Genomic DNA, 72,089 nt, shown 5'->3' on the forward strand with positions numbered 1-72,089 from the left:
ATATATTAAAAAAAAAAAAGAGGAAAACCAATACATATGACAATGGGACAAAGGTCTGTAGGGACTGAAAATTTACTGCTGTGACACTTAGGTGCAAAGCTTTATATTAGTTGAGGGTAGACCATAATTAGTTACGGTAGGTGCTATAAATTTTAAAAGTAAAATGATAAGTCAACGCTAGATAATCAGATGGAATAAAAGCCATCCAGTGTCAGGGAAAGGAGAAGAAGAAAGATGCAATAGACAGAACAAGGGGAGACAGACACGAGACAGCAGCTTTAATTCCACAGGGTCAATAACTGCATCAAACACAAACAGTTAAACAGAGCAATGGAATGACAGAAGTTATTGGGCAGCCCGGAAAAGTAAGATCCAACCTGACAATCTGGTTAAAAATCCATTTAAAACACAAACAATACAGGGCATTAAAGTTAAAACAAGTAAAATAAATGCGCTACTCAAATGCCGAGGAAAAGCCCATGCCCCAGATATATTTATGGGAAAGTAGGTTTTATAGTAAGGACGACTAGCAGAGTTTAAGGTGATGTAACATGAGTCAGGTGACACATAACTATGACACTAGTGTTCACGACGCTGAGGCAGGAGGAACGTGGACTTTAGACCGGCCTAGGCTATATAGCAAAATCTTGACTCATGGGGGAGGTGACGTAGCAACCCCAAAGATATGTATACTTAGTAATAACCCTTCAAAACACAAGAAGCAAAAACTAACAAAGTTGAAAAGAGAGAGATAATTGCAATCAGAGATCTCAACACTCCTATCTCAGCATTAACTCGGTCTGACTGATAAATACAGGGCGAAATCAAGGAGGAGACATAATGAGATGACCCATCTACCAACCTAACCTGTCTGGGTGGTCTCCACAGGTTGTTCCGTCTAGAATAGCATACTGCATGTTCACATCAGGAACACTTAGAACGCAGGCATGCAATCTGGGGATACGGTGTTAAGTATTTTAAGAACTAGTCAGTGTAACTCTGCATATAAACAGACTAAAGAAGAAAAATCCATTCATGATAAAACAAACAAACAACCCAGAGTAAATAAAATGGCCAGCAAACTAGGATTCCCCATCCATGTTGGAAATGCCTGCAGACAGCAGGATGCTTAGCTGTGGGGAGCTAAGATTCCCCATGACACAGAACAGGGTGGGAGGGAGCCTTCCAACTAGTTAAATCCGAATAGCTGTGGAAGTCCTAGACAGTGAGTGATAAGACAAGAAAAGAAAAAAGTTACATGTAGTTTTGAGAGTCTCTTCTTGTAACATCATACCAATCCATCCAGAAATCCCCCACTTGATCGATTTTCAGTGCTGACAGAATTATTAATGGAGGTAGTCAACTTTGGATTGAGGAGCAGTCCAGCCAAGCAGCTACATTTCTGTGCAAAAGCTCCCAACACTTACCACTGACACTCAATAAAGGCTATTTCAATTAAAGTGCCATTTACAGTAGCCCCTCAGAGCACTGAATACACATGAAAAGTTTTTTTTTTTTTTTAACGTACCAGACCTGTATTGTCTTAAAGGTAAAATATTGATGGGAAAAAAATCCGATTTAAGTAGATAGAGGTCCACTGACTGTGCGCTTCCCTGGGAGGAAGATGCCAGAGCTCCTCCGACCTGGGAACAAATCATTTCCCTGTAACTTTCTCCTGTAGAAATCATGAAGACGGTTCTGCAACCAGCATGGAAGTTTGCCTAGGGAAATAACCAACAAGAGACAGACACACGGAAGCCCCACATTCAACAGGCCTTTAGCTCAGGAATGAGGGTATCTGTGCTACGGAAAGACTTGCTGACCAGTTGGACAGGGTAGAGTCCCAGAGAAAGCAACACACCCACCAGCTTTCTTTAGGGCTTCCTCCAGGACAGAGGGAAGGACAGACAATATACTGAGTGGGGTGGGGGTGGGGTCACTTAAACATAAATGGAGGAGAAGACGGCGTTGACACAGATTCCTATAAAACACTCAGGAGAAAATCACATGTCCGTGATTCTGACTCAAGCAATGAGTTCTTGGGTACAAACCAAAAAGATTATCTAACTGATAAACTAGACTATCGAAAACTAAAACCAAAAACTAAGGTTTTTCGGTTTCGGTTTTTACAAGAAAATGATGAGAAAAATAAAATAAAAAATAAAGGCGACAGGAAACAACAACAACAAAAAGAGAGAGAATGAGAAAAAAAAAAAAAACAGACCTGGGGGAAACGTCTGTAATTCACATATCTGGGAAAGGGTTTGTGTAGATGGAAATCTCACAGTTCAGTAGTAAGTAAAAACCAGACCGCTCTATAATATATGGGCAGACAGTCTTAACAGATGTGTTATCAAAGAAGCCATGTAGAATGTAAGTACGCACACAAAAAGGTTTGGCATTGCTGTTGGTATACAATTAAAATACCACTACAGTGAAAGACAGCTAGCTACTCATGAAAATAGCAACCAGAAAGGAAGCTGCAGCCACCTCAGGTAAACACGGGGCGACGGAACAACCATAGGCTGCCAGTGGGAACGAATTATAGTCGTTTTGGAAAACAGTCCCACACTTACTCTACACAGTTAAGCATGCGCCGATACCGTCCAATTCGGTTACAGTTATTTACCGAAATGATAACTTCCAATCGCACAAAGAAATCTGAATTTGAATGTTCACTCCAGCTCTATTCATAATCACCCCAAACTGGAAACAATCCGAACGTCCCTCTGCTGGTTAGTGGGTGAAGTATACCTGCATGCTTCTTAGCGATGAGAGAGGATCACGTTACTAATGCAGTCATGAATCACGCTAAGTGAACGAAGCCTGACTCAGGAAGCCATCGCATACTGTACGGTTCTATTTATGTGCCATTCTGGAAAGAAGTGGTAACCGTAGGGATAGAAAATAGATCAGTGCTGCCTGGAGCTGCGACTGGGGGGGTCAGGATTGATTATAAAGGGGCATGAGGGAACTACTGGGGTCTGTAGAGATGTTTTCTATCTTGATTGTAATGCTACTTACATGAAAGTGTGCGTTCATAAGGAGTGAAAGAATGGGGTATAAAAAAGGCGGGTTTCAGCAAAATACATAATATCTCAAAGAAACAGGAGTGTGTGTGTGTGGGGGGGGGGCTAAAGTGTTGCATTTAACAAGGGAGTCTTCCAGCAGCTCCTCAAGGGATCTGATGACCACAGTTTATGAAGTGGGTTATGCTGTTTGCTAGGTGAGAAAATGTTTGAGGTTCAAAGAGTTCAGTGTCAGCCGGTGCCTGTGATGGTGGGCTTTTCAGGGTGTGGAGAAGTCTCTGTTGCCTGCTCCCTGTTGACTTCGGACCACCCTGCCGTGGGAGCTGAATAACCTGCAGGTCCCAGCAGTTTGCCTAGTGAAAAGTTTTCCAGGGAAGCATTTACCAGATGCCTCCCAATCTCAGGGTGATTCTGCACTCAGCACCTAGGAGTCCTTGAGATACTGTCCTTGAGGTAAACCCTCTACTTTAGTGAGTCCTTGCCCTGCCTCTGCCCCTCCGGGCGTTTTTTTTTTTTTTTTTTTTTTTTTTTTGGGAGGCTGTTAAACCTGCTTTGCAGCCTGTGTTTTCAGGGACTCAGGCCAGGAGCTGAGACTCCTGTTGTTCGCGGTCACTTCATCCTCTCCGCCCACCAGCGAGCCTGGCAGGAAGGCCATCCAGAGCAGCGGGTCAACAGACGTAGGCTGCTTGCAGAGCTGAGGCGCAGCGGGGAGGATTAAGCTGTGAAAGGCCTCACTCTCTGCCCAGACCTTGAATCTCCCAGTTCCTGTGGTTTAAGCATAGCCTGAGTGTGCTTGTGGGGATCCCTCTCCCCTTACTCACAGAGGCTTGAACTCGGGCACTGAGTCCACCGAAGTGCCAGGTAGCCAGTGAGGGATCAAAGGACAACCTTTCATTTGAAGGCCAGTACTCACAGGAATTGCTTGTCTGCCTGGCTGAGGTTCTGGGAAGGTATCAACCAGGAGAGAAAGAAAGGGGTGGAGAAGCCGCAGATTGAAAGAAGGGCGAGTTGCTCTGAACAGATCTGAGCTTCAGTGCCTTGCTTGTAAGCTCTCCTTTTGAGGAGCCCTCCAGTCCTGGCATGGCTAAAATTATTTTGACCCTTTATAGGTCACACTTTAAGAAGTCAGCCTGGTCACTTAGATTGGGGCGAGGGGATATGGAAGGTTCAAGAGACGCGCCCTCTGGGGAATAAGGTGTGCTTTTAACCTCACGCTACTCCCCGGTTTCTGCACGGTCAGACGATCCAAGCAAAGACTTCCCGAGCTCTCCACCAAAGAAACCTGTTGGCAAGGCCAAGACCACCTGGCCCAGAGCCAGGCTGGAGAGCAGAGCGGCTGCCTTGGAGAGACACGACAGCGTTTGTGCAGGCTCTGGTACCTGGAGCAAAAATATGCCGAGCAGCAAATTACGGCTTTCAGATGTCACCGCCGCCATCTGACACGGCATTTCAGCGGTTCACGTCTTCATTACCGGGCTGTAGCCTCCCGTTCAGGCTGTTCCTGCGTGGGAGACAGATTTATGCTGCGTGGGTTACTGTATACCGAAGCAACAGTGCTCGCCAGGGTTGTCAGGCTATCGGCCAACTCCCTGTGGTGAAGTCTGAGCCTCCGGGTTGTTTTGTGGGTGGGTCCGGGTCCCTTAATGCACCCTTCCTCCACCCTCCATATTATAACCGTTAAGGGAACCGGGCCTCCTGCATTTAGGATGGGGCTCTGTGTTTTTCTCATCTCCCTCTGCTTCCGTAAGGCCTCCCCCCCACCCCATCTGCTAGATCCTTCCTCTGCTCCACCTCACTCCTCTTTGAGGTGGTAACTAGACCAACACAGCCAGCAATCACAGCAATACCCTTGTGGCCCCCTTTTCAGTTTCTCAGCCTCGCTCAGACTAATGGAACAGAAAAAACATGTGCTTGCATCTAATGCCAGTAATCATATCCTGAGTGACCACAAAGAGGGGGGGGGAGGGAAAGGGAGAGGGAGAGGGAGAGAGGGAGAGGGAGAGGGAGAGGGGAGGGGGAGGGGGAGAGAGGGAGATATTAAGCAGAGGTACCTGCAGTCCCGGGGGATACAGTTACAGGAAGAAAGCCTTGTTTCCGGCAGCTGCTTTGCCTACCTTACATCTGCCTCCACCTTCCCCAGCTTTCCTAAGCCCCTTGAATATTTTCCATACGATTAATTAAAATCTCTCCAGCAATGGTCCAAGTTGATCAAGGAGTAGGCTTTTATCTTGACCCTGGTCCTTGCTCCTGGTGTGAAGAAAACACATTTTTCATAGCTTCTGAGTATATGCTTTGAACTGGTGTTTTCCCAGCACTAGTAGTGGAATTCGTGAGCCAGCATACAGTGGGCGTGGCAAACCGGGGAAAGGGAACCTGGTTAGGAGAACCCAGGAAGACTTCCGGGTAGAAGTGGCATTTTGAGATGAGCCTTGAAGAAAAGGCAGGATGCTGATGGATGGAAATAAGAGAAACTCCTTGTTTGGCAAGTGCCTACGGATAGGAAGATATGACTACTGGGAGAGGAGAGGGAATTTAAATGACACTGAGGAACAGCTCCATAAAGACAAAGTAAAGGAGAATCTTGGATTACGAAGAGTTTAAGTTCCGTGCTCAGCAGCAGGAAATGTATCAGCGGTGGGAGTCATTGGAGATTTTAGAGCAAGGGAGTGATAAATAAGTGTCTCCTAAGCAAACTTTGAGAGTACCCTCAAGAGACTATAGAATATAGAATGTAGGGGTGCTGCGCGCACCCTGGTGGGGGGTAGATGGCATGGCAACAGTCTGCAAGATCTATGGGACAATGAGAAATCTGAGAGTGGAACATGGAGGGGAACAGAGAGGGAGCGGCTCACTTGGAGGGCTGCAACACTCGAAGGGGACACCTGAGTCAAGATGTCCCGGGGAGCTAAGGTAGGGGCTGACAGTGATGGAGAGGTGGCTGTGAGGACCCTCTTCCTGGAAGGCCCCAGAAATGAGAGGACAGGGTGACAGCAATGGGGGGCAGGGGGCGAGAGCAGATTCCTCAGAGAGAGAGGGGGATACCTGAAAAAGAGAGAAACCACAACTGAGAGCTTCCTGCCAGGAAGCTGAGGGAGGATAGATTCCTGTCACGTGCTGAGGTGGCTGAGGAGGCCCCTGGGCTCTTTCCAGAGGCTCCCTCAGGACAGAGGTGGGTGGAACCAGAAGCCTGCACAAAGAAGAGTGGGCGGTGGGGAGGAAGAGTAGGCAGGCATGTTTCCTGAGAGCTTAAAAAAAACAAAAAACAAAAAAAAAAAAACCGGGGCGGAGGCTCCTCCTTTGAGGAAGGCTTAAGGGTCTTTGCTATGGCATCCTGGAGCTGTGGCTATGGAGGCTGCAAGGGGCCAAGGGTCAGGCGGGTGCTCGCTGTCAGTGTTCACCTGTTTTCTGTGGCAGCCAGAAATGCCAGCAACTCCTCAGAGCAGCAGGTGAGGAGCTGGCTGCATTTGTATAACGACACGCTTGTTAATGTCACAAACTTGACTTCTCTTTCTCTAAGGCCCACAAGCGGGTTGCGGTGTTTTGTGGATTGCCCTGCACCTTATTTTAGGGACTTAGGGTGACTGTTGAAGGAAGCATGAGTTCTCTACAACCTTGATAGGAGGAGCTTGAAGGATATACCAGCACCTCTTTTCTGTTCCTCTGAATTAAAAAGAGCCTGTCTTTTTGAAGGCAGACTCGGGCTCATTGATCTCTCCTCAGGAGAGGCGGCCAAAGAGAAACAAATCCCATAAGCACCATGACAGTGTTCAGGAAAGCAGCTGGTTATTCTGGTTTAGGAAGGCAGAGCACCTCCATGGTGACTGCCTCCCGGTGGGAAGTATGGTCCTTGGCTGCTCCTGGATCCCAAGGAAATCCCTCCACTCCCACTGTATGAACTTCCCACAGGCGACCCTCCTGAGCCACCACCCCAGGCCTCTCTGTCAGTCACCTTTGACAGCTGGGCCTCCAGGGTGTTGGCTACTTTTGCCAGTGTGTGCCTTAAAACCATGTGCTGGCTGTGAGCAGGCCTGGCAGAAGCGTGAATGTCCAGAGGTCGTTGAGGGGTATAGATGTTCCCCGATGTCAGATCCTGTTACCGAGCCTCCATCAGTATCTGGAAAAGGGGCTGCTCCCAGTAGTGCAGTGTCTAGCTGCTCACTGGCAGTGTTTGTTTCCAGCACCCAGTCCTTTGGTGATTCTGGAGGAATTCCTGGTCTGTGTAGTTTTAAAGTTCTCAATGTTCCTTCCCCCTATGGAAGTGAAAGCTGATTGGGGAAGCAGGGTGTGGACCCACAGTGACTCAGCCTCAGTTCATCCCCTGGGACACTGAATATTGCAGGAGAGGCAGAAGGCATAGTGTATAAATTATTAACAGCTATTGAAAGCTTCCAGGAGAGCATTGAGTGTCCAGCATAGGGATATCTCAGTATCATTTCTTCCCATGGTGTGACGAGGGTTTGGGGTCAGCTCAGTGGCCTACCTTGTTTTCAGAACCCCAGGCTGGTTCTCCAGCCTCTCTGCCTGCCTCTCTCGCCAGGCCCTCATGAGTGAATTTACCTTTTACTTAAGTCAAACTGCACCCTGGAGCTTGGACCCTTGTAAATATAGAGCGACTAAATGATAGGACCTGAGGAATGGGCTCAACTGGACCCAGGAGACAAACAGGGTGCACTCCTCACTCAGAGCATCTGTCTTGTGATGGGGGGAGGCGGAGAGTAAAGATGTCAGTGCATAAATATCCTCTCTCTCTCTCTCTCTCTCTCTCTCTCTCTCTCTCTCACACACACACACACACACACACACACACACACACACACACACACACACACACACCAGAAGGTAGCAAAGGATAACAAGAGAGCTAATAGAACTACAGGGTCAAAGACCTCATTTCATTCAGATGTGGTCAGCCAGGAAGATCACCCTGAGAAGGCAGCAGTGGGGAGAGACTGGACTGATGAAGCAGCTCAGAGAAGTCTTCCAGCCCAATGGAACCCCAAGTTGAAAGATCCAGGGGCACAATAAAAGTAAAGCTCTCTCTCCTTGTCCTCTAGTTTCCAGGACTCTGCCCCAGCTTTGATTCCCGCGTGCCTGCACCATGGGTGTGAGGACACTTTGGATCACAAACGTGTGTCAATGAAAAGATACAGAGACGGGCAGCTGGCACCAGGCCCGTCATTTGCAATTGGAAGCAGAGTGGGAACAAGGTCGTAGGGAGTGGGGTTAGGACCGGGGCCCTAGAGGACAGAGTAGGTCACCCTAGCCATCTCTTGACACCCAATATGAGCTGCAAGCATATGCCAGGAGGATTAGGTTATTCAGAGTCAGTAGGAGCCTTAGCACCAGGAGCAGAGAGAGAGAGAGAGAGAGAGAGAGAGAGAAAGAGAGAGAGAGAGAGAGAGAGAGAGAGAGAGAGAGAGAGCTGGAAGTCAGCTGTCACTAATGTGACTGTTCTTCTCAATCAATAATCAATTGGAAATCTATATCCTATGCCCTCTTGGACTTTGCCTATCATTTCCTTGTATTGGATTGACTAGGCAGATATTCATGTTACATTTCTGCCCAGAAATCAACGCAGGCCAGCCACCATTCACCATTTGGTTCTGGTTTTGCTTATTTGAACTTCTGGCTATTTTCCTTGGCCAATGAGGGAGAAGGTGGTCTCTGGCATTTGTTTATTTCCTGCACTGACTCCCAGTTCCTGGTCATTGGAGCTAGGGATAGGGACTCCGGTTGGAAGGAAACTCCACGGGCCCTGGTTCTAGCCCCCCCCCTCCTACCTCTTCATTGCTATCCTCTTTTTCTTGTCTTCTTCCTTCCTTTCCTCCTCTTCCTCTCACATCGGTACCCCAACTTTTCCATTCTTCCCTGTCCTGCCATGCACCTCACTTGATTGGTGGGAACCATCTCCCAAGGAAATGGCCCACAGAGGAGCCTTGGTTGACTGATCCATGCTGCTTACCTCACACATGGCCTTAGGTAACGAAGGTGAAAACAAACTCCCCACCCTCGAGGCCTTGACCTCACTGGCCTTCGTCAGATGACCCTCGAGTAAACTGACTCTGAAACTCCTCTCTAGACAACAGATCAGTTCTCACAGCTCGGGAGGTGTGACTCCCACACCCGATGTCTTGGGCGATCTCCTCCGTGCCGGTGGCCATGTTTCCTCTTTGGAATAACTTGCACAGCCTTCCCAGGTTGGCTTTCCCACAGTCATCATTTGCAAGCATTTAAGTTGGTACAATATAACTTTAGAGCACTGTTTGGGGCTATGGCTAAAAAACTTAAAATGTAGATTCCCTTGACCCGATAATGCCAACTCTGGGAAATCTTTTTAGAAAATAATTAGAGACACAGCCAAAAGTGTTTGTATAAGAATATTTACCCCAATGCTTGTTATAACGGTAAGAAAATAAAGAAACCATCCATAGGCACTTGGTTAAATAATTTATGGCAACACTAGGCAATCATATCTCTCTGTGTCTGTCTGTCTGTCTGTCTCTGTGTGTGTGTGTGTGTGTGTGTGTGTGTGTTCGTGCTTAAAGCATGCTTGCTATGTGTGGCTCAGCTTTCTGTGACTGTTTAACATAGAATTAAGAAAATCAATCTATAACATTCCTTTGGTTAGTGGTTTCAGAGGTTTTGAGTCATGACTGACTGGCCCTGTTGCTTGGCCTGTGGATGGCACATCACAGCCAGAGCCAGTGATAGAGCAAAACCATTTACCTCTTGCTTAGAATGTGGGAAAACGGGGAGGATGAGGGGGCTAGGATGAGGCACAATCCTCTTCAAGGGTGAGTGAGAATGACTGTGGGGCATGGGCCAGAGAGGCAGGCTGCAACTGTTGCAGTTCCCAAATATTCTTACTCAAATCATCCTGGCAGCCTCACAGAGCTCCTTGCTACCTGACCCAATGTTCTAGGTTCTCAAATGAAAGACACACACACACACACACACACACACACATGCACACTCAACCTTATATTTTAATATGCCTTAAACAGTTCAACGGTTGGGCCACTTTCAAACCTCCACATGGCTCACTCTCACCTGCCCTGGACTCGGACCTGCAGCCCTCTCAGACTGAGTTCCCCAGCACCTACATGATGACTATGTTCTCTGTCAGGCACCACCCAGGCATGGCCTCCTCTCCTTTCCCAGCATGGTGGCTCTCTCTTCTTGCTCCTCCTCAGTCCCTTGCCCAGGAATCCTAAGGTCCCTCCTCTGTCTCCCTGTCCACTGGCAACTTTATTTACTAATCAAAACCAACTGGGAGAAGGGTCCCTCTGTGTCTGACCTGGGGATGTGTGGATGCTCCTTCAATTTTGGGGACCAAATTAACATAAGCAGCATTGGACCAAATCTACAACAGTGATAGTGTAAGGAGTTCTTCTCGGAGATTCCGGTGCTAGCTTGGCTTTTGTCAGTTTGGCACAAGCTGTTGTCATCTAAAAGGAGGGACCCTCAACTGAGATAATGCCTTCCTAAGGTTGGCCTATAGCAAACCCTGGGAGCGCTGTCTTGAAGAGTGATTGGTGTTTGAAGGCCCATCTCACTGTGTGTGTGTGTTGGGGGGGGTACCAGGCCTGGGCAGGTTGCCCTGGATGGTATAAGACAACATTCTGAGGAAGCCATGAGGAGCAAGTTAAGCAGTGCTCCCTCCATGGCTTCTGCTTCCCTCCCTGCCTCCAGGTTCCTGCTCTGATTTCTCCATGTGGTAGACTCCAACGATAAGCTGAAATAACCTCTTTTCTCCCCAAGTTGCTTTTAGTCATGGTGTTTCATCATAGCAACAGAAAACCTAAGCCACCTCCACTCAGGTGAGGACTGAATTAATGGATAAGAATTTAAGAATGGATAAGAATTTCAGGATAAATGAATAAGAAGCAGAGAGGCAGGTATTAGAGAGAGTTTAATGCATATTTAGGTTTGGGGGAGAGGAAGTGCTTAAGGAAAGGTTAGGCCACACCCGTGAGAGGGCTATGCTTGGATGGTTAGCTTTACAATAGCCATTAATGTAGGTTTGGTAGGTTCTGAAATTGTGAGGCAGGCAAGTATAGGAGATGCTTAGGGATGTGGGATTCTATTGGTTTTAGCTCTGCACACTGCTTTTCCCTTCTTGTGATAGTGCACCTGACAGTCTAGTTCCTTTACCTGCACATATTATGCAGATACACCTACTCCCAGCAAGGCACTGAGCAAGTTCAGAAACTCTTTGAACCTTATATGCACTGGGCTACATATACCTCTCTCTGAATAATCCCCTAAGTTCCTCCAACATGATCAAATTAGATGATTTCTATTCAAGAGTATCTATGATGTATCCTAAATGATGAAGAATTAAAGGGCCTATCTGGCCTATTTAAGTGAACTTTGAATTCACGTTTACCTATACCTATGCATGTATACTTGGGCATACATGTAGTTAAAATGAGATACATTATGGGAAGGGACATTCACAGAAAAATGAATATATAAATTAACCTATCAAGCAAAATAGAGGACTCTCTAATCACAGCTCCTCCTGCCTTAGATTCCATAAAAGATCTGGGGTCTTGGGTACCTTTATTCATGCGGCCTGCTGTCACATGAGTCTTGACAGTGTTTCCCCTCTCTGGTTTGTACTTCAAATAAAGTTCTCTTGCTCCTTTTGTAAATCTCTGTAGCTCTTACTTTCAGTTCTCTGGGAAAGAGGCTGAGGGCTTGGAAACACCCAACCCCATACTGACCTCAGACCACCAGTAACAGAGATGGGTTGCTAAGGAAGGTAAATGTGGTCCTAGGCTGGCTCCTGAGTGCACTGGGGTTACAGCTGATAAGGTACCATCTGAGGACAGCTCCAGGAAGAGAAGACGTTTCATTCATTATCAAAAGTCAATAATCTCGCTTGTGAGATTCTTGGGAGATATATGAGGAGGATGGAAGGCCAAACTCAAGGTCGCATATACCAGGGCCTTATGCACAGTTCACTGCTATTTTAACGTTCTTATTTTAAAATATCTCTCTATGCAAGAAATACGGTCTCTATGTCAGCACACTTACAACAGATGCTACTTGTACTGGGATGCTTGATTCTCAGTCTTTGAGTGGATTCCCAGGGTAAGGAGCTCCCTTCCTTTTGCACGTTCCCTTAATCTTCCCTCTTTCTCCCCTGCCTCACACATGTCAATGACTAGACCCTGTTGGACCCCACCTCCAAAGGTTTCTACCACCTCTCAATAGTGCCAAGCTGCGACAAAGCTTTTAATACGTGCGTCCTTGGGATACAGTCCAAATCTCTCTTTTGCCACCTAGATTCATTCTCTACTCTCCAGAACTCAACCCTCTGACCTCCATTTTTTGTTTTTCCTATAGAAGGCCCAGCAAGGAGGCAAAGAAAAAAAAGGAAAAAAAAAAAAAGACAGGCTCTTCACTCCTGACTGCTTTTCCACTTGTGGTCATGATTTCTCCAGGACTCACTGTTGCAGAATATTTGATCATACTGTGAACCTTGAGAGTGTGTTATTTACTGGAAAAACCTGTTTCTAGTTGTAGTGTGACTCAGCCCTAGCATGTGCCTTTAATCCCAGAGCTTTTTGTCTATTGTAAAAAGATTAATAAAATCAACCATAGGTCAAGAGTCAGAGCAAGCAACCAGTTGACAGGGAGTGAACACAGGAATAAAAAAACCATAGAGAGTGAGAGGAAGTCAGGAGAACGGATAGAGAGACACACAGGAAGCAGAAGGGGGGGACATTCAGTTTGAAAGTTTTTTGAGACACTGTGGAGAAGGAGAGCTTGTTCTGTCCTTTGGGATACTGGCTGAGGAGGAAGGTCAGCTGGGTGCTTTCTCTGCCTCTCTGAGCCAGCAGGCTTTCACACCAGCATCTGCTACTGAGTCTTTACTAGTAAAATTGAATGTTTGAGATTTTGTTAAAAACAACACCTTACCTTTCCTCACTTCTGGGCCACCTGGGGCTCTAGTAACTGCTCTTTTCTCCACCCTCAGGTTTAGCAGTGGGAAGCTTCCCAAGGTGTCTAGTTCATGTTCATTTCAGCCACCTTATGTCCTTCAACTGTGCCTCAAGAGGCCAACAGAAAATGTATTTTCTGTTAGGGTTCTACATGATGCGATGAAGGAAAAAAAATATGCTTACAATATAAGGTGAAGTGACAGAATCAGGCTAGAAGCTACAGTCTCAACCTGCACACAAATAAATCTGTTTAGAAAAAGAAAACATTTGTGCACAGAGAGAGGAAAGACTAGAAACATTGGAAGATCTGTCACAGTGTCTGGGTAGCAAGATTAGAGGTGACTTTTCTTGTCTCTATACAACTTTATATGGTACACTTTGCGTATTTGCTTATTTTGAGATGTGATCTTGCTATGTAGACCAGGCTGGCCTAGAATTTGTGAATCTTCTTCTACTTAGATTCCAGCCTATTGTGCACATTCTTAGAAGTGACCAAATATCACCTTTAAACTGGAAAAAAAAACTATATTTGAAAACAAAACTGAAAATGAAATTGGTCTTCTGTAAAGCAATCTTAGCTTTCTGTTAGCAAAAATCATGTCGCTAGGCCTGGAATCAGAAACTTGCTACAAACAGAAAATTTAACATATAACTTATTAAAATTAACATTCAGACTTATTTAATAATTGTGTGTGTGTATGTATGTATGTATGTATGTATGTATGTATGTATGTATGTATATAGGTTCTCACTGTGTAGCTTTGGCTGGCGTGGACCTTGCTATGAGAACCAAGCTAGTCTCAAACTCAAAGAAATCCACCTGCTTCTGTCTTCCAAGTGTGGCACCGAAGGTATATGACACCACACCAGACTTAAAATAGTCTTTCAGTCACAGTTTTCCAATGCCCCTAAATAGAGATACCCTGCCACCTACTCACATAGGATAAATGCAGTATATGTATGGCATGGTTACAAAGCTTTATTCAAAATGTTCCAAAAATTGAACAGAGGTGTTCAAGGTTCAAAGTGCTCTGTTTGTTTGATTTTGCTTGGGCAGATAGAGTTGGAGAAAGGAATCTCCTATCAACAGATCTTTTCTATCGGGTCTGATTTTGTTCAGATTTCTTTTGTGTTTTCTAAATCCTTTATCCCTGTGCTTCTCAACCTGTGGGTCACAACCTGTTTGGGGGTTGTCTTAGTTAGGGTTTTATTGCTGAGAACAGACACCATGACCAATACAAGTTTTATAGAGGACAATATTTAATTGGGGCTGGCTTACAGGTTCAGAGGTTCAGTCCATTATCATCAAGGCAGGAGCATGGTGGCATCCAGGCAGGCCTGGTGCAGGAGGAGCTGAAAGTTCTACATCTTCATCGGAAGGCTCTAGCAGAATACTGACTTCGAGGCAGCTAGAATAAAGGTGTTAAAGCCCACGCCCACAGTGACACACCTACTCCAACAGGGCCACGCCTACTCCAACAGGGCCACGCCCACTCCAACATGGCCACACCCACTCCAACATGGCCACACCTACTCCAACAAGGCCACACCTACTCCAACATGGCCACACCTTCTAATAGTGCCACTCCCTGGGTCAAGCATACACAAACCATCACAGGGGTCGAATGCCTCTTTCTCAGGGGTTGAATATCAGGTATCCCACATATCAGATATTTAAATTACAATTCATAACAGAAGTAAAATTACAGTTATGAAGTAGCAATGAAATAATTTTATGGTTGAGGGTCACCACAACAAGAGACACTGTATTAAAGGGTGGCAGCATTAGGAAGGTTGAGAACCACCGAGTTAGAGGTAATTTGAAGAGCTTACATTTAATAAGAAAGAAAGAAAGAGAGAAAGAGAGAAGGGAAAGGAAGAAAGAAAGAGAGAGAGAGGGGCTGGAGAGATGGCTCAGTGGTTAAGAGCACCGACTGCTCTTCCAAAGGTCCTGAGTTCAAATCCCAGCAACCACATGGTGGCTTGCAACCATCTGTAATGAGATCTGATGCCCTTTTCTGGTGTGTCTGAAGATAGCTACAATGTATATAATAAATAAAGATGTTTATAAAAAAAGAGAGAGAGAAAGAAAGAGAGAAAGAAAGAAGGAAAAAGAAAATTGATTCCTTAACCATAAGCAGCACTTATTATGCAATGGTTGCTTTGTCAGCTTCAGATCTGGGACTAGCCTTCCAGGCTGCAGGTAGAGCCCTGGCCTGGCAAAGTACCAGACCACTGCTTGAGCTAATAACAAAAATTATAAGGGACCTTGAACCTTTATATGGCCATTACAATGTGCAGGGCTGGTTTCCAAGAACTTTCTACACCCACTTTATCTTCCTCACAAGCACTTGGACTGGGGAGTGTCCTCATTGGTTTTTCATTGCTATGACAACACAGTGACCAAAAACAACTTGGGAGAGGAAAAGGTTTAATTGGCTTACACATCCCAATCGCAGTCACTGAGGGAAGCCAGGCTGGAGCTGAAGCAGGAGCAGAAGCAAGAGCCCTGGAGGGATACTGCTCACTGGCTTGCTCTTGAGGCTTGCCCAGCTTCCTCTCTTATACAACCCAGGACCACCTGGCCAGGGGTGGAAAGGCTCACAGTGGGTTGAGCCTCCCCACATCAATTAGCAATTAGGAAACTGCCTCACTGGCCTGGAGAGAGATGGCTCAGTGGTTAAGAGCGTTTGCTGTAGTTGCAGAGGACCTGAGTTCAGTTTCAAGAGCACCCACATGGAGGCTCACAACTCTCTGAAACACCAGGTTGATGTGACAGGGACCTGAGGGGAGGGGTCTCTGTGACCACCACAGCCAGTGGAGCAATGATCCACAGGAGGCAAGAAGGCAGTTCTGTTCTGCAGGACTAAGTAGCCAGTGTTGGTTCAAGCTTCAAAAATCCGACCACGAGTAGTTTATTTTAGGCACACTTAAGCACAGTATATTTTGGTGAAAACGTCCTGGTGATAATTAACTCAATCTTGTGTTCACAATAAAGCACAGAATAAGCTAAATAAAGAACGGCTGTGACTGCTATGAAACTTTGTGAAGTACCTGTGATACCTTCCATAAAGATGGTGTCTACAGATTGATGAGGAGGAGAAACACAAGCTCGCTGTAAGGGTCCGGGGAGCCACACAGATAGAGCAAAGGCCACCATGCTATTAACCACCCTGGCTCTTAGCCTTCCAAGCAGATAACGGCTTATGCATTCCCTCTTTTGCAGGAACAAAGCAGAGTGTTTAACATTGCTGGTTCCTCTAGTGTACAAGGACCTCCAAGCCTCCTGCAGGGTCCAGTGCCCTCTTCTGGCCTCCACAGGCACTGCATACGCACACGATACATATATACATATACATACATATACATATACATATACATATACATATACATATACATATACATATACATATACATATACATACACATACACATACACATATACATATACATACACAAGCATGACACTCATACAGAAAATGAAAATAACTGTCTTTAAAAGAAAGAAAGCAAAATACCTGTAGCTTAGTTTTTTTTCAAATTCCATTTTTAATAATGGTTCTTAAAAGTTTTAACCTCCCTTCTAGGCCACAACCCGCCAGAGGTATGGGAAAGAAAGATTATTAGGATACAGGGGAAGTCGACCTGTTGAGAAATTGTTCTTTGGAGCAAATCCAGTCTGTGCTGTCAGGAAATCAGCAGCAGAGCTCTGTCCACTCACAAACATTTCATGAAAATACCATCAGTCCAGTAGTGCTGGGATAGCAAACATGAATGTGGCACAAAACTGGCAGAAACAGCTAGGCCTCCACTGAGTCGGCACAAATCAGCAGGAGTGACCAAGACCAGCAGGAACACCAGGAGAAGTTCTCTACCATCAAAGAAGTAAAGATCAGAGAAGTCAAAGACATGAGACCAAGAAGTGCTGCAAAGCTAGCCATTTATACAAGCCGCCTCACTGTTCATGGGGTCTTATTTATATTCCCTTCAAGCACCACGATTCCTCCCACTGATCTTTCCTCACCATGTGAGTCTATTTTAGCAAAATTCCACATGAGTCTGTATCAGCTGACATCACTCTGTCTATCAGCCCGGGTCCTCAGAAGGAGTAGAAGCCACCAGAGCACCACCTGAAGTTCTTTGGTGCGTTTCTCTCTATGTAATCACGATAAAAGGAGCTCAGCAAAGCAATGTAAGGTGAACCAATACATAGGTCCTTTCACGTGCTTACTTTAGTAAAGTATCCTCTCACCTGTGTCTGCTTCAGTGAAACACCATCCAACACATCTAACTTTCCAAAGAACCCATAAGTGTCCACTTCAAATGACCCCCAGACAGGTCATTCCTTCACTGAAGTTCCTTCTTCCAGGTGACTCTAGTTTGTGACAAAAATTAATTGGCACAGGGGTGTGGCTCAGTGGTGAGAGTACTTAGCACACTTGAGGTCCTGGGTTCAATCCCTTATACACACACATTCACACACACTCACACACACACACACACACACACACACACACACACACACACACACACACAGAGCCCAGCCTTGTTAAATCCTCATTTTATGGATAAACTTATGACGCATAAGAGTTAAAGAACTTGTCACAGGCCCCGTGAGTTAGCAGAGTAACATTCTGAATCCTCCAGGTTGACAACGAAACAGGTTCCAAACTCCACAGACCTTTCCGGATCATTCACCAAAGACACTTGGTGGAGTTTTCACGTCTCAATTCTATCCACAGCCTTGCACTGATGCCGGAGTTCACTGGCATTACATTTGTGTTTATTCCCATGATCTCTTGGCATTCCTCTCAGATGGGTAACCGAGACAGGGGCCCAGCGCCTCTGTACCTAAATCTGGCTTTGCTGGCCATCCAAGTGCTCCTGAGCCTGGTGCATCATCGAGGCTGCCTCAGCGATCAGAAACCGGCAGGCTGTGATTCCCTAAGCAATGAATCCCCGTACGTTCTTGTTGTCTGAAAAGGAAATAGTGTCCCATTCACGAGGTATCCGTTGCAATGACCAGTATCCTCCCAGGGAGTTAGAACGTACTCTGCAACCAGACGCATCGGCCGCCCTCAACTCCAGAGGCAAGCGTGGTCTAATTACCTTCATCTGCAAAGAGTCGGGCCTTGGAGCAGCCGGACACAGCAGGACTCTTGAAAAACCGGCTGCAGGTTAAAAAGCAGACCTGCCTTCAATTTATTAAAAGCCTTGGCATTTTTTCCTCCCACTGAGCATTTTAAAATGCAATTAGACAAAGTGGAATAATAATCAGGCTAAGGGACTCTGGAGTTTCCATGTTGGGCAATTCTTGCTCTTGTGTCTTTGCATGTCTGGGTGTTTCCGTTGTGACAGGATGCCCGTAGGACACACCAACAGCCTGTTTCAGTCCATGTCCAAATTCTTGAGGCGCTGTATGCCCTGTAGCCAATCACTGGATTTTCACACTACCCTTTATTGATGCCCAGGGCCCATCATTCTAACATCCTAGGGTACCAGCCAGTTTCAACAAATTCCCCAAGAACAAGCTTGGGCATCTCAACGTTTAAAGAAGTTCCCAAGCAACTGTAAGGCACAGTGGCCTTTTCAAGCCACTACACAACCAGGAAGCAGATCCATAGCTGCATTCTATGACATTGAGCCCTCGGCCCAACACACAAGCTGGAGCACGAAAACACCATGATGTTTCACTGGATGGCTGGGTGCAAGCAAGTTAGTGGCCTGGTGGGATACAAAATGGAAGAATAATCCTCCCCACTCCATAAATGAGAAGTTAGTCCTCCCCACTCCTTAAAGTGACAAGTACAGGAAACAGTGTTCACAAAGTCAGGTTTCTTACCATTTTAATCTTGTTAGTACATGGGAGTTTGGAAGCATACATACTATGTACACCAGGGAAGTTCCCTCATATATCACGATGAGAAATAAAATAACATCTTTATTGGGCTGTCACCACTGGCAGAGCCATGCAGAAAGATTACACGAGCTGATCTAGACAGGGGCAGAGTCTGCTCATGAGGCTGCCATCTATAATTCAATAGCTGACAGTTTGGAATTATACCACCGACTGCCCCGCCCACTTCATGTGCCCACAGGGCGGTGGTCCCGGTGCACAGCTGAACATGCGGCCTTTATTAAAATGGACTGTGTTAATCAGCTTCCCATCACTGTGACAAAATACCTTATGGAGGCAGAAGAAGGAAAGACTTACTCTGCTCACAGTTTCAGCCCACGATTCCTCATCCCTGTGGCTTTCGGACCTGTGGTACAGAAACTGCTCATTCCGGGAAACAAAGGGAAAAGAAAAGGATTGAGATCCCACAATCCCCTTCAAAAGATGTAACTTCCTCATCTCTAGGACCTAACTTCCTACCTCTAGGCACAGCCCCTTCAAGGCTTCCCAGTATTAGCTGCACAGCAAGCCTTCAACACCAGGGACCCTTTGGGGATACACTAAGTCCAAACTGTGCTAATGTGTTTCACTCTCCTGAGATTTATTAGCCAATCAACGAATTCAAACACTTGGGAACCGCACTGGGGCAGCAGTTCCCACTCAACCAGCCTCTGGCCGTCCTGTTTCCTCGCTTACCCAACCTTCCTTCTCCAGGTAACCAGATACAGTCTTGTTCTTTAAAAAGAAACTGACTGGGTTGAAAAGGCTCACAATGAATTTCTGAGCCCAAGCAGGATGTTTCGTGTTGACAGGGGAAGAGCAGGTTTGGACATTGGGCATTGGCCAGATGAAACTTCCACTTACATTCCCTTTCCTGCTGCCCTCCACACACATGCCTCATCGAGGCAGAGCCACCTTCCCTGGCCTTTTTTGCAGCCTGCCCCAGATCAATGGCTCTGTGTTCAACTCATAAAAAATGCAAAGGGAAATCATCACCTAGGCAGCTTGTTTGAGTTGCAAAACCTCCTGGTATTTCCCTGTCCCAACAATCTTCTCCTCTGAAAAACAGCCCATCAATTCACGGTCCCCGGCCTATGCCAAGTCTTGGCCATTTGGGCATGCAAATTAGCCTCCCTAGCTGCACAGATATCGCTGTTCATGAATACTGCAATGCTTCTTCAGCCTCGCACCATCCAGCTTTGCCTCAGCCTGTGCACTTACCTGGAGCTCCAGATTGCTTCAAGTTCTTGGCTCTCAGTGGGCTGACAATTCCAACACACATGGGATAAGTAGAACCACTGGTTTGCTCTTCTGCATTTCCACCTACGAGGCCTGGAGACTAGAGATGCTGTCTATTGAGGTGACCATTCATTTAATCATCAGCTAACGCTCTCTTGTGCCAGGCAGTGTGCAGGGTCCACTGGCATGTTGTCCAGCTGCATGCCCAGGAACAGACAAAAGGCACAGAATATTGGTCAGCCTGTGCAATGTACAAATGCAGTTCTCACTAGGAAGGTCACATATCCAAGAATACACAACCGTGTGAACATTAGAGCTTGAGCATTGTTCACAAGCTATCTCTTCTGATGGTCTTGTAGTCTCCCAGAGCCAGCTTTGCCTGAGATTACAGGAGCCCCTTGGCTTACCCTCTCCCCTGCTCTTCCTGCTCTTCCTCCTCCTCTTCCTCTTCCTCTTCCTCCTCCTCTTCCTCCTCTTCCTCCTGCTCTTCCTCCTCCTCCTCCTCCTCTTCCTCCTCCCCCTCTTACTTTTTCCCCTCCTCCTCTTCCTCCTCCTCTTACTTTTTCCCCTCCTCCTCTTCCTCCTCCTCCTCTTACTTTTTCCCCTCCTCCTCTTCCTCCTCCTCCTCTTACTTTTTCCCCTCCTCTTCTTCTTCCTCCTCCTCTTTCTCCTCTTCCTCCTCCTCCTCTTACTTTCCCCCTCCTCCTCTTCCTCCTCCTCTTACTTTTTCCCCTCCTCTTCCTCCTCTTCCTCTTCTTCCTCTTCCTCTTCCTCCCCTTCCTCCTCCCCTTCCTCCTCCCCTTCCTCCTCCCCTTCCTTCTCCTCTTCCTCCTCCTCTTCCTCCTCTTCCTCCTTCTCCTCTTCCTTTTTCCCCTCCTCCTTTTCCTTCTTCTCCCCCCTCCCCCTCCTCTTCTCATTCCTGCCCCATGCTCACCCTCAGCTATAAAGGTTGGTCTTTGGGCCTCTATGACAAGAGTCACATAAAATAGAACCTTCACTTGCAGATGCTTGCCTTTACAGGGAGGATCCATGACACAAACCGCCTTGCTGTTGATGCACCAACATGCTGAAGGATCACCTTCCTCATAGGAGATGAAGAAGATATGGAGGGTAATTGAAGGGTCCAGGGGAGGGCTAGCCAATGAGACAAAGAGGCATTCTTTGCCATGTTGTGCCAAGACATACACTAAAATCTTATTCATCATATTTATCCGAAACTCAAGTTTACCTGGGCATCTACTATTTCATTTCTTAAACCGGCAACCTGACTGAGGAAGTCTATAATCAATTTAGAAGCACCTTTTCCCACCCCCTGACACTATGAGTAACTCTCACAAGACTGGAGCAGATCATTAGTGTTTAAAAACAAAAGCAAGTAGTCCGTTGAAAGGTAGCATTTAGTTGGTACCTCCCCTTGGCTGGCTAACTGCTATCTTGCAGACTCATGGTCTAGACACTAGGTAAATAGACCACACCTATTTATATTCACCAGGGAGGCTAGGGGCATCTGAGGAACTCCTGCAGCATGAGATTCAGGGTTTGGTCGTGGATGCTGACATTGGGGTTGAGGATGATTTAAGGGCTTAGAGTAATGGAAGATAAACTGTCACTGCCCACCCTGTGTTCTAGACACTGACAGAACACGTTGGCATTCTCTTCCCCCATCCCTATCTCCCCAGGCTGGGAGATTATTTTCTGCTGAGATGAGACCTTTTTCTTGCTTCTTTGGGTAGAATTTTATGTGCAGTCCTTTCCTAGGGCTGCCTTAACAAAGCACTACCTCACGAGAAGTGGCTTAAATAACAAAAAGCTCTTGCCTTCCATTTCTGAGCTTACAGTACAGATAAGGTTGATTCCTTCTAAGGCTGTGAAGGACAGTCTGTTCTAGGTTTCCTCCTAAGCTTCTGAGAGCTCCCTAGTGATTTTTTTAAAGCATTCATTAATGTAGAGGAGAACTACCTCCTCTTTTTATAAAGATATAAGTCATATTCAGTGAGACCCATAACTCCAGGACCTCTTTTTAATTGATTACTTCTGTTAACACTTGGTCTCTAAATAAGGTCACGTTCCATGGCACTTGGGAGTCAGAACTCCGGCTTCTTTTTCCCAGGACACAGTTCAGTCTGCACCTCAGTGCCACACATATTTACACTCACCAGGAAGTTTAGGAAGCATCTAGGAGCTTCTGTAGCATGGGAGTCAGGGTTTGGTTGTGGATGCTGACATTGGGGTGGAGGGTGATTTAAAGGCTTAAAGTAATGGAAGATAAACTGCTTGTCACTGCCCACCCCGTGTTCCAGAAGATTACATTGCCGTGTGAGGCTGCCCCAGCATTGCCCTGCAAACAGCTTTTCCATTATGCTAAGAGCTAGTGGTGATGGGCGCCATTACTATTCAGCCCTTTGGCCTCCACTGGCTCCCATTCCCCCTGCCCTAAGCACTTCCCAGTGACCTTCCAAGAGGTAACATCAGAGTTATTCTCCCCAGGAGACCTCTGCAATTACTTGCCTGTGTCAGGGGAAACCCCATGATGCTTTGCTTGAAGCATGAACAGGAGGAAGGCTCAAAGGAGAAAGATTCTCCACTCTTGGCCTCCACACCCACTTCCAACCTTGTATTAGAATAAGTTGTGTGGAGGGGGAGAGACAAGAGAACTGTCTTTTGCCTTTGTCTGTTCTCCCTCCTCCAGGCAGATGCTGTGAGAACAAGATAAAATTCCTTGTCAGCTGGGGCCCTAAATTCTCATTCATTTATTAGGAAATGATAGTTTTTCTCCAAGAAGCCATCTGTCTTGCTTTTCTGGGCACTGTCCATTAGTAAAGAGACAAAGGGAGGGAAAGATGGGCCTTTTTGGCCATGGATTTTTTTTTTAGTGCCTCTTCAATGTCTTTATCACCAGGGAGATTTTTTTTTTAAGTCTGATTAGGAAATGTGATTTTAAGAACAGTCTGCTCATCTGAGCGGCTTCATGGCTGACTGGTTTGATAAAGCTGGTTGGCACGATGCCCCAAATGGTGGTGCAGCAACTGTGGACGTGGCTCCATGAAGTTGTTGGGGTGACCATAACAAAGCACCTGGACTCAACAACAGAGCTCTGTTTCCTCCTGTTCTGAAGGATGAATAGGTTCAAGGTAAAGATGCTAGCTGTTCCTCCCGAGGCTTCTTCCTTGGCTTATACATGGCCATCTTCTTGCATTTTTTACACACTATTTTCCCTCTCTCTGTGTCAGATTTCAACTTCTTACAAGGGCAGAGCCAGAGGGAGGCCCACCCAATAGGCACATTTGACATTAGTTCTATGAAGATCCTGACTCCATGTGCATTGTGATCTGAGGTCCTGGGGTTGGCAATGAATAAGTGGGGATCAATTCAACCCTGAAGACTGCAAGACTGCTTTAGGGATATCACAGATCCCGGGTTTGACTCTGCCTCTGAGTAGGGGCCTTTGGGACGACTGTGGGTTGGAGATTTGGGTTCCCAGAAACAGAAAATAATCCAGGCTCATCTGAGCATCCATGGAATTGAATAGGGTGATATGGGAAACATGTGGCATGATGAGAGGCCATATGCAGAGCGGGTAGTAACTTTAACACATTTGGCATGAAAGTGGGAGCCCTAGGAACATCTCTGTGGTAGAGAACACTAGCCAGGGTGGCTAAGATGAGAACCTCAGGAGTCCCAGAGGACCCGTGTGCTTATTGTTCATCCCACATATGGTCTAGATCATTCCCTCTGACTCCCTTTCCCTCTGCCATATGTAGTAAGGGAAGTCAGCGACCAGGATTCTTATATTTTCTAGGTCCTCAGAGACACAGAGCTGATTGTTCAATAGAAGATGGGCAGCTATGAAACTAGATATCAAGAGACCCAAACTATGACAAATCATCATCGCATAGTTATCTCCTTACTTGAGAAAGAAGATTCTGAGATGGACCACATCTGAGCTGGACAATATTTGATCCATACTGTCTTGAACTGGGCTGTGTCTGAACCAGACCACCTCTGACACTGCCTTCTCAGGCCTTCTTCCACTCCCTTCTTGAGTTCTTTGCCTCTTCATATCAGATAAGAACAGAGATTTCTGCTCACAGAGTTTTGCTGCTACATTCACTCTCCAAGTCCTCTCTGTGAACATTGGTCTCTGTCTGCCCAGGAAGGTCACTAGTCTTGTGTCACTATAAAAAACCCGAGTGAACAGCTTCCTGGTGTGCTCAGTTTATTAATGTCTTCTTTGTGATTTGTACTGGTTGTAAATATTATACCCGTTATAAATAATGATCTGACCTGCCATTCTTTCTGTGGTCCTTGGTTACCTGGCCTATAAAACCAGAGGGCTGAATGAAATGATTATGAAGGTCCCTGCAGCTTTAATTCTGATGGATTCCATGAAGATTAACCTCCTGTGAGTAGACAGTCTATGGGGCTTGCCAGAGTGAGGTATTCCTAAAAACTTCAGACTGGGAAATATGATTTCCCTTGGAGAGAAAGACTATAAAGCCAGCCAAAGATCAAAGAAGATATATTCAAAGTCTTCTTAAATGGAAAGGATAGATTTCAGACCAGAACTGTCTGGACTTGATAATCCAAACATACCTAGGGTCAGAGTATCCTGTCTGAGAGATGGAGCACCACAGAAGCAAGAAGAGGACACTGAGGACTGTGTCTTGATACGTCCTGGCTGTGACAAGATTGGGATATTAGTGGGTCTGGGGCCCTTTCCCAGCTGTGTCTCTGTTATAGACTGGCAATAGGCTATCATGATTCAATGCCCCATGGCACAGACAAGACTCACTCTATTTAACAGTCAATCCATCTAATGAACGCCAACCCAGGAAGAGGGGCTTCAGCTAGAACTGGAGTGGGAACCCAGGGTAGTCACTGTAGCCAACACTTACCTTCTATTGTCTGAGAAGTGTGAGGTCTCCAGCATGGGTGGAGAGGTCTGTGTAAACCCAATGGGATAGAAGCTATCAGCTTCCAATCAGCCCAGAGAATTTTAATACTTCAGAGTGAAACACTTTTAAGTCATTCAGAGAATTTTAATACTTCAATAATGGAACACGTTTAAGTCATTCGGTCCACCCCCTCTCTGATTCCAGTTCACTCAAACACCCCTGGCTTGAGTGGTGTCTCCCATTTGTGTCATATGTGTCTGTCTGAAGAAAGAATAGCCTGGCTGAGGTCTGGGAGGCAGGGACATCTATGAAGGACACAGAAGCAAAAGGAGGCGACTGGAAGATGTCTCTGTTCCTTAGGGACAATAGAGTGTCTCCTCTCCAGTCTCTTGGGAGAGACTGCTCATAGGGATCGGTGCGAGCTCAGCCCAGTGAGAGAAATGCAATCTGGGCTTGCTGACAAAGTCAAGTGCTTCAGTTAAAAGAAAGAAGCCCTCAACATGCTCACAAAAATACTTCTTGGAAGCAGCCAGCCCATCCTTCGTTCAAACTTAGAATCTGTGGTGCAAGGGAGTCGTCAGTAGTTTTCCACAGGCTTGCTGGCTGAATCTCCACACCATGTGGAATCTCAACCACAGGCAGGACAGCATGATACAGCGATTTCTCTCCTCTCTCTCTCTCTCTCTCTCTCTCTCTCTCTCTCTCTCTCTCTCCTCCCTCTCCCCTTTCCCTCCCTCCCTCCTTTCATCCCTTCCTCCATTTTCCCCTCCCTCCTTTTCTTTTACCCCCTCCCTCCCCACTCTCAATATGCTCAGTCATTTGTCTGTCAGGCAGATCTGCTTGGGTATCTAATAGGATTCTCAATCATATTATGTCCAAAATAGCAGTCTTGGCACTGGTTTTTCCCCAAACCTGCCCTTTTCAATGCTCCCTTCTCTCAAGCCTAACATAAAAATCACTCTTTCCAGGACCCCTCTCCTCCCCTTTCCTCTTGCTTCCACCTGTAGCATCTACTTAAGATATTATCACTTCCAAGCTATCACAAAGAACACTTCCAGGTTCCAGGTCAAAGCAGGTGACAGAGTTGGTTTAGACATATGTACACCACACACACACACACACACACACACACACACACACACACACACGTCTTTAAAGTTTATTCATTCTTTTTTAGTCTTTCCCACTTCCTTCCACAATCACAGTCCTCTTTGGTTCCATATGTGTATCATGAATCTCTCTGGTTTCATACGGAATTTTGGTAGAAACATCCAAACAAGGCTATCTGTGTGCCCCAGATCTCCAGCCCCTTTGCCTGGGAAAACACAGGCAGGTTGGAGCCTGGTATGACCAAGAAAGCCTTATTTTAACCTAGGAGAGAAAGGCAGAATAGAAGAATAGAATGCCAGTAGACTCCAATCGGGTTATGCCTCTGGTCCCAGGAAAGAAGCAATACCTGAAGGCCAGAGGCTCTGGGCTAGCCTGGGCAGGCTTAGACTGGACCTAGTTGCCAGTCCCTGCAGCTTGGCTCTCCGTCTTTCCATAAAGTAGACTGGACAAATGTCACAGCTGGGTCCAGGAAGAGGCTCCGCATGTTTCAGCCCTTTGCTTATCCTCAACCCTGTCCCCAGGCCAACAGGGGAGGCTTAGATGTTTGGTGGGCAGCTCCTTACATCTCCCTAAGGAGTTTGGACTCAGCCTTTGAAGCTGATGCTAACAGTGGACAGGAAGGCAGGGACAGCCATGAAGGGCACAAGCAAAAGGGGTGAGCCAGATGGTGTGCGTACGCATCCCCATGCTGGCACTCCCAGGATGCCTCAGGGGCGGGATGCAGTGAGGATCATCAAGTGCAAACATCAATGGAGAAATAGATATCGCCTCTTCTCATCCATGGCTGCATCGATTTCCTCACACACACTCCTGTGTCCCACAGAATAAACCCAATACCACCACACTCTGTCCTCGTCAGGGAACAAGACAGGCTCCAGGGCTCCATTCCGGGTCCTGGCCTTTACTTAGTGGCTGACTTAGTTACCTTAGCCAAGTCCTCTCCACCTTTTTAAAAATGTTAAGTTGAAAAAATTCCCATGATTTACAATTTCTGTTTGTCAATGCCCATTGCAGTTCAGGCCTGTCCTAGGATCTAAGGAGTAATTTCAGGTAATTAAATAAAATGGGCACAGTTCTTGCAGTGTTATGGGAAGAATTCCCTAACTGAAAATTCAATCAAGCATTCAGAGATATCGGGAGAAAGTCTTTATTTTTCTATTAGCATGCAGAATGACCTCGTCTAATGCTTAAGAGACACTCCCCAAGAAATAGTTCACTACTTATATAGGGTAGGGAATATTGGCACAATCTTGTCTTCCTGACCGTTCTAGAGTGGTCTTTTCATTCCTGTGACCTAATTGAGTTTCTCCGGAACTTAAGAACATTTCACAGAAGGAGACGTTGTGTGTTTTGTGGTAGGAGGACAGTTTTATCTTTAGCAAACAGAACTTAACAGTAGTTCATATATCAGGTCATGTGTCTCCCATTTTATAGCTGAGGCAATGTGAAGGTCCACCTTTAAAACTATGTGACACCCTGTGACTAAGTCATTGCCTCTAGATGTAAACCTACATTCTCTGGGAGACTCTTCCCATAGTGGGTGCTAAGGGGAGGCTGGGAGACCATAAGAGAATGGGTTGGCTTCCTCTGGGTCCTGAGGGATCTCGCTGTATTTCTGATCTCTGTGAGCAACACATCAGCTTGATGTGGGGACTGAGCCCACTGGGCAGTTTTTCTAGCGCTCCAGAAACAGCTTTGGTGTGCCCCTTGGGAGACTCCAGTCCTGGTGAGTATTATCCCCTTAGAGGTCTGAACAGGCTCCATAGCCCTTCCAATGCGCTGCCTCCACTCTCTTAGGGGCAGCCGCCTTCCGGAGCAGAGGTCTTTATGCTGTCTTAGTGGTCTTGTTCTTGATCCCCTTCAACTGTGTCTTTATTCAAAATCCTTTTGGGTAATGTGTGTGCTGTGATCCCTGGCTGCCGCCTGGACCCTACTCGATGGCACCGTGGCTACACAGCTGAGAAAATGGGAGAGCTGGACTCTGACATTGGCCCAGATAGCTCTACAGCCTTAGCTTCATTCACTAATGGCATCTGGTTCTTACAGATTAGTGGGAGCTGGGGCTACCTCCAATCCCCAGGTCCCTCAGGAGGCCTGGTGCCCTGTTTTTCAGGAAAGAGAAGAAAGATGGTGTTTTCAGTGGTACCTTGCCTGCCCATGGCCCTGCCAAGGGGGCCAGTGGTAGACTCCAGTCAGAGCCTATCCAGCAACTAGATCTTTGCATCAGGCAAAGATCTCCTGGTCTCAGATCAAGTAGCTTTGCCCTCTGTGTCCAGGGGATAAACCATAAGCCAAGCATGGTTGTTTCCTTTCCCTCTATGTTAATGATTCCTCACAGACTGTGTTATAGCCAGAAAACTATCAAGTGAATCTATAAGGGCTTCCCATCAGGGAGAAAGAAGTTACTACCTAGCCCTAGCAGCCATCTTGGAACCATGAGATGACAATTCTGAAGATGCAAAAGCCATAGCTCAGGGCAACAAAGTCACACGGAAAGTCAGAATTCTTTGTGGCATTCCACAGGCCTAGTCTTTGCTGTTTGCAACGAAAGTGTTCCCACTGGGTACAAAGCATTGTACCATTCCCTAGGTCACAGAAACACCATGCTTGCTTAGCACCTGTCAACCCTGTGCCTGCTGTTGTTGTAGGCTGTTTCCCAGGAGAGCGGACCTCACCCTGACAGCTGGAGCCTGGGTGCGCTCAGCAGTGGGGCTCCCAGCCCTCTGCAGGCGCACTGTTGTCTGAGGCAGGGCTTCAGCAGCCTCTGGGGTGGGGGGGGTGCATAAACAGGAGGATTTGCGTTTTATAGGATAGTCAATATTTATTCATCCTGACAGAGCAATGCACAGGGAGAGAGATCATAAACTGTCTCTGGTACCGAGGCCTGAGGTCGTAGGGCCTAAGAGGCTTCTCCCTGCTCTGCTTGCAAGGCAATGCTCAACAGAGCTGAGAATGGAGGACCCGAGGAACCAGAGAAGACAGAGTGAAAAACCGACCTAGCACACATAGAAACTCAAGAGTTCTCTGGGCATCTTCCTGACAGTCTTGTCTCAAAGGCAGGGCAAGAAACGCGCCCCTTTGTCTCTTCCCTTAGGCATCTCATGACAGATCCAGTTATAAAGGCGACGGCCGTGGGGGTTTTATCAAGTCTCTCGAGGCGTGTGGGTGCCGGGGATGTGTGTGTATGCAGACAGGTGATGTGTGCTCTTGTCTGACGGGTTCATGCATGCAGGTGACGCATGCAGACCGTAGAAGGCTCGTTTCCTCAGGAGCCTGGCTTCTCCTTCATCCCACGCTGTTCCCTGCTGCGTGTCACCTCCTGCTCTGTGGGTTTTTGCCTCTCCATGTTTGAGCCTCTCATCCGGACTGCTGTGCTCCTTCTCGTCTCTCCAGTTTTCCCCTCTCCCTCTCACTCAGCATCTCAGCCTATTCCGATGACTCTAAGAAAATATTTAAAACAGAGTGGCTGAGATGTATTCTGGATCCTGAGGAGTCATGGATCAAGGTACCACAGAGCCCGTGTTTGGCAAGGGCACTCTTCCTTGCAGAGGGTGCCATCTCACTGTATTTCTTATAGGGGGCCAGGGTAACTGGATCTGTGGGTTCCTCTTTTGAGGGCATCAGTGCCATCCATGAGGGCTCTACTTCAGCATCTTAAGAATTCCCCCAAGGGTCCCATTCCCACTGGGGACTGGCATCCGACGTAGGCAGTAAGTAGAAAGACTCATGCTTCCAGACTGTAGAACTCAGTCCCAATGTTAACAGTCTGCTGTTTCCTTTGGTCAGATCGGACATTTCCTTCTTTTCAAGACTTTCAGAGCTCTGCCAGGACCTTTGGATCAGGCTCTGAACCTGCTGCCTGATACTCAGCGTCCCCACCCCACCCCCGCCATCTCCAACCCGACCTTGATTTCTCCTATGTGCTAACCTAAGCAAATCCATCAAAGCTCGGCTTAAGTGTCTCCTCCCTTTCTTTTAATCTCCATGCTTCTTTATTGCCTTCCTCAATAAGAGAGAGCTTCCCTGCCTTTGGGCCGCTGTAACCATTTATATTCACTGCATGGCAATCATCAGAACTCTCTACTCTGTGTGTATTTTTTTTTTATCCTTTCACTTATATAATAGAACGATGATTCTCAACAAGGGCAGGACGTATTTGGCAGTGTTTGCAGATATTCTTGGATGCCACGACTGTTGTAGGTGGAGGTCAAGGCTGCTGCTCTCAATATCCCACAATGCACAGGATAGCTTCTCAAGGCAAAGAAATAATCAATTCTAAACACCAATGACCCAAGGTCAAGGCACCCTGGATTAGGTCTGAAGCTTCAAGATGTAGAAACCATGTGTCTTCCCGTTCCATATAGTACACAGCTTTGGGATAGCATCTACTTTGAACCTTCTAAATGAATGACTGCACAGTAAACATCAGCAGATCTAGGTTTAAGCCTGTAAATGGAAGCCAACTGACTCAAGCAGTGCCTCGTTGGCTTTGCTACTTCTATTTCCCATTCACCATCACACATGGCGTCTCTGACGGTGGATGGCCCCTGTAACCCTTCATCCTTAGTATTCTCGGAAGCTCTCCTTGACTGTTAGACACCATAAAGTGAAGTCCCAGTTCATAGTGTCAGGGATGCTCAGAAAGCCCTTCCCTAAGCTACACTTTAGTACATTACATCTTTCGTCTTTATAGAGGGTCAACGAAAGTATACTCTCTTGCTGTGTCTCTGACCCATTTGGGGAACTCTAGTTAGCAAATAGTCCACGCGCTCCTAACACTACAAGGTGACCTGACGCCATCCTTCATTTCACAGATGAGATGAATTGTTCGCTGTGTCACTCCTTGCTCTTTAGCCCAGGACCCACAGGATGAATTCCTACCTAGGTTTAGTTCCAAGGAAACATTTTGTCTCTAGAGATGAATATGTATTCTTTATGCTGTCAGAAACCACAAATCTATGCAATCCAATATGTTTCTCTTTTTTCAGTTTAGCTGCCAGGAAAGTTAGAGAGCAAACGAAATGCCCAAGTGTGAGGATCTGCTTCATTCAGGTGTCTGAAGCTATCTGCTTCTTCTGCTTCCGTTAGCCAGAGTGTTGTCCTTAGATGCCTTCTCCTGTACCATGTTTTCTCTTCAAGCTGCCTCAAGCCTTTTAGAAGTAAGTAGGATACAAATCTTAACTAAAAAACAAATACCCCGCCCCCCAATCTTGCTGCTGTTGTTTTTCCCAGGCATCGTCTGCTGTGGGCAGGCAGGACCGAGGCTCTGGGTGGAGGTGACCTGTCCTGGGACTGTGGCTCTGTCATTTGTCATCTGTGTGACCTTGACTCTGTTTCTTAACCTCTCGAAATCTTTATAGCTGTATCACAGGGTCGTTGAAAGGATCAAATGAGAGATGGTGCAGCAGTCGGGACAGGCGCCTTTCGTCAGCTATAAAAGAGATGCTTCCCACCCCAACACCAGCCTTGCCTCTGAAGTCCACAGCTTGATTTTGGTTCTGACCAGTGCCTCCAGCAACCACTTTTGAGTAACAAAAGCAGCATTTTTCCTTTAAGGGGGATTCTTAGAGCTCCTGGTTGCCTGCCCTTCCAGAGGCAACGGAAAGCATCCAAAGCTGTCATTCCCTTTTCCTGTGATTTTAATTGCCTAGGTAAGTTATATAAACAACAGCAAAACATTCCACTTTGTGGGGTAGTACTGCCGGCCTCGGATTGGCTGCTACAATTGCTATTTTCAGAGCTTGGCACAGGGATGGCTTCTGCCACTTTCGTCTATGGTTGGCCTTGAGGTTTTCCATTGTAAATCTAGAGAATACGGGCAAAAAGCCAACTTGCTTTTTCTTTTTGCCCAAGGATGGGATGGATTTAGAAACCAACGAAGGACTTGGAATGTTCTGTATCTTTATCGTGAAATGGTTTGCTTTTATTCAGAAGACTTGAGAGAAAGTGGAAGTAAAAGGCCAGTCTTATTTGCAAAGAATCTCAAGAAATTTTAGAGTAGTTCGAGTCTCTCGTTGTCTTAAATGGAAGACCCAAGGCTCAGGGACATCAGTTAGCACATCTGGTATCCCAGGCTGGCTCCAGGGACATCAGTTAGCACATCTGGTGTCCCAGGCTGGCTCCAGGGACATCAGTTAGCACATCTGGTGTCCCCAGGCTCAGGGACATCAGTTAGCACATCTGGTGTCCCCAGGCTGGCTCCAGTTTTCACTGGGCTGGGCTCTTTCCTGGCTCAACAGGGTGCTAAAAGAAGGACCTCAGACCCAGGGCTAGTGACATTCTTGTGAACGTACATATGTGCCTATGTGTACACGTATGCACATGTTTGTATGTATAGGAGATGTCTTAGGGTTTTACTACTGTGAACAGACACTGTGACCAAGCAACTCTTACAAGGACAACATTTAATGGGGGCTGGCTTACAGGTTTGAGGTTCAGTCCATGAACATCAAGGTGGGAGCATGGCAGCATCCAGACAGGCATGGTGCAGGAGGAGCTGAGTTCTACATCTTCACCCAAAGGAAGCCAGGAACAGACTGAGCATCCTCAGGCAGCTAGGAGGAGGGTCTCCAAGCCCACCCCACAGTGACACACTTCCTCCAACAAGGCCACACCCATTCCAACAAGGCCACACCCATTCCAACAAGGCCACACCCACTCCAACAAGGCCACACCTTCTAATAGTGCCACTCCCTGGGCAGAGCATATACACACCATAGCAAGATCCCTTTCTTGTTTTATTCCATTTGCCAGGTCAGCTGGCTCAGGAACTTCTAGTTTCTCTCGTGCTCACTGCCTACATCCTCACAAGGATGCTGGGCATACAGACACTCCAGCCATGGTGCCCAGAATTTATATAAAATAGAGATTTGAACTCAGGTCCTTGTATTTGTGAAGGAAGCATGTTTTCCTACTGAACTATGTCCCCTACGCCAATGGTGGCATTATTTATAGAAGAGAAGAAGGTTAGGGTTAAAGTTGACAAACATATTAGTGCTATACTGTCCAGTTGGGTCACTACTAGCTACATGAGGGTCTATAAATTGAAAATCCAGTCGATGGAAATACGGTTTTAAAATTCGGCTCACCAGCCACACTGGCCACCTTTCAAAGGCTTGTCACTTGCAGCTAGTGGTGGGTGTGTGGGACGTCGCAGAGGTGGACTGTGTTCTTTACAAAGCCTGTCTTACATTGTTGTTTTAGAGCATTTTTTTCCAACCTGAATGGAGATGGAAGCAAAATAAAGGTGTGACTGCCGGCCAGTCAGTCCTTACAACTCAAGGAAGCACTCTGCTGTGGACTGACATTCGCCTGAGGTTCCAATAGGTGGCCAGCCACAGCCCTGCTGTTCTGGTGTGTGCCCAGTCCTCTCATACAGTTATAGAGAACTGGTTCCCACAGGCATCAGGAGGCCTGGGCAGAATGTGTGTGGACACTGGGGGGTTGGGATTCAGTCACAGGGCGGGGCCTGGCGACCTTAAACTCGTGGAAGAAGCGCCGTTGAAGCAAGTAGCCTTTCCCTTCGCCACAGCAAGAAGTCCAGGGACTACTTCCACACTGGAGGGACAGGGGTCACCAGGCTCCTGAGGGACCAGACTGGCTTTGTACTTGCCTGTGTGAAAACTGACGGAGGAACGGTCACGTAAAACGGCAGGAAGTGCTTCTGCAGTGCTGAAGTTGCCAGCGACTTTCTGCTTGATGTATCTTGGATCACACGAAAACACAAGATATTCTCACGGTTATCTCTCGCAGTCCCTGGACCCAGAGTCTCCTAGCTGACCTTGACTTTTCCTTCATTCTCTGCTTCTCGGGAGGCGCTGGCTCGGGGACAGTTTCTTCACCGGGAGCACCCATGTGGTACCTTTGAAGCTTACAACAATCTTTTTTTCCTGGTCCTAAAATAGTTCCTCTGAGATTCCCCCTGATGCCCCAGGCTGTTATTATCCTAGGTTCCTGGCTCTGTTTCGCCCCCTCCCCTGGTTCAGGGGGGGAGGAAGCCTGGGACACAGTTTATATCTGTCTTTTGTCTCCAACCTCACACTTTTCCTCACATATATTTTTAATAATATCATCACAATCACCAACCACCCACTGAGTTCTTACCGAGCTCCAGAAACTGCAGAGCACTTTACAGGTGTTGCCTAGAACCAACCTACTCCACTCCACAACCGCCACCTTGCCCCAAACTGCTGTCGTCTCACACCTAGACCATCCCAGAAGCTGCCTGACAGGTCTTTCTTCTGCTCCTGTCTCCTTTCTTCTATTTTCCACCGTGCAGCCAGAAAGATTCTATTAAAACGGGAAGTAGGTCATGCTCTTCCCCTGCCTCAGCATCCTCTCTTCTGACTCAGTAAGAAGCCAAGCTTTTACAGAAGTCTTTGATACTCTATGTAATCTGCTCTGCCTGCTGACATCATGGTCACTCCATTTCTTACCAACACTTACCCCCTACATTCTCGAACTACAATTCAGCCGCACTGATGCCAGGCCCTTTGCCTTTGTGCGTGCGTGCGTGTGTGTGTGTGTGTGTGTGTGTGTGTGTGTGTGTGTGTGTGTGTGGTGTATACACATGTGAGTGCACAAGTACTCTACCACATGTGGCTGTGTGGTGGCTAGAGGTAGACATAGGGTGTCTTCTTCTGTCACTCTTAGTTTTCTGACATAGGTCCCTTCCAGAACTTGGAGTTTTCCATTTCAGTTAGGCTTGGCAGCCAGTGAGCCCCAAGACTCACCTGTTCCCACCTCCAGCTCTAGAATTCTAGGCCAGCCACTGTTGCCACACTGGCCTGGTCTTTCCATGGTTAGTGGAGTGAATGCAGGTCGTGATGCTTACACAGCAAGCGCCTTACCCACTGAGCTACTGCTCCCGTTCTCTCTGCCTCTACGCTTGCCTCTGCCTCCTTCAAGTCTGTTTGTGTTAAAAGTCGTTTCTTCAGAGATTTCTTTAGTTGTCTCATTTTAAAATATACCAATGAGCGCACACAGTGTGTCTACAAGAGCACCACACACAGTGTGTCTACAAGAGCACCACACACAGTGTGTCTACATGCTACTTACTTCACTTCTTTATTCATTTTAGATGATTTTTTATGAGTGTTTTTGCCTGCATGTATGTCTGTGCACCACATATGTGCCTAGTGTCCTCGGAGGCCAGAAGAGAATTCAGATCCTCTGGAACTGGAGTTACAGACGGTTGTAATCTGCCATGTCGATGCTGGGACTCCATCTCAGGGCCTCTGCAAGAGCAACAAATGCTCTTAACCCCTGAACCAGCTCTCCAGATCTTATTTATTAATCAACATTCTGCCCTAAATAAAACTTCCGGCTCTCCAAGGACAGGGGCTTTTGTCTGATTTGCTGTAAATTTTGAGCACTGAGCACAATGTCTAGCTCAACCCACATTTTGGGGGGAGCAAGGGACACAAGCTAATAATTCTAACAGATCCTTAGATCATAGGCACTGCCTACTCTATAGGTGGGAAAATGAGGTTTAAGGCTAAGCACCATTGCCTGAGATCACACAGCTGTTCCCTCTGATCACCTGTATGTCACCCAATACATGCTCCCATCCACAGCAGTAGCCATCATTCAACTTAGCATCCTCTGCAGGTCTCCCAAACCCATCATCCGTCACACATCCCGCAGACTACTGCTGTCTTCAGGTGCAAGGCTTCTGAGCATGCCAGCCACCAGCAAAGCACATTCAATCAGTTCCCAAGGTTTCTGGCTACCTCCAGCGTTTCTAGAAGGAACAGTGTGTCTTTCCCACATCGACCATAAAACCTCAGAAAACACAGATTCTCCGAAGCCCGAGAAGCAGCCACTGCAGACTTGTGGAAGGTAGCTGGGCGCTACAATCTGAATCAGAAATGTGTGGGCTCACAGCGCACATCTGGAGGGTGTGGAACCTTTAGGAGGTGGAACCTTCCTTGGGAACAGGCCAATAGAGGCAGGTCTTTGAAGGTCACGTGCACTTCCTGTTTCTGACTCCCAGTTTTCTGGTGTGAACAAGCACGACCTCAAACACATGCAGCTACAGAAACTGCTCTGCTATGCCTTCCCTGCCAGCACGGACTGAAATCCCCGGAACCTGAGAACCAAAATAAAACATTCTTCTTTTAAACGGTTTCTGTCAGGGACTTTGGTCACAGCGTGACAAAAGTAACAGTCCGTGGGCTAAGAAACTGCTCTGCTAAATGAAGTGAGAATGACCAATTGCACCTTTCGATTTGACTTAGAAGAAAGGAGAAGACGCTAACAAAGAAAGACTGGGCTTCTGGTATATGTTCATACATCATGATTAGAACGCAGCTGTGTCCACATGTGTGCAGATATGACACTGACCTTGGGTGTCTTCCTCTGTTGCTCTCCTCCTCCTGTACTGAAGCAGGATGGCTGGTTGAACCCAGAGCTTGCTGATTCAGCTAGTTTAGCCAGCCGGCTTGCTCTGGAGATCCTATCACATCCTCCTGTGTGCTGAGATTACAGGCAGACTGTTGCATCTAGCCAACATTTTAAGTGCATGGTGGAGATTTGAACTCTGCTCCCTGTGCTTGTGAGACAAGCACTTTAACCCTGGAGCCATCTTCCCAGCCACACCATTGCAATCTTTTTTTTTAATATTAAAGTGTTAATGTTTTCAGGATGAGCAATATTCATGCAAACATCAAATGTTTCAACTGATGCTTTGGTATATAGTAATAGATGTCTCCCAACAATAATAAGTTATACTGTGTGTGTCCTACTAGGACTAAATTATTAAATGAATCTACCCATGTTTTAAACATTATTTTGTTTTATTTTTTGAGATTATAATTACATCATTCTTCCCTTTCTTCCCTCCAAACCATCCATACATCCTTCCTTGTTCTTTTAAATTCATTGCTTCTTCTTAAATATATATATATTATATATATATAAATACACACACACACACATACACACACACACACACACACACACACACACACACACACTCCAAAGCAGAAATACAACCTACTCAGTCTGTATAATGTTCCTTGTATGCATACTTTCAGGGCTGAGTATTTGGTCTTGGAAGCCCATTTAGTGCACTCTTCTCTGGAGAAGACGATTTCTCCTGCTCTTGGTGTCCCTTAGCTGCCGGTTGTGGGTAGGGTTGAGACCCTCTAGGCTTTCCCCTGTTTTACATTACCTTTTCAGCCCATGCTTAGGCCCGTGAGATTTTACGGACATACCGGGATAATCTCTAACTACATTCTAAATATGTATTTTATACAGGTGAGTATAGTCTTCATTCCTCATCAAGAAACTTCTCTTTGCGACACACGGGCATCAGTTCAGAGAACTGTAACCAATCCAAATTTGTAGAGCTCAGTCCCAACTGATCCACCCACAGCACAATTCCTGCACCTAAAGTTCAGGGGTCCTTGTGGAAGAGTGGGCGGGAAGACTGTAAAAGCCAGGAAGGCAGGGAGTTTGCTGTGAGACTGTGTCTCCTAGGAGTGCCATGGCAACCGTTTTAAAGTAAACAGAGCAGAAGCACGAAGCATCTTCTCTTGGTTGTGCAGTTGATAGTCAGAAGTTGTCATTTGGCAGAAATGCCTCTCCATACCTTTACACACCAACACGCCATTTCCTCCCCAAGGACACACAGCCGATGTTCGACTGGCTGTCTCTCTGTGTCTGAGGACTCGAGGTTCCCGCCTCTCATACATGCCACTGCCACTATACGGCTGTTTGTGACTGCTCTGTCCCACTCAGTATGGTGTCCTGGGGTGTCAGGCAAGTCATAACATTGGTGCTTCGTTTGACTGTGTTGGAGGTGTGGCAGCAGGGTGCGGGGATGTTTTTAAAGATGTTTATTTTCTCATAATCAGTTTATCTGCATTTATGATATTTCAAGGAACACTTTGTTCACAGCCGCTCTGCTCGGTGAGGCTTGCCACAGAGTGACGCTCTTCTATTTAATTATACCCTTTCCGTTAGGATAAAATCATTTATTAAAACAGTTAATTACCCATAAATGGAGAACAGTATCTAAGGAAGGAGGCAGGTTAGTGAGTGTGGAGGACATGGTTGCCAAGCTGTCTCCAGGAATCCAGGCTCCTCAGGAATGTGTCAGGGGCCACTGAGGAGAGGTGGCGGGAGATTCTGATCTTACCCTGTCCCCTGCCTTTAACCAGGCTAGTTCCAGTTACCATCTGACACTGTGGGTGAGTGCTGTGTGGTATTTTACTCCAATTTAGAAAAGGCTCCACAGGGTTTTACCCATTATTGGAGTGTTTGTCTATTAAATACAGCTTTACGCCTCTCACAGACACAGTGTAGTGCTGTACATTCTGACTCCACCGATCATATGACTTACTCTGGCCAATGAGCTTATTGCTGTGATAAGTTTAATTTGCTAATGTAAGACCCTCCTGCGCACTTTCAACTCTCTCTCTCTTCCTCTCCTCCTCCCTCTCCTTCTCCCCACCCCCACTTTCTTCTATGTAGGATGTGTAGCATGTGTGGTGTATGTGTATGTGCGTTTGTCCAGATGTGTACACAGATGCATGTGTGTTCTAGGATTTATCATCAATGTTTTCCTCTATCACTCTCTGCTTTCTTTTGGTGACTGATTTCTTACTGAGCTTACTGGTTCAATTAGACTGGCCAGCCAATGAGTTCCAGAGATCCAGTTATCTCTCCATAGCATTAGAATTACAGGCATGTGTGTCCAGACCTGACTTTTTATGTGAGGGCTGAGGAATGCAGACTCAAGCCCTCATGCTTGCATAACAAGCCTATTTGACCAATTCAACCATTGGCTCAGAGTCCTCTATTTTCTTATCCTAAGGTGACTGGCAATGTTTCTGTGGTGGTCACTCTATCAACCTGCTTGCCAGGGTGGCAGGATAAAAATGACCCAGCCGAGTGTTCAGAACAGCATGAAGTAGAAAGAATCTACCTTTGTTGTCTGAAGCTACCAAGTTTTAGGGATCATTTGTCACTGAATTCTGGCCCATCCTATCCTGACTGATACACAGAGGTGTCAAGGGTGGACTTGGGAGGTCAGTGAGACCACCAAGTCTTTCAAACCCTTAACTCTGCTGAACCATTGCTTCAATGGGTTCCGCTTTCTGTGGCCCCTGTTGGACTGGGATTTGTGTCTCTCCCCCACCCTTCTATGCTTAGCCTCTCTGGATTTGCCTGGGACCCAGGGACTCTCAATAATGAGCTTCCCCAGCTGGTCTGCTGCTTCAGATTGAACCTGTTCCAGGGAAGAAACCCTGTGATTGTCAGAGGTTTTCTCATTTGAGCTAGCAATGCTCTGCAATCCTTCTTCTTCTACCGAGACTTTCACCTTGACTGCTTACATGAGGAAAACAATTACACTCCTTTCCCTCACCAGCTTCCTGACTGAGCCAGACTGAGAGAAAGAGACAGAGACAGAGGTTGGGAGGGAGAGGAGGAAGAGGAGGGCAAGAGGGGGCAGGAGGCTATGTAACCACGGGCTTCTAAGTGGGTGCTTATCAAAGGGGGCTCCAATGTCTCATGTCATCATCAGTCTTGGGGCAGCCTTGCTAAAGCACCATGCTGGCTATGAACACCATGTGATTCCCAGGCACGCTAAAGTTGACAAGCTGCCATAAACTAGTTTGTAACTTCCCTCTTTGATCATACGGCATCAAAAACACTCTGTATGTACTATTAGGAAATAACATTTATTTCAGTTTTGTCTCAGTATCCAAACTTTGTGTTAAAAGCAAGTCACTTAACATTCAGCCAGCTTCTAAACTCACCTTTTCATAGATGAAGACTGAGTGTATTAGTATTTCAAATAGAAAAAAAGATAACTCAGCTTTGATATACATCCTTTATCTATCATCTATCTATTTATCTGTCTGTCTATCTACCTACCTACCCATCTCTATCTCTTTCTCTATTTATCTATTTTTGAGACAAGGTTCCTGTGTGTAGTCCTGGCTGTCCTGGAACTCACTTTGTAGACCAGGCTGACCTCAAACTCACATCCACTTGATTCTGTCTCCCAAGTGCTTAGATTAAAGGCATGCACCTCTGACAGACCCCTCCTTTACATTCTTTAAAGTGTCTCTTCATTAAAGAGAAAGTAAAAGGAAATGATTGATGGAGATAAATCAGGTGAAGAAGATGAACCAAGTCCCGGGTCCCAGGGTTGCTATAGAAACAAGGCAGTGGCAGTGGACACTGATGACCAATTACATGCCTAACACTTGAGATACGTATCTCAGATATTCCTGACAACTGCACACAGAGGGAGGAGTAGCTGGTAATTTACATAGAGTTGAGCTAGGCTCCTTCAGGTCAAGTGACTTGTTCAAAGCTACTTAGCTGTGCTACATCACAAAGTGACGGAGTTTCAAAGCCCAAATCCTCAAATCAAGCTGTTTTGCCCTTTGGGCAACTATCTGAGACAGGCAAGAAAGCACACTAGAAAAATGGAGGGGAAACTGAGGCAGAGTAGAAGGTATGTTCAAAAGCATGCGTCTCATACATGAAATAGTATTTAATTTACAAGACTGACTATAAATTATAGCATGGGAAATATGAAAAGCTTAAACCACAGACTAGTATTTCCTCTGAAGAGGATTTGCCTGGTTAGTGGGGGGAAAAGCTTCCAATGTGAACTTGATTTCATTCTACCGAAGTAGGCCAGAGGAGCTGGCAGAATCATAGTTGGTCCTTTATTGAACCTCTGTTTGAGGAAATTAAAGTGAGAGAGGACAGCACGACGAAGCCGCGGTGTTTCTGTCACTGGGGTAATATCAAGGCTCTATCACGGCAGGGAGAAGCATTGCTGCTATGTGAGCTGTCGGAAGGCTGGTGGACAGAGAGCATCTGCAGGGAAGCACCTCCTAGTCAGACTCCTACGGGAGTGGGGAAGGAAGAAAGTCTACCAAGGAGGCAGCTGCTGCTCTCACATAATGTCAACAGAAGGTGCACATTCAAGGACATTGTCCCTTTACCCCTAGCAGCTCCAAGACTTCTGGGTCAAGTGTTACTTTCTTGTACATACCCAACTACCTCCTGGATGCTTTTTAACGTGTTTTTACTCAGATTTTAATTTCGCTGGACGTAGAGAACTCATCCACATCTTCATCCTCCAGTGCTGTGGGAACATCATAGAGGCTTATACAAAATAATCATGGTTTTCTCTTATGAGTTCTCTGTGCTTGCACTAGGCTGTCATTGGAGGCAAAATGCCCCACAATGATCTGTGTCAACTTTGACTAAAAGGGCTCACATGAGGCGCCTGCTAAGAGCTACTCTGAGGTAACTTAGTTCCCCAGCACTGAATTGGCAACATTGACCTGTACTTAGTCAGGTTGGCTGTAGAGTTACCAAAGCCTTCAGTGCCTGCAGGTTGATTCTGAAATTGGGGATGAACCCTTGGTGTTCAAAGGGGCTTCGCCATCTACTTCCGAAGTTTCTGCTGTGAATGATGCTTAGCCGAGAAGAGTAAATCTCTCAAATTCCTCACAATAGTTTACACTTTGCTTCCTCACAGCAAGGTAGTGGTGACTGGAGACCTTTACTGTACTGTTTAATGCCCTGGCACTTCTGGGCCTGTCACATGAACCGTCGAACACCCACCTACACTGGATACGTGTGCGGCAGGAGGAGTTTTTGTCTCCTTAGGCAGCGGGTTTTCAAATGATCAGACTAAGGTGAACTTAACCCTTGGGTATGTCCTGAACTGCAGAGTGATGTTCCTGGTCTCAATTCTCCCAAGCTTTGTGGCCTTTTCGCTTTCTCCAAAGACACTGGAGTTAATTTTCTCACAGACTTTCCCTTTGCTGCTGAGACGGAGCTGTTCTGAAGTCCAGGAGAGGGTTCGAGGCTGAGGTGAGCCCAGCACAGAGGTAGGTACTTATGGGACTCCACTCTTGTGCCTAAATAACTCGAAAAGAAAATCAAGAAGTCAGTGCTTACAGTTTACCACACGACGACCATGACCACAAAGTAAACCATGGAGACTTCACGGAGCAGCAACGCATGGAAATTTCCTATCCTTCAAGTCTTGTCTGGCTCTAAGCTGTTCCTGAACTCAGTGTGCCTCCCTAAGCCCTAGCACATCTGCAGTACAGAAATGTCCGTGTATAGCACCTCATGAAAACCAATATTGTGTGTATCACCCTCCCATGGGAATAAATGACCCCAGCAGAATGGGGGACCAAGCTCTCCAGGAGCACAAGTAGCCATTATAGGTGTCTCTGCATGATAGTCAGACACTGGATCCAGGTGCTGACCAAACATTATAAAGATTGGTAAATGGTGAAGCCAGAGAGGTGAAGCAGCAGTCCACATATCTTGGCATTTTCACATTTATTTTACTTTGTCAAAATGGAGCCTTTAATCTCTGCTTTCTGGAATAAGAACAAGCTCAGAGTCCAGTGTGTGTTCATGCTTTCTGGGTTGTAGGTGGGACGTTAGTGGGGCAACAGTGCCTGGGTCCTGCTAGGATCATTGCTTTCGAAGGTACGCTCTCCTGATGGAAGAGAAGGGACTGGAGAAACATATGATTTAGCCAGGCCTGGCTCCAGCCTCCCTGGAGAGCTTCAGAGTCTGAAAAGGGGAAATGGAAAAGCCCTGGGGCAGTTAGATGAACTTGAGTGTCTCTTAGATGACTCAGTTGGAGCTCTGGCCTAGTCTTTAGCGTCTTTCCTGCCTTTCTTCCTTTCCTTGGTTGTGAACATCCAGCAGGGTTGACCAATCTCCAGTGTGCCTACTGCCACTTTTCCTTAGCACGCCTGGCCCAGGAACAAGCTTGAGCTGTCTATGTACTCCAGCAGCCTAGGTAGTCAGTGGGAGCTGACCTTCAGAATGGAACTCGGTTACCCCTCAGAGAAACACCAGAAAAACTGGTTTGTTAACCACAGTTTCTCTTTGGCTCTCACACAGACTGGTGCTTGTGTTAGCCACAACAGTGTTAGTGACTAGCATGCTGGTTACAATTGCAGTGAAAAAACACCCGAGAAAATCAGCTTCAAGGAGGGAAGATGCACTGTGCTCATGGTTTCGGAGATTCCAGTGCAGTCAGTTGCTCTATTGCTTTTGGGCCTATGGAGACACACAATGTATACAAGACTGCTCACCAAGTAGCAGCTATCAAAAACAATTAAAAAGAAGTGGCCAGGTCCCAACATTACCTTGAAGGCCATGCCTTTGGTCACCTAACTTCTTCCCATGAAGTCCTATGTCGTAAAGGTTCTACCACCTCCCAGAAGCACCATAGTCTGGGGACACATCTTTGAATCATGGGCCTTTGGGAAGAATTTCAGGTCTAAAGCATGACAATGTTCCCCAAAATATTTACTGAGTAAATGAAGGGTAGTGGTGAGAAGCAGAAACACAGTTCACCCAGATGGAAATGCAGGAACAACAGAGGAGGGGAGATGTGGCTCTAAAACATTTTTAAACTCCATGTGTACTTGTCAACCCTCCTGGTCAACCCTCATCCCCATTAACTCAAAAAAGAGCACCAAGTGACCAAGTGCATTAGTTAGATAAATAACTAATTTATTATCTATTGCTATGATAAAGCACGAAGAGTAACTTAGGGAGGAAAGGGTTTATTTCCTCTTCCACCTCTAGGTAACAGTCCATCACTGAAGGGAGTCTGGACAAGAACTCAAGTAGGGCAGGAACCTGGAGGCAGGAGCTGAAGCAGAGACCACAGCATACCTCGTACAGGCTTGCTTTTCATGGCTTGCTCACCTTGCTTTCTTATGCAACTGAGGATCACCTGCCCAGGGAAAGTACCATCTCCAGTGGGTTGGGCTCTCTTAAGTCAATCATTAATAGAGGAAAATGTCCTACTGTCTTGCCTACAGGCTTTCCCAATTTCTTAATTGAGGTTCCTTTCCCAGATAACTTTAGCTTGTGTCAAATCGACAAACAACAATAACAACCATCAAGACAATTGACTCCTTGTCAATGTGTCATACCAACACATTATGATTAAACCATAACCTTTTCTTTCTTATTTATCCCCAACATGCCATGTTAATATCAATATCACAATATAAAATAGTTCAACTTTAAAAAGCCTGACAGTCTTTAAAAATTCAAAGACTTTAAAATTTTTGGTCTCTTAAAAATGTCCAAAGATTCTTTCAAAGCAAAGCCTTTTCTAGACCATCCAAAATCTTTTTAAAATCCTCAAGTCTCTTAACTGTAGGTGCCTATAAGACCAAAAATAAGTTATATGTTTCTTATTTCAAAAAAGAAGAGCCAGGGCGCAGTTACAATCAGATAAAAGCAAACCCAAAGTCTAACAGTATAAAAAAGCTCCGTGTTAGACATCTAGGATCCACTCGTGACAAAGGGTTTGGGCAGGTATATGTCTCAGCCTTGGTCATTCACAGCACACAAAACTCATCTTTTTTTCATACCACACAAAGCTCATCTTGTAAGCTCAGGTCAGCCTCATTATACACCCACTGCACTTCTTAATAGTTATCCCATGGCACTGGCATCTCCAAACATATTGGCATTTCCACTGCAACCAGGCTGCACCTTCACCAATGGCCTCCCTTGGGCTCTTATGGTGCCAAGCCTCAGGTGCTACCCATGATTCCTTCATACTTTCAAAACCAGTATCACCCAAGAAGCTCTTATACTTTACTCTGTTTAGCTACCAGCACAAAGTAAAACCTTGGCTCCCTCTAGACCATGACTTATGTGTGCTGACCCTGAGGAAACACTTCCTAAAAGATGTTGCCTCTATGATGTCAATGTCTTCTTAATTACCACGGGTTTCCCAGCTCCAGCTCGCCAGCACCTGTTGTCCCACGAGAGCAAAAGTTCTTCTCTAATGGTTTTTGGTCTTTTCTTATTCACAGCCAATTCTGTGATTAAGAATCAGCCCCAACTGATGAGAACAAGAATCATAATGCAAAATAGCACTTGGACAGCTGGTGGAATCTCTACTCCTGTGTGAAAGTGCTTGAGTCAGGCCTCTATTGTCTATGCTGGTCTCACTACTCTCAGCTTCCAAGCTCCCACAGAGCAGCCCACTGAGCTCTGACAACTCAATGGTTTTTCCCAAAGTCCAAATGTCACAACAGTCCTCCTGGAAACCCAGGTCAGGTCTGTCCCAGCGATGCCCCATGACCTGGCACCAATGTCTGTCTTAGGTAGGTCTGTCCATTGCTGAGATAAATACCATGACTGACAACAGGTTAACTTCCAGTTACAGCCCAACACAAAAGGAAGCCAGGGCAGGAACTCAGGGCAGGAACCTGGAGGCAAGAACTGAAGCAGGAAGACTGCTGCTTACCAGTTTGCCCTTATGGCTTGCTCAGCCTGCATTCTTATGCCACCCTTGACTGCCCGGCCAGGGGTGGTTCTGAGCTGAGCCCCTCTCACATCAGTCACTGATGAAGAAGATGCCCTACTGACTTTCCTACAGGCCAATCTCAGGGAGGCATTTTCTCAGTTGAGATTCTCTCTTTGAAGATTTGTCTGGGTTTGTGCCAAGTTAACAAAAACCCATCAGCACAGTAATTATAGTTGTTGGAAAATAGGCCCCTAACCCACATAGATGCTGATGTTCTAAGAAACCAACACTATGAGGTCTTCAGCAATGACAGCTAACCTAATACGTCTAACAAAATTGATATCTGTTCACTGTCCAAAAATAGAAAAAAGTGAAGGATCTGAAAACAACAAGGGCTTCTTCTCCAGACAAACATGTTCATGGTCTTTGATATCTAAAATTTTCATTCTTTCTGTAAATACATAAATATGTATTTAAAATTGTTTCGGGGGGTGGCTGAACCACTTGCTGTGCTTGTTGTTCTTGCAGAGGATCTGAGTCTGGTTCCCAGCACCCACAGCAGGTGACTTGCCACCTGTAACTCCAGCTCTGAGGACTCTAACACTCTGTCCCATGGATTCCCACACACGTGTGCACACTCACATGCACATATACAATACACACAAGTAAAAAAATAAATATTGAAATGAAAACATACACTTGTCTCCCTGCCCCCTTCCTTCTCTCTCCTTCCTTATCCCCCACCACCTCCTCCTCCTCCTATTTTACATTTTTCCTTCCTCTATCTTTATTTAGGCAAAATTAAGATCATGCCATGCATAGTTTGGCAACCCATACTTTTTTCATTTAAAAGTATATTTTAAATATCTTTCTGGATAAATGTCTACAATTCAGTGTTTTGGAATGAATTTCTGGTTTTCCATCAGGATGCAATTTTCTCTTTGGGGTCAAATGCTGTATCGTTAGCAAACCCATGGCTTTTAGAAAATGCTTTTACAGAAGGCATTTAATTACTTATTTAGTTTTTTTTTTCTTTTTTTTCCGGAGCTGGGGATCAAACCCAGGGCCTTGCGCCTGCTAGGCAAGCGCTCTACCGCTGAGCTAAATCCCCAACCCCAGAAGGCATTTAAAAGAGAACGATCAAATTTCCTTCATTCCCACCTCCCTTCCAAATAACTGAGAAGTTGGATCTTTCTGCAAACAGAAAATTGGGATGACATATTTAAATGTCAATGATTCTATTGGAGGGATGTTCCTGGGAGGAAGCTTGGTCTGGGCTGCTCTACAGCATGCACAGTATCCCCCCTCCATCCCACTCCACCCCACTCCACCCCCCTCCACCCCACTCAACTCCACTCCACCCCACTCCACCCCACAAAGGCCCTTTTTCCGTCAGAAGGCTGTTCTCTGCTCTTCAGGGCCTGTAGGAACCTTAGTGAGCCACATCAAAGGAGCTTGGCCAGGTTTTTGTTGTTTTGTTTTGTTTTTGCTTCCTTGCTTGTTTATTTATTTAGGTTTTTTGAGATAGGGTTTCTCCATGTAAGCAGCCCTGGCTGTCCTGGACCTGCTTTGAACACAAGACTGGCCTAGAACTCACAGAGATCTGCCTCTGTCTGCCTCTTCCTCCGGAGTGCTGAGATTAAAGGCATAAGCCACCACAGCCCGGTTGGCCAGGGGTTTATTACAAAAGACTGCTAGGCTAGTTACTGCTGGGGTCTCATTCAAATAGCTGCGCCTCCAGCAGCAAGTTAGTACTGCCTCTCCGAGCAAAGCTCCCGGCAGGTGACAGTCATACCTGAGCGCCATCAGTTGATGACCAGGAAGATAGAACCTGCTGTTCAGAAGATGCTCCAAGACCTCATAGCCAGTGAATGGGCCTCTTCTGCTCTATGCCATTACACAGAGCCCTCAAGACAGAGGAGGGAAGGGAAGAGTAGACAGGTCCGACCGGGCACTGTTTGCAGTTCCGTCTCCCTGCACCGGGCACTGTTTGCAGTTCCGTCTCCCTGCACCGGGCACTGTTTGCAGTTCCGTCTCCCTTCATCGACATTACAGCAGAGGCTGGACTACTTTGAACTCTCTGAAGATTTCCTGTGTGGTTATCCAAACAAGCCGGGTGCTGTGCATCCAAAGTCACCTGTGTCATGCTTTTGTCCCCGAGGAGCAGCTACCACTATTCTGAACAATGTCTGAGGAGGATCATTCCCAGACCCTGGCCAACCTTTCAACGGCTCATATTCCCATCCCCAGCTTCAGCAGAACCTGGGCTTCTGCAGAGCCTTGGTCCTTATAAAATTCCTCCCTATACCTTAGCTCAAGCATCCCTATCCTTGGCAAAGGGGGGCTTAGTTGCAGGAGACAGCAACCAGATCCAGCGGGCCGATGAGAAGTACTAATGAGTATTAAGATCAAGGGCTACCTTACCCAATCCAAGGACAGAAATGTGTCTGGATCTTATGAGGACACAGAACTTACAACTTGGATGTTAGAAATGGAGGTGTTATATGTGGTCAAGATCAAGACAATGATGACAAAAATAGGAATAGGGTTTGCTTAAGTCATCAAAGCCTTATTTTTTTTCTGATGAAATGATGTCAAAATTAGTCATTTCATCCATGCCATGATAAACCCAGTGGTGGGCTCTGCTTTTATACTCATGGTTGCAAGTTGGCCGCCATCCATCCAAATGAGACATCCACATCTCAGTCTGGAAGCAGGGCCCTGAGGGAAAAGAAATGCTGTACACACCCAACCCTTTGGAAAACTCTCCGGTAGCTGATTCCTTACACGTCTTAGGTAGGTGGGCTGGCCAGGCTATGGCGCTTCACTGTGGAGAGCCAGGGTCTTCCCAGAGTTTTCCAAATATCTCTACGGAACACAGCAGCAGAACCTGGCTCCTGCCTGTACCTACAAAAATTTCAACTTACGAAAGTTTCAAGGAGGGGTTCTTTATTTGAAGTCTGGGGAACCCAGAAACTCATCTGATAGCTGTATCTATGGAAACGCCTCATCTCTGGCCCTGAGTTACTGGGCCTGCTTGTGTCCCATGGTGGAGTCCAGGAGGAGCAGGAAATTATTGAATGCTGCAAGAGGCCTTCCCCCTGCCTCAGTGTCTGAACCTCTTCTTCTTCAGGAGTTTCAGGGACAAGCACCCTGGTGTCCCCAAAGGCCATGTTACCCTCATCATAGCCTTCTGTTCCAGGTCTAGCTGCTGCCAAGCACCAATCCCAGCTCTCAGACTCTGGGAGATAGCTGAATCTCAGCTGAGTGTCCTCTGTCCCTTTGCAAACTCCTCTATAACTTCTGTTTCCAAGGGGGAGCTCAGTTCAGTTTGAGGCAATGGTCCCAGCAAAGCAGCCGGAATCGGGTTACCACAGAGGCATCCCAGGGGCCCAGGGACACAGAGAATACCCTCTCCTGACCATTCTTCCACGGAGCAATTGCTCTGTCCTTCTTCCATAGCCAATTTCTGAAGGTAAATAGCAAGAGGGACATCAATTTCCTGCCGGCTGTGGTGGCTCCTGCAGTCCCCAGGCTGCATTCACACACGTGAATGCTCCTCTAAATGGCACTTTTCTCATTTAGCGCCCCTTGAATGCTCTCCCAGGTCACTAGCTTGTTCTCTGGAGCAGAGAGCTTGCTGATACAATCCAGTGGGATTGGTGTCTGTAGCTGCAGGGAGGCACATCAAAGCCCCTGGGGCACCAACTCATCAGGGGCGGGGCAGGGATGGGGGTGGGCAACAGAGATCAGGCTTTTAACAGTGCAAAACGAGGAGCAGCTTAGGACTCAGAGTTGTTTTTAATAACACACAAATAAACTTTTTTTTCTCCCCCAAAGGGAAAATTATCATGTCCATACCTATAGGTAAGATCTTGAACTCCAGGTTAGGAACAATTCAGGTAACTAAGTCTCAGGAAGCTGTTTACCTGTCCCCCTTACTGTTTGGTATCTATCTGTTTGTCTATCTATCTATCTATCTATCTATCTATCTATCTATCTATCTCTATCTACCTATATACTAGAGTACATCTGTTGTACAAAATGATGGGCTTTATCATGAAATTTTCATATATGTATATCATGGGTTTGATCATATCAACCTGTTTACCTCTGTGTCCTGGCTTTTTCTCATGTTGGTTCATTTCCTCTTCTCAAATAGCCTCACTTTATTTTCATGTTATGTGAGTGTGCGTGCGTGTGCACACATGCACGCATGTATGCATATGTGTATATATATGTATGAATATATATGTATATAGATATAATATGGGTGTGCATATATTCATGTATTTGTATACACATGGATGTATGGATATATACATGTGCATGTTTATGTGTGTGCACACATGTGAGTATTTGGAGGCCAGAGAATAATCTTCAGTGTTATTCCTCAGAGGCTGTCCACCTTGTTTTTCTGAAAGCTTTGAGGCAGAGTGTCTCACTGGCCTGAGCTTACAGAATAAGCTGGACTCACTGCCCGGCCAATCCTAAGCTGGACTCACTCACTGGCCTGCCAATCCTTCCATCTCTGCCTCCCCGGTCATGGGGTCACAGATGGGCTCCACTATGCCCAAACTGTGAGCTGGATTCTGGGGGCTGAACGTGGGTCTTCAATGCTGCACAGTGAGCACTACTCACGGAGCTCGATCCCTGGCACGCTCTAGGTTTTACAAGTGAGCCACGTTTGTCTTTCCGACTTTCTGAATCTGGCTTATTTCTCTTCAAGCAGCGTCTTCAGTTCTGTCCATTCTCCTGTGAGTAGCATCACTTTGCTCTTCTTTATGGACGACTAGCACTTTATTATGCGCGTGTACCATACTGGTTTTTGTTGTTGTTGTTTGGGACTTTTCGTTCATTTTGTTTGTTTTTCTATTCATTCATCTGTCAGTGGACACCCGGGCTGATCCCATAAGTTGGCTTTCATGAATAGTACCCTAATAAACACGATCACCTGCCCCTGTGCGGCTCCACCTGGCTCCCTGGCTGCAAACATCACGTGGCAGGCCCACGGATTATTCCTATGGATGGTTCTTCCAGCAGCTTTCTCCAGTCAGTTCCCAGAGTGCCATTTTTTATACCAGAGGGTCAGAGAAGTGGAGGTTCTCACAGAAGGTCACACAGCTAGGAAAGGACAACAGTTGGAGCCTCGTGTACAGGCTGCTGCTCCCCAACGTAGGCCCAGTCTTCAGGCACTGACTGGAATTTCATTTCTCTGAACAGCTAGGATAGGGGGATCCTTTTCCCCATTATTCCTCTGGCCTTGGCTAACGTCGTCATTCTTTAGTGCCTCAGCCCCGGGAGAGAATCGACAGTAACGAGAGTGTTCTGAGACTTAATTAACTAATGTCTTTAACATTTGCCTGCTTTGGGCAAAAGCTTCTATGTTACAATATTCTCAGAAAATTCTATGGACAGATATTCTAGCTTTTCAATTGCAAAAGTGCTTTGTTTAAAGGGAATGGGATAAGGGCGGTCTCACCGGCAGCCCAGCAAGGGTCAGGGGAGATGGGTATCTGTAGGGGGTTGAGAGCACCCCTGCAGGAATGACACTGCACAGGCCTGTCCTCATTTCCTCAAGGGGTTCTCAAAGCATCACATGACTGACTGTGACCTTGGTCTAGATGCTTGTTTTCTCGTTGTATGACATTTCTCTGCAGGGACAGCCTGGTCCCCTGAGACCTGACGTCCTAGCCTCTGTGATAAACAAGGCTAAACAAATTAGTAAAGAAAAAAATTAATTGAATTTTAGAGCGATTGTTTCCCTTATCTCTCTGCTGCTAACAATGTTGAGACGGTTGTGGCATTGCCCTGAGCTTTTTCAGCCTTTCTTTTTTACAAATCTCTGGTGATTCGGGAGCTGGGAGATGGCTAGGCAAGAGCTCACTCTGTAGATTACATACTGAAGCACAGACATCTTTCTTTGTTACCCAGGCATGGCCAAAAGTTGATGCGTCGATTTGTAGCTTAGTATCCTCAGCAGAATCAGGCTCTTGTCCCACTGAATAAAAAGATGGGACTCAGGGTCACCAGGCCCAGGCCCAATAAATTACACATGTGCCAAAAGGCTGCACTCGGGCACTCAGTATCCCACTTGTATTTTCTTCAGAGGGGAGCGGGGCAGTCACTTCAGTGTTGTGCAGGCCTGTCTACAGCACTGAAGTATCACATAGAAAACCTGAAAAGAGTCAAAAGCAGGTGTTTCAGCTTTCCAGACCAACAGCTGATGATCTCATTTGCTTGGTGACCTTGGTAGCCTCTGGTTGTCTTGTTTCAGTTCTGTGGGCTGCCATACTTACACTGGTGGATCCTTCCCCAGCCACAGGCCACAGGCCACAGGCCACTCTGAGGGGACACTGGCTTAGGAGCCCCGACTCCTGTTGCCTCAGTTTTGGGGTGTTAATGTAGCCAGGGATGTGGGATTCAGGTGATGACTTTTCTCATTTAGTCACCAAAGAGTTGGCAGCGAGAAAGGAGAGAGAGAGACAGAGAGAGACAGAGAGAGAGAGAGAGAGAGAGAGAGAGAGAGAGAGAGAGAGAGAGAGAGAGAGAGAATGCTTAGTTCCTAGGGCCCATTCAGTAACCTGTCTGCCAGTCTGCAGGTTAACTAGAGTAATTAAAACTGTCACACGTCACTCCTAGTGGTGCTGACAGCCAGAAGAGCAATGAGAAAAGGGACTTAAGGTTTTCTCTGAGGAAACTCAAAGAGTGGCTGCTGAGGGGTTGCATGTGTGACCCAGGCAGTTTGGCTGAGACTGGCAGCTTATCTTAAGTGGGATCAAATTCAGGTCCCATCCCATCCCAGTGCTTTTCCCCCTTCATCAAATGGTGTCTGGAGCTTGGAGGAAGGTTTTTCTTTTCGCGCTGTCCACCCCTTCCCCTCTGTCTTCTGCAGGGAGCAGGGCATTTTGACAGTATGGGGAAAAGGTTTTTGTTTTGTTTTTTAACACAGCGGTTTTGGGCTGTGAACAGTCAGAGCAAGCCACAGTCCTTAGAATTCTAGTTCCAATTCTTCAGACTGATCAAAGTTGAAGATGAGAGAACTGGGCTGTGTATTCAGGGGCCTCACAGGAGTAGATCCTGAAACCAGAGGCCCTCACACAGACAGACAGACAGACAGACAGACACACACACACACACACACACACACACCTCCCCCACCTCTCTCTATGTCTCTGTCTCTGTCTCTTTCTGTCTCTGTCTTTCTCCCTCTCCTTCTCCCTTTCTGTCTCCAATCTTATCCATCAGAAATAACTGCTAAACCCTGGTTACTCACCCTCTTTCAGTCATTTTAGATTGATTGCATGGCGCTGGCAGGCAAGATTAGGCCATGCTGCTCAGGATTGGCTAGGGAAAACTCCAGTCTGGAAATACTAAAGACTGTGAGGTCATGGTCAGTCTGGCTCAATGAGTCTCTCGCAATCAGCAGAGCTATGGTCCAGGGCACCCTGAAGTTCCTAATATCCCCAAAGTGAGGACAGCCATGGCAGTGTGCTAAGTACAACCCTACTGAGAGACTACATCAGTCCTCGGCATTGCTCTGAGAAGTACCCTTCTGTTCCTAAGGGTGTGTGTGTGTGTGTGTGTGTGTGTGTGTGTGTGTGTGTGTGTGTGTCTGTGTCTGTGTCTGTGTCTGTGTGTGGTGTGTGTCTGTGTGTCTGTCTGTGTGTGTATCTGTGTGTGGTGTGTGTCTGTGTGTGTGTGCGTGTCTGTGTCTGTGTGTATGTGTGTCTGTGTCTGTGTCTGTGTCTGTGTGTGGTGTGTGTCTGTGTGTCTGTCTGTGTGTGTGTCTGTGTGTGGTGTGTGTCTGTGTGTGTGTGCGTGTCTGTGTCTGTGTGTGGTGTGTGTCTGTGTGTGTGTGCGTGTCTGTGTCTGTGTGTGGTGTGTGTCTGTGTGTCTGTCTGTGTGTGTGTCTGTGTGGTGTGTGTCTGTGTGTCTGTCTGCGTGTCTGTCTGTGTGTGTGTCTGTCTGTGTGTGTGTCTGTGTGTGGTGTGTGTCTGTGTGTATGTGTGTGTGTCTGTGTGTGTATGTGTGTGTCTGTGTGGTGTGTGTGTCTGTGTGTGTGTCTGTGTGTGGTGTGTGTGTGTGTGTCTGTGTGTGGTGTGTGTGTTTGTGTGTGGTGTGTGTCTGTGTGTCTGTGTGTGGTGTGTGTCTGTGTGTCTGTCTGTGTGTGTGTGTCTGTGTGTATGTGTGTCTGTGTGTGTGTCTGTGTCTGTGTCTGTGTATGGTGTGTGTCTGTCTGTGTGTCTGTGTGTCTGTGTGTCTGTGTGTCTGTGTGTCTGTGTGTCTGTGTGTCTGTCTGTGTATGTGTGTGTGTTAGTTACTTCCATCGGCCATGACACATTGGGCATATACAGGGTAGGGGTCTTTCTTGTGACTCTCCTGTTAGTATCTGGCAAAATCAAAATTTGAATCCAGAAGTCCAATTTCAGAGCCTGGAGCCTTTAGCCCTACAAAAAGTGGGGGCAGGGAGAATGTTACTATGGAAATGTGAAACTGAGAGACATCAAATCCCCAGAGACCCGAGACTCACAGTCTTACCTCTTTAAGCTGCATCTTGAAGACTTCTGAAGGCTCTCCCATCTTTAAAGTCTGATGAGCAAGTCAGGCATGGTGGCACCTGTGACTCTGTCTACATCGAGGACTAAGGCAGAAGAATCTCTTGAGTTCAGGAGCTTGAAAACTTGAAGTCAGCCTCAACAACATAGTGAGTTCTTGTCAATATCAACACACACACACACACACACACACACACACACACACACACACACACACCCTTAGGAACAGAAAAACTCCAGAAGTGATAACAGCTACCTTAAGCCCAATTGCTACTAACTTTTCACGTTTATTGTTGACACTAGCTAGGTGCCTGGACTCCAAACCCTTTTCTGACAATGTTTTATTTAACTCTCATAACAGAGCTATGCACAGTAAACACTGACAGCATCTATATTGTGAAGGGTCGGGTCACACAGCTCATGAGTGATGGAGCCAGAGGCCCTCTGCCTGCCTTGTCACTCAAACCATGCCTTCTTCTTCCCTTGGCTCTGATATACAACATTCCCAAGAGTTCCACTGAGGACTGCATTGGGGGTAGGGGGGAGTCGGTTAGGAGAACATCCTTGGCATCAGCAGTTGGTTGTCAATGCTTGGCCTCTGAAGAAGAGGATATGGGATGGGGAAAGGACACAGGTGGGTTTCTGAAATCACAAGGCTATACTCAGGGGACAGTTGTCCAAACAGACCAGTGTCACCATTCAAGTTTCCCTCCAGCTTCCACTGTTAGGTATCTTGGGAGCCGAATCTTGGGACTCGTACGGGAAGACTGTGTCCCTCCCTCCCTTCCATTTGATTATGTGCTGAGCTTAAATGTCAGCACATCGGCAAAAAGGAAAGAGGATTGAATTGATAGCTTTGAATTGATGGCTAATTGTGGTCAACATTTTCCAAGAAAAATTTAATTGTGGGGTAGAAACTAGCATAGATTTCAGGGACCAGGAATCAGAGAGGAAAAATGGCTTGCTAAGTGTGGAAGGGGGTTGGGATAGAGAGTGGGTATTAGACAGTAACATTGTATTGTCTGATCACAAGAGTTCCCTGAGGCCGTGAGGAAATCAGGCTGAAGATGAAGTATGCAGTTATGGTGGGACTAGTTTACGTTGTAAAGTAGTCTAGCCATTTAGGGACCTGGGTTTCTTCAACTCATGGCTATAGCACAAGTTCTTCCCTGTGCCCCAAGCCTCCTGCAAAGGAGGGAAGAGGTGACATGAATATGACAACCAGGTTTTCCTGCCAAGATAGCCCTCTAGACCCCTCCTCTGTTCTCTAACAGGACATGAAATGTGCAAGCAGGTAGTTTACCCAGTGATGCTTCAAGGCAGACAGAGAGCTGCCAGTCCTGGCATTACCCCTACCACATGGCACTGCTGAAGTCTGCAAAAGTTGATCTTTAAGCCCTTCCTCAAAATGCTCATAGGTCAGGAGCAAGGCCCAGTGGAAGGCAGGGTCCTTTTCTCTTGGATACTTTCCAAGAGTGGGTGTGGGGAGCCTTGTTGGGGTTCGTGGAGACAAGCGGTAAAATCGCATCCACCTGACAGTTATTCTGTAGACAAATTCGAGATCAGTGTGTGGATTGCAAACAAATGGTATTCAGCATAACCATGTAGCTTCCTGTGAATGGTCTGAGTCAGGCTAGAGCGTCATGGAAGCCGATGACAGTAATATATACTTGTCCAAAACCATGCCGTCACATGGGCCTTGAACACTAGTGTGCTTTGGGATTAACAGGACAGTTTGCTGAGACATAGCTGTGTTCTTTCCCACCATCCTCGGATTCAGGTCTATCCTATGTCAGGTGGGTCTAAGATTATTTTATTTTATTTTTTTTTGAAATAAAGGGCTTACTGTATAGCCCAGGATGGTCTTGAGTACGATTTGTAGTCTTGGATTATCTCAAACTCGTTATTCTCCTGCCTCTACTCCTCAAGGGCTGGGATTACAAGAGTGCGTCATTGGTTGTAGCCTCATAGATTCTGGAGAGGAGACTGAGACAAGCAGGGTCAACTGTAGCACAGACATCCTAGGACACACTATGTGTAACCCAGACTGGTCTGGACTTATAGCAATCTTCCCGTCTCAGCCTCCCAACTTCTGGGGACAGAGGAGTGAGTCAGTATGCCTGGGTTAGCTCCTGCAATTTTAAAGAAGCGTCTTAGATTGCTCTGACTGACAGATAACAATAACAGAGGACACGGAGACCTTTGCCAGACTCCTCAAGAAGAAGTTCATTTTGGACTGTATTGAATTCAGAGAGCTGGACACAGCTGATATCATCTTAAACACTAAACAAACATAAACGAGCGTACCTGGTGCCTTCCAATGGAAAACACAGTCCGCTTTGGCCATGAGTGTCTTATCTGTCAAGGGTCAAGTGCCTGTGAAGTGCTAAGTGAACTTGGTTAAAGTAAAGCACGCCCACCGTTTCTACTTCAGAACTTGGGAAGGACAGCAGCCTCTTGCTTGGAGTCATCGGGAAGAATGATCAAATACAGTATATTCACGGGAGCACTTTGAAAATATAAATGTCTGTGACAGCAGCAGGTAATATCAATATTATAAACTGAGAGGGATATTTACACTTCAAAGGGAGCATTTGCCTTTACAAAGAGCGTTCTTAACATTCTTAACACTTAACTGCTTACTTACAGAAGATTAATTGGGAGTAAGGCCAGAGGAACACATGATTAAAGCATTCAAGAGAAAATTAGAGGTGGCGGTTTCTAAGATGAACATCTGAGCCAATAGATTGATTGTTTTCCAACTCAATTCCATCTACCCGCTGCTGAACGCAAGTGACAGCTCTCAGTGTACCTTCTTCATGGTGCTTATAAATAAAACCAGGTGTCTTCCCGTTTTTCTGTTTTGGGGTATAGAGTTGTTTCATTTTTGCTTCTCTCCAAAATCTGCTTTGAGAAAGTGTCTGTTCAGAAAACCATACATGGGTTTGCTCCACAGACTGTTGTTCTCCCCAGCGCTGGCTCTGGTTCCCAAATCCATCCCTTGGAAGTAGACCCATGTGGTGGTTTGAATAAGTTTGGCCCCCATAGACTCATGTATTTGAGTGCTTGGTCATAGGGAGTGGCACTATGAAGAGGTGTGGTCTTATTGGAGGAGGTATGGCCTTGTTGGAGAAAGTGTGTCACTGTGTAGGTGGGGTATGAGGTCTCCTTTGCTCAGGCGCCACCCAGTGTGGAAGATAGTCTCCTCCTGGCCGCCTTCAGATCAAGAGTTAGAACGCTTGGCTCCTCCTGCACCATATCTGCCTGTACACTGCCATGCTTCCACCATGATGATGACAAACTGAACCTCTGAAACTATAAATCATCCCCAATTAAATGCTTGCCTTTCTTGGAGTTGCTGTGTCACGGTGTCTCTTCACAGCAATAAAACCCTAACTAGGAGAGCCATGCTGCTGTGCAGAGACAAGAGTAATAGGCACAGAAGTCTTCAATCCTCTCTCCGTGCCTCCTTGTGGTCAGGCCAGAATAGTAGACCAAAATCCTTGTTCCCAGGCATGCCTTGTGCTATGGCAAAGGTGGTCTGAGAAATGGGTATCTTTAGAGGAAATTATAAGGTAAGTATAAATGAATGGGAGAGATATGGAGGTCTATTTGGGGCTACCTGGAATGCATTGTTAAGAAAGACCTGAGAGCCTCATTTGTGCACTTCAGGAAGGCGTGTCATGCTTGATTAGGAATGTCCACCATGGGGGAGGAAGGATAAAGATGGTGGAGGTGTCCCACCATTATGGAAACAATGGCTAAGAGTGAATTAAAAGAGTGAATAGATCTTCAAGGTCACACATGCTGCTGATAGAATATACCCATTTTAAATGAGTCTGTGTGGGTTTTTGGACCTTTAAAAACACACTTCCCATATTTTCAGTCCCACATCGATTTCCTTTGCCTTTTCTTCACAGTTGGACTCTCCCTCTGTCATTCATTCGGAAATGTCTTAAAAACCCTAGTCCTGGTTGGCCTTTGTTTGCTTTCTTCCTACCATAAGCTCCATGGCAAGTACAGGTATAGGAGCTAAATAGATTGATTTCTTAAATAGGTTGATTTCATCATTCGATGTGCACAGACTGTCTGTGTTGTGTGTGTGTTAGGATTCTGTGGTCCTTGTGTAGTGAGCCCTCAAGGGAATGGGCTGTGCTCTGTGCTCTTCTGCATGGAACACTCAAGTGCCCTGTCGGGACCCTCATCTTTGGGTGAGTCTTGCCCTGACAGCGCTCGGCTCCAGTGATGCAGGCTCCATATATATTGCCTGAGATGGTGGCCTGAAGAGATGTGAGTCTAGATCCTAGGTCACCCACTAGGTGCCAGCTCGGCCTCACGGATTTTGGGTTGTTCTCCTTCCCCAGTTCACTTTCATCTTGTCTTCTGATTTGTATCTTGCAGGTTTTAGGCTCAAGCACAAAACAGAAACAATAGCTTTACATAAGGTGCACAGCTAGTGAGGTCTTTTTAAAAAGTAAGTACCAAGTTGGGCATAGGGATGAAAAACCTTAATCTCAGCACTTGGGACGCAGAGGCAAGCAGATCTTCATGAGATGGAGGCCTGTTGATCCACATAGAGAATCTCAGGCCGGACAGCCACAAAGTCCTTGTCTCAGGGAAGAAAGACCATCTGCCACCTATTTGCCTATCATCTATCAAACTGTCATCTGTCATCTATATATCTTATATCATTAATCTGTAATCTATCAATAATCACTCAGTCCACCCATCTACCTGTCATCTCTGATATCTGTTGTTATAATAAATCCCTAAGTGAACCAATTTAAAGACAGATTTGTTTTGATTTGTGGTTTCCTAAGTCTGGGACCATAGTTGACTGGCTACATTACTCTGACTTGAGGTGGGAAGGAAGATCCTGATGGCAGCAGGGTGCAGGAAGGTCTGCCCACCTATGGCAGCCAGAAAGCTGAGAGACAAGGACACATGACATGATAACATCCTTCAAAGGCACATGCCCAGTGACATACATCCTCATGTTTCCATCACCTCCAAGAGCGGTATCAAACTCGTCAATTAATTAGTCAATGTTTTCATGAAGTCAGAATCCCCAGGACCTAGTCACTTTTCAAAAGCCCGACCTCCTGATGCTGCTACATTGGCAATTGCCTTTAGCACTGAGCTTTTTAGGTGACATTTTATTTTTACACCAGAAGAATCTATTATCTATTTATCTGCTTATCTATTATCTGTCTACTTGTCTGTCTGCCTGCCTGCCAATCTATCTATCTATCTATCTATCTATCTATCTATCTATCTATCTATCTATCCATCCATCCATCTATCTATCTTCCTACCTACCTACCTATCATCTGTCTATCACCTGTCTGTCTGTCTATCTTCTGCTTATCCATCTCATCTACCTGCCTGTCTGCGCAGTTTCTCTTTAATGATCAAGCTGATTGATGATGTCATCTTCTAGGAATAGCCTCTAGCTTGGGAACTAGACATCCAGCTCCATGCCCAGTGACTGGTTTACACAAGGATATGAAGGCCTGGCCTTTTTGCCTTGAATGTGTAGCTTCCTCACCCCCTCCCACCCTCTTCAGCTTTCCTTATGTATTGGCTTCAAACCTGAGAATGATCCTGAACTTTTGAACCCCTCTCCTCTACCTACAGAGTTCTGGAATTTCAGGTGTGCCACTACACAGCGATCTCTAAATTAGCCTCGAACCTGATTAAATTAGACTGGCTTTGTGTGCGCTAGAAAAAGACTCTACCCAGCCCTGGGGGAGCCAACTCAAAGAGGCTTTTCAGTTCTTCAGTTCTCTTTATTGCTGGTAGAGGTCTCTTCATGGCTGCCATAGTCTAACACCTTTCTTCCTGTGTGACAGTAGACTGTGCCAGAAAACTTGAAAAGGTTGAGTGAGCCTGAGACCCCAGCACCCAGATATCCACCTGAGATGGTGGGTACCTCCCTACTCCCTACTAGATTTCTGGTCTGGAACACATGCCACACTTTCCACATTGGAAATGTGACCTGTGGTCACATAGCCTAGAACAGAGTGCTTCATGCTAATGAGGTATCTAGAGGCCCTGAGGATTTAGCCAGTAAGCTTCCCTTCCCAGATATTCCTTCCTGCAAAAGGTATTTAATCTCTGGTCTACCCCGAAGAGGTGGTATACACCCATTTTCTACGATGAATAATCAATGAACAGTTTAGAACCAAGGATTATCTCTTTCATCAAGAACTGCTGTAGGAAGCATGGAGAAACCCTTTGCCCACTGAGTTATGCTCACAGAAGGCCTGTCTGCTCTCCCAAACATTGCTAAGCTAAGGACAATCACAAATGAGCTAAGTCAGAGCTCCCCATTTCCCCAGCACTGAACTCCTCGTCATCCTCAGTCTGTGGGCCCCCAACTTTGTTCTCGACTCCTTTTTACAGTTTTCAGCCAGCAATTAGAATCTCGGGAGCTTGGGAACCCCAGCTTCTGCCTCCCACATCCTAGGCTGCTTTTTCCCACCCCCTGAGTGCTTCCCTAAAACCCAGCAACTGATGGTGGTGGCACAGAGTAAACACAGTCTAATGTCTCAGCATTTCATTCACTCAGTAGCATTGCACACACCCCAACGGCTGGGTGGAACATGGACCAACACCTCTCTATACTTTATCTTGTTTCCTGAACCCCTTTACCTTCACCTTGACAGAGATGGATCCCGGGGAGCTCATACCATCTCTGAGTCTGATTCTTGGGGAATCTGAGGTGCAGCTCAGTGTCATTTATTTGACAGACTAACTTGCCCTTGCATGTGCTTGGGGCTGAATATTATGCAGATGCTGGAGTAGAAATACTCCATCATATCATCTGTGTGGCTCTGGGCAGGTGTTGGCAAGGCCCCATTGTACCCAGGAGGCTGCAGTGACATTATTTAACCATAAAACATTTAATATCCTGGCTTTCCCCAGTCTTGAATGAGTAAATATTCACTAGGAAAGCTGGGATGAGCTCTAGACAGAGGGACAGGATGAACTAAGGACAGAGGTCAAGGTCCTTGGTGTCACGAGATAGTCAAGAGAGAAGGGATGCGATAATATAGTAAGAGAGAATCTGTTAAGTCCTTAACCAGGTTATCTGTGGTGAGGGGAAGCATGGTGCTTCAGACTCATCACTCTGGTTTCACCCAACAGAAGTATCTGCCCAACATTAGAACAATGCCAGAAATGCCATGCTCCTGCTGCTGGTGTGCTGGTTCATGAAGGTGCTGAACATTGCTGCTTTTCTCTCTGTGTCTATTTCCTAAATGCCACTGTGTCCCCATCATCCCGGCATCCTGACAGTGGAGGGAAGTGTGATGCTGGCGCTGACAGCAGAAGCATAGCTCTCTCTTTGACCAAAGCCACCTGCTGTGCAAGGGGCAGTGGGCCCCTTGCATCTATGTCCTGCAACGTGGCTTTCAAAGCCACTCTGGAAGTCTCACCCTGCTTCACTAGCCTTTCAGACAACTGCACAAACCGTTTATCCCCTTACCAAACCACCTTCCACTTACTCGGAGTGAGAGAAATTGGTTCTCTGCAACTGGGTCCCGATCAGGACAAAGTTGGAGAGAGAGGCATGCTAGAGGCCATCCAGAGCTCTCTCGGTGTGATAAAGAGGGGTGTGCGGAGAGAAGAAGGGCCACATTAGGAAAGCACTTGGGAGGTAAAATTAGCAGTACTCGGTGATTAATTGGATGTCAGGGATGGGAAGTAACAGAGACGTAATTGCTAGGATGACTCAGTTTTCTGTGCAAATAATGCAGGCTGAATATCTGGGGAGCAGCAAGCTGGGGGGGGGGATGCAAAATGGTGAGTTCAGGGGCCCACGGGGTATCCGAGAAATGCTGCTCTGTTTCCATAGCAAAAGGAACTGGCTTCGTAACCATGAGCTTATTTATTAATGCCCGCCTCTTCCCTGAATCTGTTAAGCCCTTTGAGCAGGCAATTTTTTCTGTTCTGGCCTGGAACAATCGCCAGCACATTGTAGTTTAGGTGCTTGGGAGACATTCACTGAACGTTGAATAAGCGAGTTAGATAATAAAAATCGTCACGATCATATGCGTAGTTATCAGGATGAGTGGCCTCCCGCACTGTGGCTGGGGACGGTGATTAAACACTCAGCAAGATGGCGTTTTGATGATGATGATGATGACAGCAGCCATGACCATGAAGATGATGGTGATGATATATCTGGGTGGGAATAGGTCTCAAATTGGGAAATTGAGCCAGAGGTATGTGATTCTATCTGCATCCATCTGAAACACAGACCAGCCAGCCAGTGCCTCCCAACTCCTATCCAATTGTACTTCTGTTACACACGTTCATTAGGTGCCAGTCATATGGTGGCCTATTAGGAACTTTTCCCAGGTGTTTTGCAAATGGAATGACTTCAGTTGATCTGCTATAGACTGATTGCTGTTGCCAGCTCTTTAAATTGCAGCCAAAGCTGACTCTAGAGCAGGGAGTAATGCATGCCTGCAGCCAGCCTGATTTCCTGCAGCTGCTCCAAGGGTACCCAAACCTGATCATTATCCCCAAACGTAGTGATTAAACTGAGTCTCGATTGGGGCTGGCTTTGTCTAGCTGGGTTAATCCATTCTTTGTGCACCGTGGTTTTGCTGTGCACGTTGTCACTTTCTAAGCATGCACATAAAGAAGGACCCTGAGGACTTCAGACCCGATGCTCCTTTCCCAAACAAATACCTACTATGCTCCCTGTGGTGACTTGAATGAGAATGGCCCCCAAAGTTCTTATATGTTTCACTGCTTAGTCCCCAGTCAGTGGAACTGTTAATGAAAGATTTGGAGGTGTGGCTTTCTGGGAAGAGGTGTGATACCAGGGTCAGGCTTTGAAGTTTCAAAAGCCTTTGCCATTGCCAGTGAGCTCTCTCTGCCTGATGCTACAGATCAGATGTGAGCTCTGCTCCAGCACCAAGCCTGCCTTCTGCTGTGCTCCAAACTCGACTCACTCTCTGAAACCATAAGCCCCAAAGAATCTCGTTCTTCTGTAAGTTTCCTTGGCTATGGTGTCTTTTCGCAGTGATAGAAATGTAACTAAGACACCCCCTAGTCTTCCTGACATGGAATACACATATGCATATATGATACACATAAGCCAGGGACTTCCTAACCACTGCTTGAGAGAACAAGGAGGGCAGTACCTTCCAGGGAAATGGCACAGATCTCAATATGCACACAACCACGTTCTTTGGCCTGGAGACATGCTCACATGCTCACATCCAAGTGACACCCCCACCTCCACCCGTGAACGGGACAGCCATGAGTATAGATGAGCACAGCATAGCAGTAAAAAATCCCCCATATCCTGCTAAGACTGAACCCCCAGTGAACTAGACTGTTAGGGGGAGGGCGGCAATGGGGGGAGGGTTGGGAGGGGAACACCCATAAGGAAGGGGAGGGGGGAGTGGGATGTTTGCCCGGAAACCAAAGAATTATTATTAAGTATTAAATAAATTAAAAATAAAAAAATCCCCCATAAAGTTCCAAACCAAATAAAGGACTGCCTTTCCTTGATTTATAGAGTGGTTATGTTTTAACCCCAAAATAAACTTAAACAGCTTCCCAAACAAACAAAACCTCAAACTTTGCATTGTGGTTGTAGGCTGGGGTGATTAAAGACAGGCTTTCCACCCAAATTATCCAACAGGATAGAGTCATGTCGGACTTATTTCCCTCTTGGCAAATGTCCTGAGTAGTGGTACACAAGACACAGTGACTGTAACCACGGGAAAACTGTTTTCTCAGGTCCCCAAGTACCTCCTGGGAGTCCTGACACCCACTTCATGAAAGCCACAGAATTCCACAGTATTGGTACACAGGGTCCCCTGTCACTCCACCGAGCTGCCAACTTAGGGAAAACATGGCTCCAGGGGAGCAGGAGTTAGGACACAGACAGGACATGGCAGGCTCTCTACAGCCTAGCCCCAAGACGACATCATGAGAATCTGCTCGACAGACGTTTTGGAGGGGTTCACTGCCATTTATCTTCTAAGCAGAGAGCAATAGAAGTCCGGCTGCCTCCAACTCTTCTTATCTCTTTGAGCTTGTGGCAAATAGCAACTCGAAGTTGGAGAAGGCTTTTCACAACCAAGAAAGAAAAGTTGTGTTGTTATAAGCAAGAGACATCTGGGGAGCTGTCTGCTCCCATGGCCTGCCTGATGGACACAAGTCCATCTCTACCATGGTTCCCATTCCCCTTCACTTTGCATCCCTGTTTCCTCAATGGCTTCTCACTCTAAATCCAGCCGTTAGTTCCTGTGGCCCTGAGATACAGGAAACCGGAAAATCTAGGCCTTGCTGTGGGTTTGTTTTTTTCCCCTGTCACAGGCTTTGGCTGAGACTCTCTTGAACAGATGACCAACAGGATGAAAGCTCATTTCACGTAGGTTTTCTGCTGCATTGAGACCTTCAGAAATCAGGGACCAAGGAAAACGGGGAACCAGTGTGTGGTGATCCCTGAACGGGGCTTACAGCAGTGTCTCCCATGGAACCAGAACTCTCCGACTCCCAGTAATAGCAGCAAGAGGGAGCCACAAAGTGATTGCCATGTCTCCCCATGCAGCTGTGACAATCGCGTATCTTTACGTCGGCTCATGTTTCTCTGGACCATGAATTATGTCGTCATTGTGGTCTGTTACTATTTTGCGTTCTGATAGATTTTTATTATTGCTATTGTTTCTGTTGTTGTTCTGAAATTTCAATCCAAGGTCTCATGTAAGCACTCCATCACTGAGCTGCTCCTGAGGCCCCGGGACGATTTTTTTTTTTTTGTATTTGTGAACACTTTTTGCAAGTAAATGACACAATAGGCTATTATCTCTACATATGTGTTCATGACATATCTACCTTTCTCTTTAATTTTTAGGCTATGTGGCTTATCTGTAAGATTTTTCAGTCTAGTCTCCCCTCAGAGTCATCTGCCTATAAGCAGACATGAGCATCTCTAGCCCATGTTGCTCATAGCCATCTGTATTTGTTTTCAATGAAAATTCACTATTTTAAAAGGTATTGGTTCTTATTTATGTGTAGACGTGTATGCCTGCGTCACGTGGGGGCTATCTGTGGGGGCCAGAAGAAGGTGCCAGATCCTCTGGAGCTAGAGTTACAGGCAGCTGTGAGCTGCCTGAAGTGGATTTAGGAACTCAACCCATGTCTTCTGCACGAGCCATTTGGCGCTCTTAACCACTGAGCCACCTCTCCAGCCTGGGTCATCTGTATTCTTAGGGATGCTTTTGGAGAAGTAGGATTGGGGGAACAAGGTGTAACCCAGCTGGAGCTGAGCAAGTGCGTTTGCTCATATTCATCTTGATTACCAGGTATAGGATGTCCCCAGTATAGGGATAGAACATCTGTCCCATGGGGTCTTCAGAATGTGACCTCTCTTGTTTTCCGCAATGCTGAAGTACCACATTTGGGGCTTACATATCTTGAGCTCCATCCCTGCTGTGCCTGAACCAGCACGTCTAGAATGTAATATCCACCATGTGCTTGCTCAAAGGCCAACCTTCACCAAGGTTACAAGTTGGATGACCTAGAGTTTTGTTCAACCTTCCTAATGCTGCAACCCTTTAATACAGGTCCTCAGGTTGTGGTGGCCCCCCAATGATACAATTATTTCATTACTACTTCATAACTATAATTTTGCTACTGTTATGGACCACAATGTAAAATATCTGACAAGAAGGATATTTTATATGGCACCCCCCAAAGGGGTTGTGACCCACGGAATGAGAAACACTGACCTAGAGTCAATGCAGCACTAACGTTTTCCTAGGAGGCAGAAGAAAGGAGGCAGTGGTCTTATCCCCTTGAGGACAGGGTTCTGTGAGAGACCAGATACAGGTAGCATAACAAGACAAGATCTCCTTGGCTGTACCCCCAGCTAGTAGAGGGTAGATGCATCCTGTTCAGGTTTGAGCAATATGATCTGAATGTGTCTATCACATAGCCCTTGACTGACACAGTCTGGGGGAGAACAGACTCAGGACTGAGAAAAGACAGTTGGCTGGAGCTGGCTGGCTAGAGTAAAATCTGACTTTTAGAAATGACTGTGTGGCCCCTGGCCTCAGTTTATCGATCTGTAAATGATGTAATTGAAACAAGCGGGTGTCCAGATTGTTCATGCGGTCAGCAGTCCTTGACTCTCTAAGTTGGAAGAAGTCTGATAAAGCTAGTACAATGGGTCTGCATGCCAAGCGACTCGGTAGATTCAGTCCTTAAACATCGATATTGCAAGGAAATCACCTTCAAGGTTTGTTTTTAAATTATGCCTTCCTTTCATCGATGCAATTTTATTTATAATAAAACCAAGACTTCTCCTTCCTACCTTGGGCCTCTCTGTTCTGATAGTTAGCCATTTTCATCAGTCCCTTGTTTATCCTCTTGAATTTTCTCTATACAAAGACTTAGACTATCAATAATATTTTGAATATCTCTGCTTCCCCCCATAGAACATAGCATGCAGGACAAGCTGTCATCTGCTTTCTTCTCTCAGTTGAGAAAACACTTCTCATGTTAGCATTCAAAGAAAACATGCTCTTTCACTGATGTGTAGTACTCCATTGTACATGGTACTGTAATTTATTTAAATGGCCCCATCAATGAATATTTGGATCATTTCCAATTTGTTGCTATGATATGGTTAGGATAAATAAACTCATACAAACACTAGGCAAATTGAACCGACTCCCAGAGGGGGATGGCTGGGTGACTTGAATAATGTGTCTAGCATCTTGGGAGCTCATGCCAGGCTCTACATGATGAAGAAGCATCATTTTGCATCCTCAGGACATTGTGGGAGGACACCCACTTCCCACAGTCACATCAACGCAGCGTGGGGACATGGTATGGGCTCTGGATCTCTGTGTCACTGTGTCTTTTCATTTGCATTTGTCTCCTTGCCAGCAAGGCCAAGCACCTTTCCACGTATTTAAGGATCATTTGCATTTTGCCTTCAATACCATGTCCTTGGCTCATTCTTTTCTATTAATTTTTTAACGCTCCTTATCACAGAGATTAATGAGCTGAAAATATTCTTACCTTTTTTTCCCTTGTCTTTTTTTAAATGATTTTGAGGTTCTTTTGCAGAACTAATAACCATTGAAGTCATTTATTTAATAAGTAAATATATTGAATTCTACTCATAAATATATTTACTTGGTAAATATACTGAAAATATTAGAATACATTCGATACATAGATATATTGAATATATTAAAATGCACTCCCTAAGTAAATACAGTAAATGCTCTGCCAGCTGTTGATGGTGGAAATGAATAATTTAAAGGACATTCCTTGCAGAGGGGGCAGCTATAATTCTAGCTAGGTAGGAGGAATAAAAATAGCCTCTGACATTTGAATATCCCTTTATCATTTATAAATCACTTTCATGGTGATTATTTTTGGTACCACAGATATATTTTTAAAGATCATATTTGTAAGGTTTTGACTTAGCTCTATGGGCAAAAAACTTAAAGTAGTATTTCTTTAAACAAAATATAATTTCCCTGAGCCATGTAAGTCCGGTGCTGGGCTCCATAGTGTCAGAAGCATAAGCTCTTTACACATGTAGAGCCCTGATGTCTACTTCAGACGTGGCTTGGCAGAGGAGCATGGAAGATGAAAAGACAATGCTGTATACTCACGATCTCTCACAGACAGTTCCAGCCGCCACGTGACTCTCCCATTGACACACATAGCCTAGAACTCACTCCATCTAGCAAGGGAGGTTAAGGCCTTCCAGGTTGTCATGTCACTGATGCAGGAGAATGGCTACCAAGCTTCAAGCAGAAGTCTCTGCTGGAAAAATAAACAAGAGAGGTGGTTGTTGCATGCATTATAAAGAGGGAAATGGTACAATGATTTTGTGTTCAGCATACTATATTGATCACACCTCTTTGTTCCTGGCACCTCAAAAAAAAAGTGGGGGAGAATGAAGTAAGCAGCATGAATGCGTAGCCGAAAGTGTAGAGAGGAAGCTCCATCAATGACTTAAAGGTGTGTGTGTTGGGGGTGGGGGGTCTCTGAATGTGAGTGCTGGTGCTTGAGAAGTCCGGTAGAGGGCGACAGTGTCTCTTAGAGCAGCAACTACATACAGGTGGGCTGTGCATGCACTGAAGTACAACTTCAGATGTCATTGCTCAGGAACTGTCCACCCTACCCACCTTTTTTAAATGGGTGCTTTGCCTAGCCTAGAACTCACCAAGTAGGCTATGGCCAGGGCATACAGTACCACTCCTGAACTTTTTTTTCGTGGGTGCTAGGATTTGAACTCAGGTCCCATGCTTTAAAAGCAAGTACTTGACCAACTAAACTAACTTTCCAAACCTCATCAAATTTCTGACCAACAAGAAGTACATGAGAGAACTTTTGGTGGGGTTTGCCATGGAGGGAATCAGCCTGCCAAGCACTATAATCTCTGTCGTCTTGGCTATATGATCAGAGTCCCCTAGAAGGGTTAAAGTAGGTACTGTAGCTGTAAGTCAGAAGAGGCGTCACATGACTTTCCCTGGGGAAATGTGAAGAAACAAGTATCACCCCAGCCAGAGCACCAAGAAACAGAACAAAGAAGTGACTTCACCCAAGTCCAACTGGGTCAACCAATGAACTTGCTGAGTCACTCACTGGCCTAAAGGTCAAAGGGTAGGGTAGAGTGGTTAGAGGGGTAGGGGGTTCCCATGAGAAGCTTGCTGACTCAGGAGAGCTGCATTCCTGGAATTCCCTGGCCAATCTGTATGCAATTCTGTCAGAGAGAATCTCTTAGGTACACGGTCATTGTCCTCACAACCTTGTGGACAGTCTTCCTGAGTTCTGTAACTCCTTTTTGTGTAACTTTTCTGAGTTTTGTAACTTCTCTGTACTTCCTGAGTCTTATGAATTTCTTTTCTCTCACCAGGAAGAAATGTGTTAATTTGAATAAAATAGTTACACAACAAAGGGAGAGAGAAAAAGCAACCAGTCAAAACATGGAATACCACAGAAATACCAAGGATCATAAGACACTGCTATGAACATTTCTAGGTCAACAAAATGGATAGTCTAAGACAAGTGGGTTAGTTATGAGAAACACCTAATTTACAAAGATTGCTACAGGAAGAAGCAGAAAACCTGAACAAGCCAATAATAAATAAGGAGACTGAAAGAGTAACAAAATCTCCCACAGAGGAAAACGATCTGACCTCATGACTTAACTGCTGGATTCTACCAAAACCTTAAAGAATGACTATCAAACCTTCTCAAACGCTTCCAGAAATCGAAAACATTTCCAAACTAATTTCGTGATGCCAGAATCACTCTGATACCAAAAACATACTTGTGAATGTCTCTGATGAACTCCAGGAGAGAAGATCCTCATCAAAACCATCAAGCTAAACGAAATAGTGCATCACAGAGTTTTCCATAGCTAGGTGGGGTTCCCATAGTCATGCAAGGATGATTCAACACAGGGAATCTACAAATATGGTATGTTGCTTAGCAGAGTGAGGGGCAAAACTCCACATGTTTCCCCCTTATATGTGTGTTTGTGTATATAGACTTGGAAAAAGTCAATATCCTTTCATAATTAAAAACAACGGCAACAGCAACAACAAATACTTGTGTTGGTCGATATAGACAACTACCTGTGGGAGTGTGAGACCCTGAGTTTAAATCTGAGCACCAAGGTAGAACCAGGTAAGTGTGCACATGCCTGAAACCCCAGTGAGGAGGAGGGAGAGCAGAGCTGGGAAGACCACTGAGGCTTGCTGGCTGGTGAGAAAGCCTTCAAAGTAATGAGGCAGAGTGACTGCTGATGTCCTGCTCTGGCCTTATGTGCAGTATCTGCATACACACATGCACATGCCACACATACACACAAATAAAAATAAAGCCATCAACAAGTTACATATATAAAGAATACCCCATAGCACAATAAAGGCCATATTTAATAATGTAAAAGTTACCATAGTGACCAAAACAACTTGCAGATTCAATGCAGTTTTTATGAAAGGGACATTTTTCAGAGAAATAGAAAGAAAAATCTTGAAATCATAAAGAAATGCAAAGGACCATAACAAAGGTGATGGAGCAAAAAGAACGTTAGAAGAATCTACCAAAAATTTAAAGAATGAATATCAAGCCTTCCAAAACTCTTCCAAAAATTGAAGAAGAAACATTCCCAAACTGTCTGACTTCAAAATATCCAGCATAGATAGTTACGGTAATGAAACAGAGGCAGAAGAGGCATGGTCTATATATTTTCAACCAAGGTGCCAAGAGCAGAGTCTGAGGTAAGAGCAGTCTGTCTGACAATGGAGCCATGTTAACTGCACTTCCACACACAGAGGATCTGCTTATCATATATACAGAATCAACAAAGGGAGTAATGCTTCAAATGCAAGGCTTGAAACATTAACTGTTAGAAGAAAGTGCAAAGTTCAGTGATGCCTGTCTTAGTGGTAAATTTTCAAGTATAATCTCAAAAGCATGGCTGACAAAATTGAAACTAGACATGACCATATCTATCAATCTGTAGCCATGGAAGCGATAAGTAGAGCAGAGACAGACAGGGAGGAAATTCCACGTGTCACACCCTTGATAATGAATCCACAGCCAAAAACATAAGTAACTCAGTAACAAGAAAATAAGCATTTAAATCATCTTAAATCATTTGATTTTACAGTGAATCAAGAAGGCTAGAGACATGGCTTAGTGGTTGGCCGGCTTGCTGTTTTTCTAGACTTCGCAGCACTCATGTTAGGAAGCTCCTGACTGACTGTTACTGCAGCTCCAGAGAACTCCGTATCCTCTTCTGTCTTCCTCAGGCATCCACGCACATGTGGCGCGCACACACACACACACACACACACACACACACACACGAATGCATGAAAAGTACACAACGAACCTGTCTTAGTTAGGGTTTTACTGCTGTGAAGAGATACTATGACCTAAGCAACTCGTATAAAGGACAACATTTAATTGGGGCTGGCTTACAGTTTCAGAGGTTCAGATCATTATCATCGTGGTGGGAAGCATGGCAGCACCCAGGCAGACTTGGTGCTGGAGGAGGAGCTGAGAGCTCTACATCTCGATCCAAAAGCAACTTCCCTTCAGTGTGGCAACCAGGAGGAGGTCTTCTTCCTCACTGGGCAGAATTTGAGCACTAGCAGCCCGCAAAGCCTGCTTACACAGTGACACACTTCTTCCAACAAGGTCGCATCACCTAATAGTGCCATTTCCCATGGGCCAAGCATATTCAAACCACCATTTTGAAAAAAAAGTTTCTCAAAAAAAGACATATAAACAGCCTTCAGGCTAGGAGAGGGGATCATGAGAGAAAAGCAGATTAAGACTATGAGGAGCTACCACTTCACCCTGAGTGGTATGGCCATGGAAAGGGTGAATGAAAGTGTGCTGGTGAGGATGTGGGGGACAAGGAGGCCCCGCACACTGTGACTGAGGAGCCTTAGTAGAGCCAGTATGGAGAACAATGTAATTCAGACTAGAATTATCATATGATCTAGCAATCCCACTTCTGTGTACACCCAAGGGAAATGAAGTCAATGTTCATTGCAGCAGTATTCACAACAGCCAAATATGAAAATAATCTGTGATACTCCTCAGTCTTAAAAAATTTAAGGAGGAAGAAGAGGAGGAGGAGGAAGAGGAGGAGGAGGAGAAGAAGGAGGAGGAAGAGGAGGAGGAGGAAGAGGAGGAGGAGGAAGAGGAGGAGGAGGAGGAAGAGGAGGAAGAGGAAGAGGAGAAGGAGGAGGAAGAGGAGGAGGAAGAGGAGGAGGAGGAGGAAGAGGAGAAGGAGGAGGAGAAGGAGGAGGAAGAAGAAGAGGAAGAGGAGGAGGAGGAGGAGGAAATTGTGTATGGAGGGCGTTATATTTAGTGAAATCAACCAGACATGGAAAGCTGAATACTGCATTATCCCATTTACATGCGCCATCTATAAGATTTTAACTTATAAAGAGAGATTGGGGGTGAGGCTGTGTGAGAAACTTGGGAGATGGGAATTCAAGGATACAAAATTTTAGCCAGAAGCAAAAAGTTGAAGAGGTCTTGGACATCACACTGACTACAGTTGTCACCGAGTTCTCAAAAGTGCTGAGAGTAGACTTCA

General features: G+C 46.0%; 2 long non-coding RNA genes across 4 annotated transcripts; both read left to right on the top strand.

Moving 5' to 3' along the window:
- The first annotated feature begins 5,843 nt into the window (after positions 1–5,843).
- Positions 5,844–24,407, top strand: LOC102552233 (uncharacterized). The gene is made up of 3 exons (XR_015672033.1): positions 5,844–5,939; positions 21,138–21,227; positions 23,917–24,407. It is a non-coding gene; the product is annotated as an uncharacterized LOC102552233 (long non-coding RNA).
- A 3,201-nt stretch (positions 24,408–27,608) lies between these two features.
- LOC147996329 (uncharacterized) lies at positions 27,609–35,457 on the top strand. 3 transcript variants are annotated; one of them, XR_015672039.1, is made up of 5 exons: positions 27,612–27,848; positions 31,111–31,281; positions 31,483–31,773; positions 33,326–33,475; positions 35,202–35,453. It is a non-coding gene; the product is annotated as an uncharacterized LOC147996329 (long non-coding RNA). The 3 variants fall into 3 exon arrangements; XR_015672042.1 differs by lacking the exon at positions 31,111–31,281 and having other exon boundaries at positions 35,202–35,457; XR_015672034.1 differs by lacking the exons at positions 31,111–31,281; positions 35,202–35,453 and having other exon boundaries at positions 27,609–27,848; positions 33,326–33,861.
- Positions 35,458–72,089: the final 36,632 nt, after the last annotated feature.

The sequence above is a fragment of the Rattus norvegicus genome, chromosome 2 (genome assembly GCF_021556685.1).
Source record: "Rattus norvegicus strain SHRSP/BbbUtx chromosome 2, alternate assembly SHRSP_T2T, whole genome shotgun sequence".
Classification (NCBI taxonomy): domain Eukaryota; kingdom Metazoa; phylum Chordata; class Mammalia; order Rodentia; family Muridae; genus Rattus; species Rattus norvegicus.